This window comes from Gadus chalcogrammus, chromosome 12 (assembly GCF_026213295.1).
Source record: "Gadus chalcogrammus isolate NIFS_2021 chromosome 12, NIFS_Gcha_1.0, whole genome shotgun sequence".
NCBI classification, from domain to species: Eukaryota; Metazoa; Chordata; class Actinopteri; order Gadiformes; family Gadidae; genus Gadus; species Gadus chalcogrammus.
Window position 1 is genome coordinate 20,968,166 of NC_079423.1, and position 72,089 is coordinate 21,040,254.

Here is a 72,089-nt window from a genome sequence, read left to right on the forward strand (position 1 = left end):
GTTAGTGATGGACATGTCATCATTTTCCTGGGGCATTTGAAAAGATTAACCGAGCAAGGCACCCCTAGACAATGTTAAGACAGCACCATTCCCAAAGGCTTGGCTTTACATTCTACCAGATGTTTTTTTTGTAACAGATTTAAATGCTGCAAAAGAATAATAATTTTTAGCTTGCCATTGTTCGTCCTGTAGCTAAACAGTTTACATTTGAAACCAGGAGACATGGACTATTTTTATTTTAGTACTATCTTCCCTCCTTTACTGCTTTACTCATCCCATGCTGGATTCCATAAACCAAGTGGTAAAACAATGCTTCCATCAATCAATCATCAACATACTGCCTGTGGGAAAGGCAGGCCATACTCATTCTGTCTACAGGTCTATCTATCTGTCTGTCTGTCTATCTGTCTGTCTGCCTGTCCATCCCTCCGTCTCTTTCTTTGTGTTTGTGTGTGTGCCTTTTAACCCATACTCTGTTCATCAACTCTCCCAAAATTATTGCACAAACAATGTTGTCATAACCGCCTAAGGAGCTTTCTTTTAAAACGCATGCTGCCGCAGCTGGAACTACTCTACGAACAGCACAGGATTCATCACAATCTTCTTTCTTTGACTTTTGCTTTAATCAGAGATGAGCATTCCAGGCTTGGAGAGTAAAAGTCCTTGTCAATGTTTTGAGCCAACTGTCTGGGATTATATCCAATAGGCTAATGTGGCTGATGATGTGTCCGATTAGAAACACTATAATGCCACAAAATCAGAGTGCTAACACGGCAGGAACTTTTACTCTCTAAACTAGGCGTTTTTCCCCACATGGGCTGTGACCCTGTTATTCACCAACTCATCAGGTTTGCATCCACTCACACTCATGTGATCTCCTTGCCTTTATAGATAGTGATTGGGGAGTGCTATAGGATCCACAGCCTCCACGAGGGAACCAAATCATTTGTGGGGAACCCCTACGTGTCCGCTCTTTACAAACAGGTCAGTCGTCGTGATGCTGGGAAAAGGAAATGCAGCTTTTCATGGATGGACACAAACAAATGCTACATGACTTCACCATGACGTAATAGGAAGACAGTTATGTTCCATGTAAAAATTATATATTTGGTTGTTGTGTGTGGGTTCAGGTGGGTGTGTTCATCTTTGGCTGCGCAGTCAGCCAGTCCTTCACGGACATAGCCAAGGTGTCGGTGGGTCGCATGAGGCCCCACTTCCTGGACGTCTGCCAGCCGGACTTTTCCACCATCAACTGCTCTTTGGGTTACATCACCGTCTATACCTGCCTTGGCCAGGACAACAAAGTACAGGAGGCCAGGTGTGTATGCAACAACCTACATGCAGTCATGTGTAACACACAGGGGGATGTTGGTAACACATTGGGTCATGTATGTATGCACACTAAATGTGATTATATCAATCATTTTTTTCTCCCCAGAAAATCATTCTTCTCTGGACATGCCTCGTTTTCGATGTACACAATGCTGTACCTGGCTGTAAGTATTGATCCTGCTAGCTTAACAACACAGACATACACACACACAGACACATTGCAAATATGTGTCTGAGAGAGAGAGAGAGAGCAAGAGAGAGAGAGACTGAGGCTGAGAGAGTACAAGGCCATAACAAAGCTGTAAAAGAGGGAATCCAATGTAGTTTCCAGACCATAGAAGGAAAGCTGTGCTGAGAGCAAAACCATAGGGGGACCATGCAGGAGAGAGAGTCGCACAGTAATGAAGGTGAAAGAGAGAGAGATTAATGGAGAAAAAACAAAACCCTACTTTAGATTTGTCATCCAAGGGTGACATTCCAAGCTCAACAATGCGGGCCCTGGTTTTCCCTCAGCCTGAGCTCTGTCCTGGGGAGCTTCAATTCTGTCCTCGGGAGCCTCAGCTCTGTCCTGGGAAGCCTAAGCTCTGGCCTGGAGAGCCACAGCTCTGTCCTGGGAATGCTGTTCTAACTGGGACAGTTCAGGCTAGCACCCACTGATCACCCGGCGCTGTCGACTTAGCTCACCGCTCACTGGCACATCTGGCGAGCGGTGCTCCAACATACTGAAAGGAAAATTCGGCTGACGCAGTCGCCCCGATTGGAGCGTGTGAGTGAGCGAGCGGGCGAGGGAATGCTAGCGTCTAATGCAAACACAAAGTGTCTCCTTCAGGGCTGTGTTGTTCCTGTGGCTTACCTCAGCAGAGCTCAAGCCTACCGACATGTCAGTCAGATGGACAGACAGACAGACAGACACACAGACAGCGAAGCAGGGCGGTGGCAGAGTAGCCGAAGCAGCCCCCGCAAGCATGTTTGTCAAGTAACCAATCCTCACCACAGCTATGCTTTGTCTCACGTTGTGGTGTGAACTCCAGAGAGATGGGGGGGGGGGGGGGGGGGGGGGGGGCGTACTTGTTGTAAAACATGCCCTTTTCTGATGTGTGCATGACTTTCTTCATTTCCGCTATTTGCAACCCCTTTAAGTCAGAGAGAGAGAAAGAGATATAGAAAGAGATCTGGGTAGGAGGGAGGGAGTGGGATTTTTCCAAAAACCGCCAGACTGCTTGTCTCTCTTACGTGTCCTCCACCATGGGAATCTGCCCGGGCTCCTTCTGTTTTTTTGTATTATTCAAGTGTAACGGTCACTTTGGGATGCACAGCAGATTCCCAAGAGCCGGCTGGTCAGAGAGGCAGATGCCAGAGTACTGTGTGTGTGTGTGTGTGTGTGTGTGTGTGTGTGTGTGTGTGTGTGTCTGTGTGTGTGTGTGTGTGTGTGTGTGTGTGTGTGTGTGTGTGTGTGTGTGTGTGTGTGTGTGTGTGTGTGTGTGTGTGTGTGTGTCTGTGTGTGTGTGTGTGTGTGTGTGATGAAGAGCAGGCAGACGAGGATGTGTCTTGGTACTGAGCAACGAGGAGCTTGTTGAGACCAGAACTGTTCAAAGGACAGACTTCCTTATCTCATTGTGCCGTGTTTGTGTATTTGATTTGAAACATTGTTGCTATCTGTGTTTGGGCTAGCCGTGAATGGCCTAGGTTGCCACGGTTAAACAAACCTATAAACCGACCTATAAAAGGGGTGGTTTTTAACAGATTGAAAATATTGCATCAAGGGGAATGTGATATTTTCCCCTGGTTAGCAGGAAGTGAAGCGGTTGGGATGCAGAGTACCTAACAGAAGCCTCTACAAGGCCTATCGGGACGTGGCCCGGTCCCGTACCTTGGAACCTGCGGGCGGAGGAAGCCTGCGCTCCAAACATCCCTGGAGCAGATGGGCGGTGGAGGATGAGAGGGGGGCGCTTCCTCGTTTGCATCAAGGATCAGACCAATGCAGTCGGTCTCATAGTCTGTGTGGGGGGGGGCAACATCTACTGAAGGAGCAGGATGGGAGGGGGGGTTGTCTAAAGTAGTATTGTTCGTCTGGGCGAATAGAGAGAGAGCGCTTGATTGGGGGAGGAGGATGGCTAGGGGGAGGAGGGGAAGAGGCTTGACCTTGGCTGCAACCTGCTCTCTAGCTCTGCCTTAACCCCTCTTTGCCGGGTGTGAGAGACAGGAAGTGGTGGAAGAGGATTTGAGAGTGGTGAGAAACCTGTGTTGACCTCACTATTCCTGCCTGTGTGTGTGTGTGTGTGTGTTCTCTTTGGTTGTGCTGTTGCAGCTGGGAAGTATAGGTTCAGTCAAGTCTCTCAGAGGGCTGTGGTTTGTGTTGCTTAGTTTGTGTTAGTCGTTTATCCTCTGTGTGTGTGTGTGTGTGTGTGTGTGTGTGTGTGTGTGTGTGTGTGTGTGTGTGTGTGTGTGTGTGTGTGTGTGTGTGTGTGTGTGTGTGTGTGTCTTTCTCTCTGTGGGTCTGCTGGGCATCCCTCCTTTGATTCATTTTAAAACGGTCAGACACCGAAACAAACACACACCCACACACCACAGACACATTACATACCACACACACACACACACACACACACACACACACACACACACACACACACACACACACACACACACACACACACACACACACACACACACACACACACACACCTACACACACACACACACACACACACACACACACACACACACACACCTACACACACACACACACACACACACACACACACACTACATACCACACACACATACACACACACACACACACACACACACACACACACACACACACACACACACCCACGGGTTGCAACACATTTATTGAAGGCTAATTGATATAAACATGTTCTTCCAGGTGTTCAACGGGAATCGTAAAATATAGAACCAGTGTTGCTCAGGGACGTCGGCACTCAGAAATCCACATTCAGAATGAGAAAATAATTCTTAAGTTACAGTCATTCATTATGTTGTTCATAATAAACATTATTATCCCTCTCTCTCTCTCCTCCGCCCTCCCTGCAGTTCTACCTTCAGTCCAGGTTCACGTGGCGCGGGGCGCGGCTCCTGCGGCCCCTGCTCCAGTTCACCCTGCTGATGATGGCCTTCTACACGGGCCTCTCGCGGGTCTCCGACCACAAGCACCACCCCACCGACGTGCTGGCCGGCTTCTTCCAGGGGGCCCTGGTGGCCTGCTGCACAGTGAGTGAATCGCCTGTTTACTGATGCGTGGCAGGACTGAACACACTCAGCCTCCACCATGTTGAACTCTGAACCTCATTGTAATGCCTCTCTCCCAAGCATTGAGGAACCCCTTTTAAAAACGCTTATCCCCCCCCCCCCACATGGCTCTTTGTATTATTGTTCTCCGAACTGCTGTCTATCGCTCGCTCTGAAAAACAGACTAGGCAGTGAAGTGAGGAGAATCTGATTCCCTATAATGAAGAACACATTGCTGGGAACCAAGCCTGTGTGTGTGTGTGTGTGTGTGTGTGTGTGTGTGTGTGTGTGTGTGTGTGTGTGTGTGTGTGTGTGTGTGTGTGTGTGTGTGTGTGTGTGTGTGTGTGTGTGTGTGTGTGTGTTTTTGTTTGTTTGTTTGTTTGTTTGTTTGTTTGTTAAGTCCTATATTTTACTACACACTTCCTCCCTTTATTGTTGACATATAGTCATGGTGACATACCGTCATGGCAGTCGCCATATTTCCGTTAACCAGTAGCGTACCGTGGGGTTTAAGTCAGGGCCTTCAGTAACGAACTCCATCAACGGCCAACCTCCAAACACTCAGACATGCACGCAAATGTCATATTAGGTGCCGATACAGCCAACACAGCCACAATATGCGCTGCTGCGTAACATCCACAACAAGACAGTTGATCTTCAGCAACAACAACAGCGCACACGCACACCACTTTGCATTACAGCAGAGCTAGAGTAATGCAGCATCACCATCTGATCTTTCCTTATGTTACTCCGCAACCAGATTGCACATCACACACATGACACAAAAACAAGTGTTTTTCGCAACCTCAACGGATTCAATAAAGTAGCCTATAGCGACAGTATTACAAGTGCAATGCCAGTTCATTGACAAAAATGAAACATACATGTAGGCCTTTATGCCAGATATTTTACAACAGCTATTCCAGCCAGAATATCAAACCCACAGGATTAGTAGTGAACGGGTTCATTCAATTTGCTTACTAAACGGCATCCACACACAGCATTACCATTAAGCCTACTGCCCAAATTCCAGCAATATGTTTGTGTTTCCAACCATTACAAAAAATGTGTTTTAAACTAAAGTACCACGACAACATTATCGCTCCAATACATTGCAAAGTATAACTCACCCATCACCCATGGCCTTGGTGAAGCTGTTAAGACTGCTAAATCCGGCACTGTTCCATGTCCCCTCGCTGATGTTGAACAGCAAACACGGCCAGCAGAATAGCTTGTTCTGAACGGTGCTAGCCGTTAGCCAGTCATAGTGGCTGTAGTTGCACTCTGTAGAGTGCCACACAAATCCTTTACTGGCCTGGGTCAGCCCATCCAGCTTCGGTGTAGGTCTTCCTCTTGAAATTAAAACTGTCTTCTCTCCAAACGATCGCCTTGAAAAAGGCAAACAAAGGAGATCAGAAACAGGATCGCTAGATGCTGTGAAGGCGGTAGCCATAGTAGTTCACTATCAACTCAGTACCGCCAACAATTCAAAATTCGCTGATGACATCACCGGGGGCCAGCGACGGCATATTGCTGGGCCCTGGGGGCGTTCTTTTACTCCACATCAACATTTGATGATTACACACGTCAGTGAAATTTATAATCCAATGGGAGGTGGCAGCTTCAGCAAAAGCAATACTTTTAGTGCTGGGCCTGCTGGTCCATGTAACCTAGTGATGCGTAATTCAGCTGAGCTCAGCCTCAGAAGAAATTGGGAAGTAAGATGCGTTCAGACACAAATTAATGTAATTTTGAAAAAAAGAATATATAGATATTATTTCGATTTTGACAGGGCCAGCAGAGAAGACCCTGCTGGCCCTGACGGCCCTCCACTGCCGTTAACCGTCATCATTAAGCTACGCCAGCCGGTGCCAAGGAGAGTTAAACGGAGGTGATGGTAGAAAGGAGAGGGAGAGGGACGAGAGAGGGTATTAGGCTTTGAACGAGGAATAAGGCTGTTCATTTTTTTTATTTTTTTATTTGGCTGCTTGGGCGCTTACTGCACAGCAGGCTTAGGTAAACTATGCTGTCTCTGGGAAAAATAAAGAAACCCACGCCCATATGGACATGCCTACGGTACAGACACACACACACACACACACACACACACACACACACACACACACACACACACACACACACACACACACACACACACACACACACACACACACATATACCAACACGCACACACACACACACACACAAACACAAACACACACACAGACAGTCACACAGATACAGGCGCATGTGACAAAATACTGCGACTTAAAGGTCCCATGACATGCCACCAGGTGTGGTGTGATTAGCAGTTACGCCTTTTTAGAAATCAGCCCCTTATGACATCACAGTTGGGCGTGTCCACCTAGATGTGTGACGGATAGATGAGCAACGTTTGCTACAGTCCACTGGGTAGGCTGGTTGACTGATCTATCCAGCACACATCTAAGTGGACACGCCCACCTGTGATGTCATAAGGGGCAGATTTCCAAAACGGCTTGTAACGGCTAATCACACCACTTTTTAGGTACCTTTTCAGGATCCAAGATCTGTAGCTTCAATAGGATTATTGGAATCAGGCAGGGGTTGAATGAACAAGGGAATAGCAAGACTGCAGCTAGGCGTAGCTCCTGGAAGACTTCACCTCTGGGCGGGTAGGGGGAATCATCCCAGTGCTTTTAGAAATATGCTCAGCTCCTCTACTCTTGACCTCTGGAATGGCCTAGTCTGCAAGCAGGGTTGAGGAGGAGGTGGAGGAGGGGGAGGATAAGGGGGAGGAGGAGGAGGAAGAGGAAAACGGTGAGGAGGAGGAGGGAGAGGAGGGGAGGGAGAGGAGGGACTTTTTTTCTACACACTCTTCTACTACTAGTACCCACAAATACACACACTCATTGAGAACCCACCGACAGGGGCCTCGTACATACTACGCATGCATACCTAACCATGCACAGACTATGAGGTAACTCACTGATTAGCACATACACACGCGCACACACACACACACACACACACACACACACACACACACACACACACACACACACACACACACACACACACACACACACACACACACACACACACACACACATAGCCCTATGTCACACATACACCCCATCCATTAACACACACATACACAAATATGCATGTGGCCATCTTCCCTAACCCCAAACATGTGCAGACAGCAATTACATTCTTACCCAACCATATTCATAACATTGACACTGCAGACACACACAGACATATAGACACACATACACACACACAATAACACACACAAACAGACACACACACGCTCACACAAACATGCATGCACATCATTAATGCCTCAACCAAGTACACATTTATTGTATTGTTATGGGTAAACCAGCATGTGAAACACACACACACACACACACACACACACACACACACACACACACACACACACACACACACACACACACACACACACACACACACACACACACACACAAAAGTGCAGTCCAACCCCTGCTGATTGGAACAGTGGGTTCAGTTTTACGATACTTCACTCCCATTCTGATTTCCCCACTGTAAGGGGAAACCAACATCTGGTAGCACTTCTCTGCTGAGCTGCTCCTGCTCCTCCTTTCCTCTGAGAGCATTGCACAGGACTAGAAGGAGGATCATGGGGGACAGACCAAAAGGTATTAAACCTGGGTGCCTGAGATCCTCAATAAAGCTTAAATTACCCCCACAGAAAAACCCCAGCTAAAATTCGAGAAAATGGATGGTCACTCAGACAAAATGACCATACTCTGGTTTGATCAATAGCCCAAATGGCTTCCATTATATTGGCTAGGGGTGGTGTGAACGCTTTCAAATCTAGATTTTTTAACCACTAATATTGCTCAAAATATCACCAAACCTCCACAGTAGCATGACTAGGGTCCCTACACATAAAAATAAGCATTAACAACTTAGTTATGGTCCTGGGAGTTTATTAAAGAAGACTGTTTTCCAAGTCTGTGCCTTGCCGGTAGGTCCATGTTTCCAGGAAGTCCACACAAGTCGATTACCGGCTACTGTAAATAATATAATAGAGATGCCAAGAATTTATCAAGAGGGGAGAATGTTAAGTTAAATTTTCATTGTCAATTATATTTTTTACGGTAGCCGGTAATCGACTTGTGTGGACTTCCTGGAAATATGGACCTTTGATCAATATTAGTGGTAGCCAATATAATGGAAGCCATTTGTGCTGTTACTTTGCTCCGGGCATTCGCGGGCAAGCTCTATACTCGATTATCGACGAAAAAAAGTGTCTGGTGGGCTTATTTTATGGGTCTTCATACCGAAAAAGACCCTGGGTTAAATTTTCACACTTTATCATTCAATTGACATGGTGTTGGAATTTGGTTTAACACATAAATTTATTGGATAATCAAATAGCTCAAAACAAAATGATGGAAATAACTGCCGGAGCAACGCCTCAGTTAACTCTGGGATAAGCCAGGAAGTTCCTACCTGTCACAATTGGCCATCCACTCTGACCCAGTTTTCCACGAGGGGTATGGTGAAGGTCAAGCGAGACTTAAGTCAAACAGGAAGCAGCTGTCAGAGAGAAAGAGAGAGAAAGCGTAGGGGTGGTGTTGGTTTATTTACAGGGTTCATTGTCACCATCAGAGATGGAGGAGGGTCGAGGAGTCAGGTCAGACACAACGCTCAGCCAAGGGTTGTTTGTTTCCTGTCTTCCTCTTTCTCTGCTGCTCTCATGTCCTCTTAAAAACAGACAGAGACACAAAGAAAACAGTGAAAGCCGCTAGATCGTAGGCCAGTCAGTGTCTGGTGGTCATTATAGTCCCAAATGGCTGCTTGATAACCCTTCGCCAACACAATGGAACCCAACAACCTCACTTTACTTTGGTTTTCAGTAAAGAACAAGGATGTGGGAGATTCTACACAGTTGTTGACTAAAAAGTGTCTAAATCTACTGCAATTGTTACTTTTCCCCTCTAAAGCACAAGGTCTTTATTTTGTTTTTCTTATGTTTGCACTTCCTGAGCTCAATCACTTCCTTTGTGACTCACATTTGACATTGCTCAGATGTGACCTCATTTGGGGAAACCACATTTTGATTGATTCGAAACATGAACTCACAAGAACATGAATTTGAATACGCAAACATACACATACTTAAAAAGAGCTCGCACAAATTTTCCTGCTGAGACCAGAGGTTCCCGCTGGCTTGTTTCCAGCTAAACGGCATTAAAGAGCGCACTCTCCCCCTTGTCCCGTCATAGCCAACTTTGCACACTCAGCCTTTTGAACACAATGGACCAGGAGTGAGTTGCACGCACATACACATAGTATGCATTCACGTACATGCACAAAACGAACAGACTTGAACAGTGCTCATTGGAGACTGGGAAGATGGTTCGTGTCTGGTTGTTTTAATGGGAGATACAGACATTCTGCCAAATGATTTCTGTCATTGAAAGGTCACCCGTAAAGGTCACAAAATGCCAGGTCTCCCCACACATGCCGGCATGAGCGCCCACTTTCTCACTTACATGGAAACACACACACACACACACACACACACACACACACACACACACACACACACACACACACACACACACACACACACACACACACACACACACACACACACACACACACACACACACATATACACACACACACTCAAAGACAATCTCACACACTTAAAGACTAACCAGCCAGCTCATTACCCTCTATGGTGGCAATGTATCCACCACTGATCTACTTTGACATTTGTGACCAGAGACCATACCAGCTGTCTCTTTAGCCAGCAATTCACATGTTCTAGGCGGACTGTGTCTGCCTAGATGAGATTTTGAAGGGACATGAGGGATAGTTACTCCAGCTGACTATAATGAGAAAGAATTCCCAGGGTGTTAGTCCCTCTACGGGAATGCAGAGAGCATTTTGACCTGCTGCTCAGCGGGCCTTTCCCCTGTCGGCCCAGAGCCGGCCGGAGAGCGGCATGAAGCTCTCCCTCCGGAGCCCAGGGTCTTCCTAACAGCAGCCCTCATCATTTGTTGGGACAGTATGTTCTATAGTCCCATTTCCTGCCCACCCATTCCCAGTCTCCTTTTGGTTGTATGATGTCATCAGGACCTTAAGAAGAGGTTTCTCATCCTTTGACTTTGAATTTCTGACTCAGCAGTCTGCCTCCATTTTCCCAGGAAATAGGTCTGTATAATTGCCTGGGAGACTTTGTAACCAAGATGTGGTTGTTTTTCTGTTTCTTTTGAGAATGATTTTGATTATTGACTATGATTGGGCTGATGACGCAAGGTTGAGCCCATAAGATCAGCTTCCTGTATTTGAATCTCACTTTTATGGTGCGCAGCTCCTAGATCACTTCCTCCTGCCAGATCGCTTTACTAATGGAGCTGAACCCCGCCAGGATGTTTTCATGCCACCTAGTTCATTTTCCAAATTTCTTCAATTCTGAGTGAAGAATTATTATTATGAGTCCGGTTCAACAGGAAAGGCAGAATTTCCATACCTTTCCCTCTTTGATTCTCCTTTTCTTTGAGCTCTCTAGAATGTTGTTTATGATCCCAACCCCCCATCTCTCATCCTCTCCCACTTCCTCCCTGTGTGTCCACCAATGGTTCTTGCGTTGTTACTGATAACTTTCTTCTCCGCTGACCTGGGTGTTTATGGCTGGTCCCGCTCTCAGAAGGGCAGTCAGGCTGCAGGGAATCTTGCAGAGACGGAGGGGAAGACACGAAAAACGAATTTCATGAGATGAAAACGGAACGATTACTGTAATGAAACAATAAACTGTCTAGAGGTGATAACTATATTAATCTCTCTCTCTCTCTCTCTCTCTCTCTCTCTCTCTCTCTCTCTCTCTCTCTCTCTCTCTCTCTCTCTCTCTCTCCTTCCACCAGGTGTACTTAGTGTCCGATCTGTTCAAACCCAAGGCCCCGCCGGCCACGCCACCTCCCTCGCCCATCAAGAAGGAGCTCCTCCCTTCCTCTGACATCATCGACCGGAGCAAACACCACAACATGGTGTGAGACCAGGGGGACCGTGGCACTCTAGGCCTCCTTTTTCTTTCCTCCCTTGTGACTGAGGAGCCAATTGCAGTGCTGCTCAACCCTCCCCATCAGACAGTAGAATGTAGCGAGGAGAGACGATACGGCTGCTTCTCCAACGTTAACCCTCCTCCGCCGTGCGCCGCCTTCAACGGGCCCCAAACAACACACTGTAGGTAGAAAAAGGCCCTGGGATTTGAGATTTGCACACACAAAGTCCACTATCAGTATCCAGACGCATTATTCACTGCCGTTATGTTTACTACTATCCACCCGCCCGTTGTGTTTGTGTTTGACCAATAGTTACCGAAAATAATTTGAAGCTATAGAAGTATGACTTAAAGTAAGATCATCGAGGGCTGGGGGTTTAGAAGGAGGGGGTTTGGCGTTGAAGTGAAACATCCTCTGAGTATGAATGCTTTGTCCTCTATGTATACAAAAAAAAGTGGAGAGATTGAAAGACGAAGAAACATAAAACAAACGATTGAAGGAAATTCATGTGATTCTTAGACAAAGTCACTGCATCGAAGGAAGATGGATCTCGTCTCTGTGTGGCCTATATACGCCGTAAGAAAAACACCCCATGCGATCCGTAGGAACATTATAACTGTGCGGTATACCTAGCAGCATAGATATATTAACAGTATAGAGAAAAACAATGTTAAACATATAGCACTATTTTTATTTTGTTTTACATTACAGTGTCCATTATCACCACTCGCTGCCTGAGATGTGTTGTCTGTGAAAGCGCTTAATGATGCTGTCGTCACGGCGACAGAAGCAAGAGTTAGAAATTACGTAATCGTCAAACTCCATATCTGGTGAAGACAAAGTCGATCAGTCACTCCTCATAGAACCAGAACAGTGAGACACGGTCACAGTATATTTCCAATACTGTAATGTTTGGGACAGGTTACCACTCGGCGAGATCAGCATCAGCAGCCGTCAGTGAGCAAGGGGAAGGGTTCTAAGGACCAGGGTTTACAACCAGGACCCTCTTTCTCCTGACTCATGAACTCTTGTGTCAATTTGACTAGCGCATCAAGCGTTTCACAGTGAACTATCATAGCAGCCCTAACCCGGGATGTTGCATTTCATTTTTTATATATATTTTTGGAAGGGGGAAATGTGAAATGTAGGGGGTCTATTTTCTTTGGATGTAGGGGGGGGAGGGGGTTAGAATCTCTCAGGACCTGGGCGAGGGGTGTGGCTGTGCCATGCTTCTTGCTCTGGCGTCGGAGCCGTCTGATTGGTTGCTTGACAGGAAGGGGATTGGTGGGGCAAAAGCATAGGGGTGTGGTCTGTCACCTTGGAAAGATGGCATTGATTGACAGCTAAGCTGGCTCATTATTTGGGGATCTTCCCGCTGGTAGGGAGGGGCTCTCACCTGCCCAATAGCTCATAATCAGTGTGTGTGTGTGTGTGTGTGTGTGTGTATGTGATTGTGTGCCTAATGTGAATTTTGTATTTTGTCCATTATACTCATGTGGTTGTCATGGTGTACTTTACTTGTACATATCCCGTGTGTGTGTGTGTGCATGCGTGCGTGCGTGCGTGCGTGCGTGCGTGCGTGCGTGCGTGCGTGCGTGCGTGCGTGCGTGTGTGTGTGTGCGCGCGAGTATGATGCATGGCTGAATGCCAGTTTGTAACTGCTCTGCCCTTTACTTTTATCCTTTGTGTGTGTGTGTGTGTGTGTATGTGTGTGTGTGTGTGTGTGTGTGTGTGTATGTATGTGTGTGTAGACTCCCTGCTCCTCCCCCCCCCCCACACTTTTCGTCACACACTTATGTCTGAGCCAAGTGTGTGTGTGTTAGCGTGTGTGTGTTGGCGTCCATGTACGTGTGCCACTTTGCATTTGAGAGTGTGAGGCCTTGGGACCTCCCAGTCAGGTGAAGCTTATTAAAAACTGTGGATCTAATATTTTATTATCTTTTAACCTATATGTGTGTTCCAGTGTAATCACTAACAGTTGTACAGTACCACTTGCATACAGCAGCTCTTCCTACTACACACAGCCGCAGACTCCAGGCCCCGCCATTGTTGCACACCTTCTCTCATCGTACAGTCCGTCCCATCATCTCAACAAGCGTTCTACTTACCTTATTTTTTATATATATATAAATAATGTATAGATCAGTACAACACCATTAACTCTGTAAGATATTGTTCCTAAATGTGTTTAAATATATCCACTATGATTACAGACCTGTGTTCTTTACAAAGTGCTGCTTTCAAAGCATTGATTGACTGATTTATTGTCCTTGTATCTAGATAACAAAAAATGTAAATTGTGGTAATTATGTTTTTAATATGCGTTCAACCACAAAATACACACAAAATGTATTCAATACACCATTAGTATTTTTTTTATTCTCTCATTTTAGTATAAAAGAAATAGCAACATTTGTTTCTTTCTGCTAAATCTACTCTAATACATGCGATGAATAAAAATGAAAAGCTCATTACCAACACACCTTTGCTTTGTGCGTTTTATTGTTGTGTCTTCACCCCATCATCACAGATTAGATGGGTACTCTACTCTAGGTGGTCCACTCTCAGACAAAAGGTGGGAAGGTCTGCAGCCTATCTGTAAGAATCCTTGAGCAAGTCGCCCCCATATTGCTTCCCCGCTATAAGCACAATGTCAGCCTCACACTTTTTGCAAAACAATACACACAGTGATTTGCAAAACACTAAACACACTTGTATACTTTAGACACAGAAGTATATCAGGATGACACTTCCTTGCCATTCCAAAGCACTGACTGCCAAATTACCACACCTATGAGCCAATTGGTTAAACACAGCCATAAGGTACGAGCACTATAAACATGCAGCAGGTTAGTTCACTTGCCTTTACTGTTACCAAAATTGAAGGAGTCAGAAGAATAGTGAGGGTGAGAGGGGGAATCAACAGAAAAGAAGAAGGAGGTATAAGAAGAGGATTCAAGATTCAAAGGTTTTACTGTATTTGTCACATACTCATACAGGATATGCAGTGAAATGTTTGTGTGACATGCTCTGTATTATCTGTGCTTACTGTAATAAAATAAAATAATACAATACAATAAAAATACAACACAATACAATATAAGTTTTAACAAATGAAGAATATTATATTATGTACAATTAAAAATGGATAACAGGTAGAGGTATTGTGCAAACTGGTCAGGGTTACAGTAAAGTGGTAACCCTTCCTTTTACAGTACCCTAATTACTAGGAATTTACCCGGTAAATATATGGTAAATCATAGTGTATTACTGGGTAATTACCGCAGGTAAAACGAAGGTGAATACAGAGGAATTACCCGGTAAATACATGGTAAATCATAGTGTATTGCTGGGTAATTACCACTGGTAATAAGAAGGTAAATACACAGGAATTACAGCTGTAGTACTAAGTAAAACCTCCACTATTACCCATCAAGTACCCTGTGGTTCTAACTGTTTCAGGTTGGTAATAACTCGTACTTCCTAGGAAATTAGGCAACCAATTCTTAGAAACACCTTACAATTGTACAATTGTAGTTATCCAAGGTTTATGTCGGTAACAGCCCAAGTTGAATGATGTACTATCTAGAAATTAGCATAGTACTTTCCAATAAATTACTTTTTCTTACATAGTTATTATTCATAGCTACACCCATTTAGAAAGGGTTTATTCGATTTACCTTAGAAACTATGGAATTACTTACCTGGTAACAACCTCCGCAGGAACCGTTTTCCTAGTGCAACCCGGTATCACGCGATTGCGTGCTCATGCGCACGAACGTTAATCTATTGAAGCGTGTTCCAGAGTACGATAGTCCGACTTTTTGCGTGCTACACAAAACGAACTGTAAACCAATGCTTTCTGAATGGGAGTGTTGTCAGACAATGAACGTGCTCCACAAAACGCTACGAGAGAGAGAAAGAGAGAGAGGGAGGGACAGAGAGAGAGAGAGAGAGCGAGAGAGAGGCTTCAGAAAGGGTGTGCGCAGATAGTACAGTGCACCCTAGTTATGTTTATGCCAAAACCACAAATGCTATATGTATATATATATCTATATATATTGCCTAATTATATATATTGCCTATATATATGTATAGGCTATATATATAATTAGGCTATAATTATATTATTTAGCGTGTAATGAGACAATCTATAGCCAAATTGTCGAAGATGCCCGAGAATCTCCGGGGATATCAGCATGGGAAATCGGCGAATCAGACCCATGAACCTATAAAGAAAGACGTCATCTCAAGCGGGAGAGAACGTTTGCGTACTGTCCGCACTTACTAGCCAAAATTTGAGTACGCAGTACGTTCCAATTCAGATCCGGCGAAAAGAAGTATACTTCAAGGACCCGGATGCCGTACTCAAAACGGGCTAATCGTGAAGTGTGGATCGAAGGACACTCCCCGTACTCAACGGCAGCCATCTTAGCTATGTAGCGACAGAGGCGGAGCCAGGCTGAGCCAAAGTCGGCGCATTTCCTTATGGAGCTCCGTACAGATCATTCATTGTTGAAAATTGTCTGTGATAACTAACAAATGACAGCTTTTGGCCACCCGTTTCTACTTAAAATTGTCTGTGATAACTAACAATACGACAGCTTTTGGCCACCCGTTTCTACTTTCACCTTTGATACTGAGAAATTGTGACAATACACGGATATATTAAATGCAGGTGCGCTGCTCTGTAGGCAAACCGCGAAGGAAAAAAGGGTATGCTTCATCTGTTCTTTTTAGAATTGTATCTCATGATGTTTATTTTATCTAGCCATCTATTCTCTTGTTTTTGGCTATGTGAATGAACGTCCGCGTCGATGCCTCGATCGCAAGTCCAGTGTCGCGAGCGGACGTTGCCATGACATCTAGAAATCATACCGTATTTAATGGGTTGTAGTGAGTGTAACATAATTCACCTACAGTATTTTGTTATGTGTTGTTCTTTCAATTGTGTTAGGCATGTCGTTTACTATCTTGGTGTTTCAGGGATCGCTGTCCCTTTTAAGGATTACGAGCGTCTCATGACGTCAGAGCCCATGCTGGATTTGTTTACCTTCAGCACGTTTTGATTTCCTGTTTCTCTGTTACTAAATAAACGAGTCACACAACTGTGTGCTCAACGTGCGAAATTGTATCTCTCACTTATGGCAATTTCCACAGGGTTATCATTAATATCGATGTGTAGGGGTTGTTTATAACTCGTGAATAATATTGTTTAGACCACGATCTGGGGGAATACTCTGATTCTGATTGGCTGCAGTGCGTGCATTAACTCCTGATATAGCCCTACAGACACCTGCTAAGTAGTTCCAGTCAGTGTTTAGATTCTCTGCCCGATATTTCCCACCACTATACTCGGGCCGGGCCTTTGATCGAGCGTTTTTATTTTTATCTTTAATCTATGCCATAAACAGAAATATTATAGGCCTTTATTACACGGGTCTTCTCAATGCCGTGGAACGCTCCGTTCATGGGTAGTAGTCCGGTGACTTGTCTATCCCAGCGTCTTCCGTTGCTAAGCGACGTCACCGTCTTTGCGGACAAATTATTTCTCTGCTGATCAACACTACGAATGGCCAAAAGACTTGTATCCCCCCCCCCTTAAATAAATACTATGGCAGAATTATTATTATTATTATTATTATTATTATTCTCATTCAATTTGAACATGTGTTTTTACAATAGAGTGGTGGAGGGATGACGTATGTTGGCCAACCCGGAAGTGAGCGTCGCCCTGGATTCCCTCGACAAAAAGCCAACGGGTTTTGCCATTGGATTTTGGATTATTGCTGAAACATTTGCATCTTTGAAGCACCTCCTCAAAAACTGAAAATAAATAAATATATAAAAATAACCGTGCTCCAAAGAACGAAATGTAAACCAATGCATTCTGAATGGGAGTGTTTCTCTGATTTTTCCATGCTACACAGAACGAAATGTAAACCCATGCAAATAAAGACTTCATAGTCATAATAATTTAAATATCATTAATATCCTGAGTGTGTAGGGTGGTATTCAATTTCTTTCAACGGGGCTGCATCCAGTCACTTGACCGTTATGGTTGCCATGGTGGTTGCTATCGACCGCCCCCTCTAATCCTTACATGGCTCTAAAAACCACGCGGCAAAGGAGCTGCCGTCCATTGTGTTGTTTTTGTCGTAAACTAGGGTCCGATGGTTAGAAAATAGGCAGATATTCCAAAGTATCCTTAAAAGGCAGCTTGGATGTTTTTATTTTCTGCAGTTTAGACTTCTACTATAACCTATTTTGGAAAGCAAAACACCAAGCTCATTGATTTAACGAGGTAGGGTCATTTGAAACAATTTATTAAATAAATATTTGTGAGATGTCATTACTTCTCCTGAGTTTGCTTCCTATTTATGTCGAGGATACACCCCTACTGTCCACAAGCATCCCTCCCCCCTCCCCATATGGATTTGGAGAACTGTTGCCACGTCCCAGTGGTGGAGGTATCATATATATGAAAGAGGGCATTCATCCTCATCCTCATCCTCATCGTCATCCGCTTATCCGGGGTCGGGTCGCGGGGGTAGCAGCTCAAGCAGGGGCCCCAGACTTCCCTTTCCCGGGCCACATTGACCAGCTCTGACGGGGGGATCCCGAGGCGTTCCCAGGCCAGTGTTGAGATATAATCTCTCCAGCTAGACCTGGGTCTTCCCCGAGGTCTCCTCCCCACTGGACGTGCCTGAAACACCTCCCAAGGGAGGCGCCCAGTGGGCATCCTTGCCAGATGCCCTGAACCACCTCAGCTGACTCCTTTCTAAGTAAAGGAGCAGCGGCTCTAATCCGAGTTCCTCACGGATGGCTGAGCTTCTCACCCTATCCCTAAGGGAGACGCCAGCCACCCTTCTGAGAAAAATCATCTCGGCTGCTTGTACCCGCGATCTCGTCCTTTCGGTCATCACCCAACCCTCATGACCATAGGTGAGGATAGGAACGAAGATCGACCGGTAGATCGAGAGCTTTGCCTTGCGGCTCAGCTCTCTTTTCGTAACAACGGTGCGGTAAAGCGAACGCAATACCACCCCCGCTTCTCAGATTCTCCGGCCAATCTCACGCTCCATAGTACCCTCACTCGCGAACAAGACCCCGAGGTACTTGAACTCCTTCACTTGGGCTAAGGACTCATTTCCTACCCGGAGTAAGAAATCCACCGGTTTCCTGCTAAGAGTCATGGCCTCAGATTTAGCGGTGCTGATCCTCATCCCAGCCGCTTCACACTCGGCCGCCAGCCGATCCAGTGAGTTCTGAAGGTCACAGGCCGATGATCCAATGAGGACCACATCATCTGCAAAAAGCAATGACGAGATCCTCAGACCACCGAACTGCAACCCCTCCCCACCACGACTACGCCTCGATATCCTGTCCATGTATATCACAAACAGGATTGGTGACAAGGCGCAGCCCTGGCGGAGACCAGCACCCACTGAGAACGAAACTGACTGGCTGCCGAGGACGCGAACACAGCTCTCGCTTTGGGAGTACAGAGATTGGATGGCCCTGAGGAGAGACCCCCTTACCCCATACTCCCGCAGCACCTCCCACAGTTTCTCCCGGGGGACCCGGTCATACGCCTTCTCCAGATCCACAAAACACATGTAGACCGGATGGGCATACTCCCAGGCCCCCTCCAGGATCCTTGCGAGAGTGAAGAGCTGGTCCGTAGTTCCACGTCCGGGGCGAAAACCGCATTGTTCCTCTTCAATCTGAGGTTCGACGATCAGCCGAACCCTCCTTTCCAGCACCTTGGAGTAGACTTTACCAGGGAGGCTGAGAAGTGTGATACCCCGGTAATTGGCACACACTCTCTGGTCCCCCTTTTTGAAAAGGGGAACCACCACCCCGGTTTGCCACTCCTTTGGCACTGTACCCGACTGCCACGCGATGTTGAATAGGTGTGTCAACCATAACAGCCCCTCAACACCCAGAGCCTTTAGCATTTCTGGCCGGATCTCATCAATCCCTGGGGCTTGGCCACTGCGGCGATGTTTGACTACCTCAGTGACCTCCACCAGGGAAATTGACGACGAAACACCATCAACCTCGAGCTCTGCCTCCAACATAGAGGGCGTGTTATTCGGATTCAGGAGTTCCTCAAAGTGTTCCTTCCAACGTCCGACAACCTCCTCAGTTGAGGTCAACAGAGTCCCATCCTTACTGTACACAGCTTGGATGGTTCCCTGTTTCCCCCTCCTGAGGTGCCGGATAGTCTTCCAGAAACTCTTTGGTGCCGACCGAAAGTCCTTCTCCATGGCCTCTCCGAATTTCTCCCACACCCGCTGCTTAGCCTCCGACACGGCAGCAGCTGCAGCCCTTCGAGCCTGTCGGTACCCTGCAACCGAGTCAGGAGACCCCCAGGATATCATATCCCGGAAGGCCTCCTTCTTCAATCCGACGGCTTCCCTGACCACCGGTGTCCACCACAGTATCCGAGGGTTACCGCCCCTTGAGGAGCCTAAGACCCTGAGGCCACAGCTAGCCACCGCAGCTTCAGCAACGGAGGCTTTGAACACAGCCCACTCCGGCTCAATGCCCCCAACCTCCACAGGAATGCCAGAAAAACTCCGTCGGAGGTGTGAGTTGAAGATACCTAGGACGGGGGCCTCCTCCAGACGTTCCCAGTTCACCCGCACTACTACGGAGTCCCCTACTGGAGCCCCATACAGGACTCCGTTCAGGGTCTCCAAGAAGGCCGAGTACTCTGAGCTGCTGTTTGGTGCATACGCACAAACAACAGTCAGAGTTTTCCCCCCTACAACCCTTAGGCGCAGGGAGGCGACCCTCTCGTCAGGGCATTCAATTATACTATAATGATCAATTAGGAGGCTGAAGCCCTAAAGGAAATGATGCAATTGGTGACTGAGGGTCAACATTTGAGAACCCCTTTTATCAAAGGGGGTCTCAAAGGACTCATACGCTTCAACCTGTGGCTCCAGCCCTACAGGAAATGACTCAGCAAGTGCTCCATCTCGTTGCACCTGCACCCAGCGGCTCGCTTGCAAGATTTTGGCCTGAAGTTCTTCCCAGACCTACACCCTAGCCATCCAACATGCATATCTGAGAATCAGGCCTCTCTTTAATAATGACAAAAAGTTATGAGAGAAATACACATGAACTTTTGTTATCTCATAAGCGGCGTGGTGCCGGCTCCTTTTGACCTTTTGACCCCAGACTTCTGGGGGAATAGCTGAATCAATTCATTAGTCAATCAGAAGTATGTAAATATCTTCCCGGTGGCGTAAGAGGTCGAACAAGGTGTCCTTCAACATCTACGCTTCCAGGCGATTGCAACGGTGCCACACATGAGCATATTCGAACATGTTTAATGGTAGTAATTAGCTGTCGAAATTGGAGGCCTTAATCAATAATGAGCAGCTATTGATTTGCTTCCCGATTGAAAATTGTGACAAATGACATGTTATTTAGCATCTACACATTGAGCTGAGTCCAATGACGCCAAGCATGCGGGTGGTAACATGTATTTTACATGGTACACCTAGGTCTAGGACATGATCTCGGTGTAGCAAGAGGGCGAGCTTGATCTCATTGGACTCAGCTTAACGTGTAGATGCTAAATAACATGTAATTTGTCAGAAATCTCCATCGGGAAGCAAATCTATAGCTGGTCATTATTGATAAAGGCCTCCAAAATCGACAGCTAATTACTACCCCGAAACATATTCAAATATGATCATGTGTGGCACTGTTGCAATCGCCTCGAAACGTAGATGTCAAAGCACACATTGTTTGCTCCGTTACGCCACCGGGAAGATATTTTCATACTTCTAATGGATTGATATTTTAAGGTTCTCGGAGTGAGACTTTAAGATGCTGCAGCAGAAGTGTTGAGACGAAAGATGATATCAAGACATTTATAGAATATTCCCATTCACATTATGATTCTTCGTCATAACATCCGACCAAACATCCTTCACATTCACCAAGCGAAGATTATGAAAGTCCAGGCCCCACCTTCCTGCACTCGGGGTCCGACTGGGCCAAGTTTCAGGCAGGAAGGGCCTCCCCTTCCTGCCCTCGGGGTCCGACCGGGCCAAGTTTCGGTGCGGGGGTCCCAGTTAGGCCCTAGAATAAGGTATTCAAATTTCAGGGCGGTAGGACCTTCCTATCTCAAAAACTGTTTTTCCATCACATTCTGAACCATTACGTCTTGCAGGCAACACTTCTGAGGGGCTTTGTCCAAATGACAGTCCATTTGGGAAAACTTTTTTTCTCTAAGGGCTAGAAATCCAAATCTTGGATATGTCGTTCTCGGGGCACCGGGAAATGTGTGTAAACATTTAAGTATCCCTGGCTATCTCGAAAAGGCCGGAAACGGGGCGTGACCTCCAACAGTACAGTGAATGTAGATAAGACAGAGGTTAGTTTCTAGTCCCCATTTTTTGTGGGATGGAGGTGTACATTTGTGGCTTAAGGTGTGTAGACACAGCTGGCCTGTGGCCACGTTTTTGAAGTCTGGGGTCAAAAGGTCAAAAGGAGCCGGCACCACGCCGCTTATGAGATAACAAAAAGTTCATGTGTATTTCTCTCATAACTTTTTGTCCTTATTAAAGAGAGGCCTGATTCTCAGATATGCATGTTGGATGGCTAGGGTGTAGTTCTGGGAACAACTTCATGCCAAAATCTAACAAGCGAGCCGCTGGGTGCAGGTGCAACGAGATGGAGCACTTGCTGATTCATTTCCTGTAGGGCTGGAGCCACAAGTTGAAGCGTATGCATCCTTTGAGACCCCCTTTGATAAAAGGGGGTCTCAAATGTTGACCCTCAGTCACCTATTGCATCACTTCCTTTAGGGCTTCGTCCTCCTAATTGATCATTATAGTATAATTGAATGCCCTCTTTCATATATATGATACCTCCACCACTGGGACGTGGCAACAATTCTCCAAATCCATATGGGGAGGGGGGGGGGTGCTTGTGGACAGTAGGGGTGTATACTCGACATAAATAGGAAGCAAACTCAGGAGAAGTAATGACATCTCACAAATATTTATTTAATCAATTGTTTCAAATAAACCTGCCTCGTTAAATCAATGAGCTTGGTGTTTTGCTTTCCAAAATAGGTTATAGTAGAAGTCTAAACTGCAGAAAATAAAAACATCCAAGCTACCTTTTAAGGATACCTTGGAATATCTGCCTATTTTCTAACCATCGGACCCTAGTTTACGACAAAAACAACACAATGGACGGCAGCTCCTTTGCCGTGTGGTTTTTAGAGCCATGTAAGGATTAGAGGGGGCGGTCGATAGCAACCACCATAGCAACCATAACGGTCAAGTGACTGGATGCAGCCCCGTTGAAAGAAATTGAATACCACCTTACACACTCAGGATATTAATGATATTTAAATTATTATGACCATGAAGTCTTTATTTGCATGGGTTTACATTTCGTTCTGTGTAGCATGGAAAAATCAGAGAAACACTCCCATTCAGAATGCATTGGTTTACATTTCGTTCTTTGGAGCACGGTTATTTTTATATATTTATCTTTTTTCAGTTTTTGAGGAGGCGCTTCAAAGATGCAAATGTTTCAGCAATAATCCAAAATCCAATGGCAAAACCCTTTGGCTTTTTGTCGAGGGAATCCAGGGCGACGCTCACTTCCGGGTTGGCCAACATACGTCATCCCTCCACCACTCTACTGTAAAAACACATGTTCAAGTTGAATGAGAATAATAAATAATAATAATAATAATAATAATAATTCTGCCATAGTATTTATTTAAGGGGGGGGGGATACAAGTCTTTTGGCCATTCGTAGTGTTGATCAGCAGAGAAATAATTTTGTCCGCAAAGACGGTGACGTCGCTTAGCAAAGGAAGACGCTGGGATAGACAAGTCACCGGACTATTACCCATGAACGGAGCGTTCCACGGCATTGAGAAGACCCGTGTAATAAAGGCCTATAATATTTCTGTTTATGGCATAGATTTCTCCTCAGATTAGGCCAATAAACCAATGGTAAAATAAAAATAAAAACGCTCGATCAAAGGCCCGGCCCGAGTATAGTGGTGGGAAATATCGGCCCGACCCGGCCCGCGTCGGGCTCGGGCTCGGGCAGAGAATCTAAACACTGACTGGAACTACTTAGCAGGTGTCTGTAGGGCTATATCAGGAGTTAATGCACGCACTGCAGTCAATCAGAATCAGAGTATTCCCTCAGACCGTGGTCTAAACAATATTATTCACGAGTTATAAACAACCCCTACACATCAATATTAAAGGCACCCAGTGCAACTTTCGAGGCTTAAAAATAAACATTCAATTTCTAGTCTTTTTTACACGTAGTAAGTTTCAATAACTCCATACCATTACATACCGACATTCAAGCAGCAAAGATGAGACGTCGTTGTGTGGTGAGAACTGATAGAAAATCGATAACAACAACAATGCCGCCATTTTCTTTATTTTTTGTAACCTACAATAAATAAAGCAGGCTTCCAGTCAATGGAAAAATGGCTTCTCCCCACCGGCGATTGTTGTTGTTTACGATTTTCTATCAGTTCTCACCACACAACGACGTCTCATCTTTGCTCCTTGAATGTCGATATGTAATGGTATGGAGTTATTGAAACTTACTACGTGTAAAAAAGACTAGAAATTGAATGTTTATTTTTCATTGAATGTTTACATAAAGTTGCACTGGGTGCCTTTAATGACAACCCTATGGAAATTGCCATAAGTAAGAGATACAATTTCGCACGTTAAGCACACAGTTGGGTGACTCGTTTATTTAGTAAGAGAGAAACAGGAAATCAAAACGTGCTAAAGGTAAACAAATCCCGCATGGGCTCTGACGTCATGAGACGCTCGTAATCCTTAAAAGGGACAGCGATCCCTGAACCACCAAGATAGTAAACGACATGCCTAACACAATTGAAAGAACAACACATAACAAAATACTTTAGGTGAATTATGTTACACTCACTACAACCCATTAAATACGGTATGATTTCTAGATGTCATGGCAACGTCCGCTCGCGACACTGGACTTGCGATCGAGGCATCGACGCGGACGTTCATTCACATAGCCAAAAACAAGAGAATAGATGGCTAGATAAAATAAACATCAAGACATACAATTCTAAAAAGAACAGATGAAGCAGCTACCCTTTTTTCCTTCGCGGTTTGCCTACAGAGCAGCGCACCTGCATTTAATATATCTGTGTATTGTCACAATTTCTCAATATCAAAGGTGAAAGTAGAAACGGGTGGCCAAAAGCTGTCGTATTGTTAGTTATCACAGACAATTTTAAATAGAAACGGGTGGCCAAAAGCTGTCATTTGTTAGTTATCACAGACAATTTTCAACAATGAATGATCTGTACGGCGCTCCATAAGGGACATTAGGGAGAACGCTACCGGACAGAACCTTAGTTTGGAAGTCATGCTTAGTGACACGACAAATAGCCTACTTCCAATTGAAATACAAAATTTAGAAAATAGGCCTACATGTCCCTGATCACGTTTCAATAGATTAAATAACGTGACAGTGTCAGGTATTTTCGTGAGACCATACCCGTACTTCCATGAGTATACTTAAAGGAAGTATACTATCCGCACTGTCTACTACGTTCATTTTTCAGATGTGAGTGCTGTTCCAAATCGAGTACTCCGTGGTGCACTAACCGGAAATTACGATCACGTTTGCCGCCGTGGCTCCTCCCCCGCAATAAACATCCCGCTTTGAACGGTGAACTCTTTACGCCTAGCAGCTATAAAAAGCTATAAAAACTATAAAAACTACAAAATGACTCTATTAATGTGGGAAATGCGCCGACTTTGGCTCAGCCTGGCTCCGCCTCTTTCGCTACGTAGCTAAGATGGCTGCCGTTGAGTACGGGGAGTGTAAGTACAGGCACTGTACTTACGTGACACAAACCAGCACCGCAAACGTTCTCTCCCGCTTGAGATGACGTCTTTCTTTATAGGTTCATGGGTCTGATTCGCCGATTTCCCATGCTGATATCCCTGGAGATTCTCGGGCATCTTCGACAATTTGGCTATAGATTGTCTCATTACACGCTAAATAATATAATTATTGCCTAATTATATATATAGCCTATACATATATATAGGCAATATATATAATTAGGCAATATATATATATATACATATAGCATTTGTGGTTTTGGCATAAACATAACTAGGGTGCACTGTACTATCTGCGCACACCCTTTCTGAAGCCTCTCTCTCGCTCTCTCTCTCTCTCTCTGTCCCTCCCTCTCTCTCTTTCTCTCTCTCTTGTAGCGTTTTGTGGAGCACGTTCATTGTCTGACAACACTCCCATTCAGAAAGCATTTGTTTACATTTCGTTCTGTGTAGCACGCAAAAAGTCGGACTATCGTACTCTGGAACACGCTTCAATAGATTAACGTTCGTGCGCATGAGCACGCGGTTCTGCAACATCGTTCACCAGTAATTAAAGGTTGGGTACGGAATTCGCTTTTTTGGCCATTTTTGCAAAATTACTTGAAATCCTTATCATGACCCGCTTACAGCCACCGAGTCAGAAGTACTGACATGAAAATTAAACTTGTCAATCATCTGTGGAACGGGCAGGGCTCGAAAAACTCCAGCCAATCATTTCCATTGCCACCGAGTTGCATTGGAAAGTAAGTACGTCAATCAAACGGTCGTACTGCACTCCCCCTCCCCCGCGCCCCGCGCGCGACCCCTTCGTGCAGTACTCGTGACCCAGAGCAAGCTCCTGTTTGTTGTTATCCTGCGGTAGCTACTGGAACTAGTTAATCCACATTTGGACCTAGCAGTAGAAGACAATTTCCATGGCAGACAAGACGCCACCATCCCCACCACCACCACCACCACCACCAGCAAAGAGAAGGAAAACTCTTTTTCAGAGAGTAATTGATAATAAAAACGCTGAAAGAGAAAAACTGAAATCAAGAATAATCCTAGGCGCTGCTTTCAAACGTTGGCGGCAACTGAAGGACGAGAAGGGTCTAAAAACCGATGCTTGTGTGGCGGTTGACCTAGTTTCAAAGTTTATACCGTTTATACTCTGTAATACCGGTGTTGAGACGAGTGTATTACTCGGTGTGAAAATGTCCACACTGCGGCAACCCTAGTGAAAACCAGGACTTCCAATACAATTATATGAAACAAACATACATTTTCTAAAAATAGTAATGATTTATGTGACCGTTTAAGGTTTATAACATCTGGTGCAACCATAGCCGCGAGAACGTATTCTCAGCAGGGGGTGCTGGAAAAAAAAACCCGGCCTGCACTAGACTCGCAACTCGTCACATTGATAAAAAAGATATATAGCAGCGCAGCTCAATTACACCAGTGCATGCGCGCACAGTTGAAAATCGATCGTTGTGTTCACTTCCTTCACACCATGGTTCACATCCAGCTGCTCACAGAACAAGTTTAGCGCACCACCGCTACCCTCACACTTTTTCATATAACCTTTTTTCAGCACTAGGTCATATGAGCATTAAATAAATGCTGCGTCTCAACATGCCTTGGACAGCAGCGAGGATGACTCGCTTTGCCACGGGCCGAAACAGTTCGGAGCGACCACAGCCAGAGCGACCACAGCCAGAGCGAACACAGCGGGGCAGAGGAGTGTCAGGAAGTCTTTGGTGTACACATCAGTACGGCCTATTTGCACTACTGTTTAGTGGCAATGCAGTGTTTTATTCTATGCCTTTTTATTTTCGTATATTATTTCAATTAATACAATTTATTTATTCATGAAATCAAGATCTGGTCTTCAAATCTTTTTTCCAAATATAGGTCGTCTTACAATGGGGTTTGTGTTTATATTCGGACCAATACGGTACAGCGGGCGCTCACATGACGTTAAGCATTTCCTGGTGCATAATGTGACGCTTCAGAACCTAAAATCCCGTTTCTCCCCGTTGACACGACAACACATAACCGGCGTTTTTCAGAAATCTCCACTTTGGCCGGAGTTTTTAGAAATGATCGTTTTCTGTGATAAGACAGGGCCTCGGACAGGGGGTGTTGCAGCACCCCCAGCACCCCTACTTCCCGCGGTACTGGGTGCAACTTACAGCTGAATGTAGTGCCATGTTGTTAAACGAAAACCTACGCTAGCCTGGCTCGCTCTCGCGCATCTCTGTTCGCGCTCGTGCATGATTGCGCGTCCAGGTACTTGGAATGGGTGGAGTCAGAGTCAGCGTTGAAGGAGAGGGGGTAGGACCATTTGAGTTGTGTATTTTCAAAATCTGCTGGCGTTTCGCAAATCGCGTACCCAACCTTTAAGCACTTTAATTTTGGTTATAAAACCCCAAACCACTGTTGATGAAAGGCGTATTAAAATTAAACAAAATCAAAGGCTTATCATTCAAACAATGCATATCTCACAAACAGGCACTGAAGACTGAAAAAATCGGACAAAAAAAAGAGCCGTCCAAATCAACTGAATTTAATTGTTACTGACGGTGTTTTGATATAACACATGACCGTGTTATGGCAAGTGACAAAAATGCAGACTGCTTCAACCTCTAAAATTTAAACAAGTGGCAAATGCCATGCAGCAATCTGCCTATGGGAGCGGCTCTTTAGCATTGCGCTAACCGGGGCTAACAGAGCCTGTCCCTGCCCGTTCTATTGACTGAATTGATGGGACAGAGCCCGATTAAATCCGGATATTTTAATACGTTTTAATAGGTTTTAAACAATATGTCCGAGTTGTCCGAATTAAACCAGTTGAAGACAAGATCACATTTAATAAATGGCATTTCAATTAACCAACATACAGTCAGTACATTTTAAATAATTTAACAACTGACAGGGTTTGCCTTTACTATGAACATAGTATTTTAAATTTGAATACATTAATTATGTGACATACTGTCACAGCCAATTTTAAAACAAAATCTAATGTGGGCAGTGGGACAAAAATTATATTTCCCCACAAAAACAATATTTTATTGATTTGTATCAAAACAATTTAGCTCTTTAATTGGAAAAGAGCTTGAGGTAAGACGTTTTCTGAACAATAATGCATAGTATAAAGTTAAACACATAATGCACTGCTGTATTCAACTTTTAAGAGCTGCAATGTGAGGGGGCAGCCACATGCCCTTTAAACCACCACGACAACAACATTTCCACTTCTGGGTTCCACTGAACAATTAACGCGTCAATATTCGAGGGGCTTTGGCACATCAAATGATGGAACAAGCATCCCGCACTGGTTCAACTGCTCCTGCAGGAAGAGAGCCACTTGTAGCAGGTCCGACTGGGCTTTTCTCCTGAACAGTCCCAATGACTTCAGATGTCTGCGCAATGTTGACATACTTATATTAATGCCCTCCTCACTTTTAAGGAACATCAATATTTCCCAATGCCTCAACCCGAGCAGGAGATTAAATACGATAGCGTCGGATAGCGTCATCTTTGCCGGCCTGCAGCTAGCCAGCAACGTTATTGATGAATGAGAGGCGGGATCCTTTTCTCGTAAACGAGATCCTTATGTCATAAATATGATATCTTATCTCGTAATTACGAGATCCTTATCTCATTATTACGAGATCCTTATCTCATAATTACGAGATCCTTATCTCGTAATTACGAGATCCTGAGTGTGCTAACGGCTACATTAGCTGTGAAACTTTTTTTTATTTGGTGAATGCTCAGCGCCACCGTAGGTACTAAATCCGTGTATGGTTCGTTCTTTGAATATTCAGATTTAAAACAAAATCAGAAAAAACAATTAACAGAGTCGTTTTTTGTTTTTTCGGATTTGGTTTTGAAGCCGAAAAAGGGCAAAAGGAATATACAAATAAACTGTATTTTTCAGTTTTTTTTTTATCAAAACGGGAAAACTGAATAATCCAGTTTCTTGTTTAGTTTGCGTTGTGGAAATTGCATTAAGTGAGAGATACAATTTCACACGTTAGGTGACGTTAGGCGTCCCGCCATGACACGGGTATGGGGTATGGAGTGTGGGAGTTCTGGGAGGGAGGGAAGCAGGGGGCAGGCCCGGCAGGGGCAGAGCTGGAGGTCGTCCGCGCCACGGGGGCTGAGCCAAGTCAACGGGTGGTCCTGTCAACCATGGTCAACAGGTAGCTGAAACCGTGAGAGGAGGGCAGAGGGCCGACCAGATCCACGTTGACATGGTCAAACCGTTTCTCCGGCACTGGGAACAACTCCAACGGGGCTTTAGTGTGGCGGTGCACTTTGCCCGCTGGCACTCCAGACAGGTGTTAGCCCAGTCCCTAACGTCCTTCTTGAGGCCGTGCCAAACAAACTTAGCGGCCACCAATCTCTGTGACGCTTTAGAACCTGGGTGGGAGAGACCATGGATGGCATCAAAAACTTGTCGTCTCCATCCCGTGGGAATGATTGGCCGAGGACTGCCTGTAGAGACGTCACACAGGAGTGTGGTGCCGGCATCGCTAAAAACCATATCCTCTATTTTCAGCCCTGTAGTCGAGGTCCTCAGGAGTTGCACGTCTGGGTCCGTGTTCTGGTCCGCTGCAATGTGGTTGTAATCCAAACCAAGATGGACTGCTCCTACCACAGCCCGTGACAGGCAGTCCGCCACCTGATTGTCCTTACCGGCAACGTGCTGTAAATCCGTGGTGAACTCGGAAATGTAGGACAGATGACGTTGCTGGCGGGCGGACCACGGCTCAGCCACCTTGGCCATGGCGAAAGTCAGCGGCTTGTGGTCGACAAAAGCGGTGAAGTGCCGACCTTCCAACAGGGAACGAAAGTGTCTGATGGCGAGGTAGAGACCAAGCAGCTCCCGGTCGAAAGTGCTGTACTTCCGCTCGTTGGGACGCAACTGACCGCTGAAGAAGGCAAGTGGCTGCCAGGCCCCGCCCACCCACTGCTCGTAGACGGCACCGACAGCGTAGTCCGAGGCGTCCGAGGTGATGGCGATGGAGGCTGTGGGAGAAGGATGTGCCAGCATGGTGGCGTTCGCCTTGGCCGCCTTAGTGGCAACAAAAGCCTTGTCCCTGCTCTCAGTCCAGTCCACAGCGTGCTTGGGCTGACCTTGCAAGGCCTCATGCAAGGGTTGTATGAGCTGGGCGGCTCGAGGGATGAAACGGTGGTAAAAATTCACCATGCCGAGGAACTCCTGCAGGGACTTGACAGTTAGCGGGCGTGGGAACTGCGCGACCGCCTCCACCGTTGATGGGAGAGGGGCTGCACCGTCCTTAGTGACTCTGTGTCCCAGGAAATCGATGACGGGGAGACCAAACTGGCACTTGGCAGGGTTGACAATTAGCCCATGTTGGCTGAGCCGCTCAAAAAGAGTCCGGAGGTGCGTCAGGTGCTGAGATTTGGACGCGCTCGCCACTAGGATGTCATCCAAGCACACAAAAAGAAAAGGCAGCTCCCGCAAAACAGAGTCCATGAGGCGTTGAAAAGATTGAGCTGCGTTTTTAAGGCCAAACGGCATCCGCAGGAACTCAAACAGACCAAACGGTGTGATCACTGCTGTTTTGGGAACATCCAGTGGGTGTACAGGCACCTGATGATATCCCCGGACAAGGTCCACCTTGGAAAAAATCACGGCGGTTCTTGACATCCACCAACAGTCCATGCGCACACAAAAAATCAGCGCCGAGGAGGGGAACGGAGACCTTTGCTGTAACAAAGTCCCAGCCAAACCGGTGGCCTCTGAAACACAACTCAATGTACCTCGTTCCATAGGTACGGATGGGGCTACCATTAGCAGCTTCCATAGGGGGGCCGTGGCTGTCGGTCACCATGTCCAAGCGGGAAGCAGGCAGGACACTCCTCTGTGCTCCCGTGTCGCACAGGAACCGCCGTCCGGAGATGCTGTCGCGGATGAAAAGCAGCCTGCCAGCACGGCCGACGCTCATGGCCACTACCGAGCGCCGGCCCTGGCGTTTCTCAACCCGCCGTAACTGCATGGCGGAAGGCATTTAAGAGCCTTCGGTCCAAACTTCGCATGGTAGAAACACATGCCTGAAGACCTCTGCGGGCCTGAAGACTGCTGAGGGTCAGAAGACTGCTGCCGACGAGAAGTGGAGGCAGCGACGAGCATGGAGTCGTCCAGTGTCACAGGAGCGATGTGTGCGGGAAAAAAACGTGGCCACACAGTGCCCTTGACCCGCCAGGAAAAATGTATCAGCTTCTTCAGCCAGCCTCCGACAGTCAGTGATCATGGTGTTGGCTAAAGCTGCCCTCACTTGGGAAGGCAGCTGACGCAGGAAAAGCTGAACAAAAAGAAAATCGGGTTCGTGCTCACCCATGAAATCCAGCATACGGTCCATGAGCTCAGACGGTTTGCTGTCACTGAGCCCTTGAAGTGAGAAAAGCCTGCTGGCTCTCTCTGTGTCCAGTTCAAAGGTCTTTAACAGGTGGGCTTTGAGTGCCGCATACTTCTCCCTTGCCGGAGGATTTTTAAGGAGGCTCACCACTCTGGATGCTGTTGAATTTCCGAGAGCTGACACAACGTAGTAGTACCTCGTCGTATCCGCGTTGATCTCCCGCAACGCGAACTGCGCTTCGGTCTGGGCGAACCATGCCGACGCCGACGATTCCCAGAATTCGGGGAGCTTGAGAGTAACAGCATTCGCGGTCATGGTTGTGTTGGGTCCCTGGATACGTCCAGCAGACTAAAGTCACCAGTGTGGAAATTGCATTAAGTGAGAGATACAATTTCGCACGTTGAGCACACAGTTGTGTAACTCGTTTATTTAGTAAGAGAGAAACAGGAAATCAAAATGTGCTGCAAGTAAACAAATCCCGCATCGGGCTCTGACGTCATGAGACGCTCGTAATCCTTACAGGGACAGTGATCCCTGAACCACCAAGACAGTAAACGACATGCCTAACACAATTGAAAGAACAACACATAACAAAATACTGTAGGTGAATTATGTTACACTCACTACAGCGTGATATTTAGATAAAACCGCAATGAATGCCGGGAAAAGGGCACACGGATTAAAAAGAAATACATATAAAGACGTTTCAAACGTTCTATCGAGTCTCTCGCATTCTACAATGGCTAGCTTTATTGTTTTCCGTGGGAGCCGGCGACTTAGTCTGCGATTGGACGATCTGAAACTAAATCGGAAACTAGATTTCTTCTTCGAAGGAGCACTTCGGTAGCCTGGCTCCGCCCGCCTAAGTACTTCCGCTCAATTTGAATTTCCCTTCAGTACTAGGTCTGGACCTGCTGTATGTAATTTGGTTTTCTGGTGCCGCCACAGCGGCCCCCAATCAGCGAACAGAGGGCGTGTTTTCGAACAATGACGATAAAGTCGTACGCCAGTTTGAGTTGTTGTTGTAGGTCGGTAGTTGATTTACAATGTGCAATTTTTCCCTGATAAATTAAATTCGACGAACAAAACCTGCAGCTGTCGTTGACGGACATTTTCGTGAAGACGCGCAAGGTGTTTCGTTTGTGTACAACCTGCGCGTGATTCCCGGCGCATGACATACGTCACAACCAAACGTTAGCGATTGGTTATGGCAGATCTAGAGTGGCACTGGGCAGATCCAATCATTTTAATCTTCAACAGACACCCGCCTTCAAGTGAGTTAACGTTTGTCAATTGATTAGATCCAGACTCTCTGTACAAATGAAATGAAGTGAAGTACGAGAGTCTGGTAGAACCAGACTTCGGGGCAAGCACTTCGGGGCACCAGATTGCTTTAGAGCTGTACTGATCGTATCGTGTGTCTTTCCAGTGTCAAATAGTTCACGAATTAAATCACGATAAGGTTCAAGTGCGGCCATAACTAAGGCTAAATATAATTAGACAGTTTATTGCTGGTTTAGGTGGTTGGCTCTTTTTTCTTCGCTGCGTTCTGCCTTCTGGTGTAGCCTATAACTATAAATGTATCTATTTTTGTTTTTCTGTTTTCGGGTTTAAAAAACCAACACACAAACACAAATAAAATGCCGTTTATTTGTTTATTCCTTTTGCTCTTTTTCCGATTCAAAACTAAATCAGAAAAAAACAAAAAAAGACTCTTTTAATTGTTTTTTCTGATTTTGTTTTGAATCGGAATATTCAAAGAACGAGCCATACACGGATTGTACTATTTTAGCGGTTTGGTATTGATTCTCATTTCCCCCAGAATACATTGCATGACGTCACGTTGGGGAGACACGGACCAAAGCCGCATTGAGACCCTTGAGAGTAGAGACTAGTAAGAGAGTGTTCTGTAGATTATACAGATACATAGATAAATACATAGATATTATCTATAGTCAGTATATGCTACACCTGAACCTTCTAAGGCGGCGCGATTTTATTGGTTCGCTATCTCGGGATATTGGGCAATATCCCATGATTGACATCTCAAACTCGATATTGTTTTCATCGCAAAATGTCAGCTGATAACAACAAATAAACCTTAGGTCTCGGGGGCTATTCCCTACTATTCACTTCGCCTTTGGCGAATAATTGTTGACTAATAGCCTAGATAGATAAATATAGCCTAGTCAAGTCTTTATTAATACCAAACTACACGTCGGGAATTCATTTAGGTGATTCGGCTCACACAGTAGGCCTATAGCCTACAAGACCACACAGGGGAGACAACAAGTCTGACTGGACATACACAAAAACATCACATTCAAACTAGACCCATGCGTTGATAGATAGATAGATAGACAGATAGAAAGATAATTAAATATGTTATATTATTTGCCTTGCGGAGCCAGCCAATCCTGGTGACGTATGCAAATTAGCCATGTGCGCCTAACACAAGAAAGACGTAATGTTGAGAAGTCATAGGCCTACTAAAAACGGATAGCTAGCGAAAGCCGAACCAGACTGTATAAATCACATACTTTCGGTGCATTCTAACTTATGGTAAGAGGCTAGTCTTTAAATCTTTGCAGTGACTGAATGTTGATGATAAAACGATAGTTACGATATTATAACTCTAGTTCTATGATTGTAGGCGTAGCCGTCTAGGCTTCGCCTTATGGGCGCGTGCTCGCGCACACTGAAATATTTAAACTATGCACCAATGAAGGTGGGCACCGCCCACATTTCCCACGGTACCGTGTATATAAAGTGGCGCAAACCGCCGCCCATCCTCCACGCTATTCTTTCAGCCTTTGGAGGGTACAGCCGGTGGGAAACTAGACGGCTACGCCTACAATCATAGAGTTATAATATCATAACTATCGTTCTATTTCATGTAGGCTACGCTGTCTAGACTTCGCCTTATGGGCTAAGGTGAAGCTGCGAGCGGAGCACAAGCAATAAATGTTGGCCTACTCCTGCTGGACCCCAGTCAAAAAAACTTAAGTCACCAGGGCACATAAGACTAAAAAAAGCCGAGGATGTGCAAAACACAACAGCTTAATAAAAAACGAATTCCTCCTAGATCAAGCAAGGCGATGATCAAGAGAAAAAGTGAGTCTTGCCCCAATCCGTCCTTCATGGAATCCATGAAAAGTGAAGGGAAAAAAAAACAGATCAATACGGTTTCCATTAGGTTACCACCGGGGGAGAGCTATTATTTGAGAAACAATCCTATAGTTTTTTTAGTCTACGTATGACACGTTCAACGTGGACACGTACGTTTGCGATGCGTCTTGTGGTGGTAATGTCCTCTTCTGACAGTTTGTTGCCTTTCCTGGTGAACGCTGGCAGGGTGAGCTTCACTTTCCTTTCATACAGGAGGTCTTGGATGACAAACCCCCTGTCTGCCATAACTTCATACCTGGGCGAAGGCAATCCAGAAAACCTGAATCCGATGTTATGAATTTATCACTGCATCTTCCTCCGTATGCGGGCGAAATGAACATGATGAGCCCACATGGTACAACTGCCACCAAGTATTTGATGGTGTTCTGGCCGTAATTGTGACTGTATGACTCGCCCCTTGAGTCTAGGTTGTGTGGCTTCTGAAGGGGGGTCTCGGAGCAGTCAATGATGCATGTCACTTTGGGGTAATGTTCCTGAAAGCATTGGGGCAACATTGCCTGAATTGTCTCCCTGGGCAGCCATGGTACATAACATCTCATGTTTTCTTCCATGAAGTCCAACCAACAGGAGGTGACTTTACTGACAATAGATTGTGATGTGCCAAACCTATCCGCTAGGTCACCCTGGAGTCAATTAAGCCGGAGCTTCATCAGAGTCATCAAGAGCTGATCTCTGGGGGATAGCTGTGAGGAGTTACCAAATTCCTTTGTCAGGTTTTCAGCTAATGTATTAAAAGTTCAATCCTGTATATGGCAGGCAGTGTCATGGTCTGTCTGTTTCCTTGTCTTGTTTTGGTGTGTTACCTGTTTTACTTTGGTATCGGTCTTGTTTCTCCCCATGTCAGGTTTCCCTCCTGTTTGATTACTGCTCCCTCCCTAATGTGTCTCAGCTGTTGCTCGTTGCGTGCCCTGTGTGTGTTTGGTATTTAAGCCCTTGTCTTTCCTTTGTTCCTGGTCGGATCATTTTAGTTTGTGGTGAGTTCTGTCCTGTGTTCCCGGTGTTCCCTGTGTTACCCGTGTCACCCGTGTTCCTTGCCTTTTTGAGTTAATAAATTATCCTTTTACTCGAACTGTCTGCGTTTGGGTCCTACCTGCCTGCCTGCCACCCGCTAACCGTGACAGGCAGAGGTGGTCATTTCTGAGCAACTGAAGATTCACCTCAGCTGGAGCACACTGTGTTGCCTGATCATTTTGAAGGGGTAGGTGAAGTGCTAGAAGGCCCGCATAGCTGTGGTCCGATAGACTTGGATCACCCCACTGTGTTGATGCATCCAAGGTACCTGAAGGACTGGGTGTTACAAGCAGACCATTTATGTTTTCTATTGCATCGCTGGTTGATGTTCCTGTGAAGAAAAAAAAATAGTGAGTTTCACGATTTTCACATTTGAAAATGTTGAATAATAGCTGGGCTACCAAATGCCGGTGTGGCAGACACCGTATTACTGTGCTCAAACAAGAAAATATGCAGTAGGCCTAGTATAAAATGAAATACAATAATAGTTCTTATCTGACGCTCTGAAAAGCACCCGACGCCTCTCCTTAGCTTGAGTTTTATATCCCAGCCATTTCTCAGGAATCAGGTGTTCCGCTGTTGGCTTCCCATCCACAAAGTGATAAGAGCAGACGTAGGGTTTTTTAGGGGGCTGTTTTAAAGTAAGGGCTTTTAGCCAGGAGCGCAGGTACTCTTCAGTGGACGGTGGTGGAAATAAATTAAACGGTGCCCCACAACACTCCGATCCCCTTTTCTTTTGTTGAAAGCACTCTGATTCAAGAAAAAGACGCCTCTTTCTCCAGTTATTGTGGCATCCACAGACTGAACATATTAAACTAGACATGTTTTCTTTTCGTAAGTATCAAACGGCATCAACGGCTACAAGCAACAGTACACAACTACAGTCTCAATACAGCGGAGGTTCCAAATTAAATTTATACAGGAAGTTTGAACACAAAGTCAACAACAATGGCGCCCCCCATGTTTACGTGCGGAATAAGGTGGATAAGTGGAGCTTCTCTCGTCTGTTTCTTATTTAAAAAACGGCGGGAGTGCCATACTGGCAGACAAAACCAACTCGTAAATCGGTGAGCCAATAGGAACCTCTCTACTCCGCTTTCCATTTGAAAAACGGCGGGAGAGAAATACTGGGAGTCAAGTCCAACTCGCCTTCCGGCAAGAGGAATTTCAACGATGTCGCTTAAAAGAACAAGCCTTCATTCTTAAGCCGTAGAAGGGGCACCGGACTCCAACAGAGTTGCCGAGTGAGCCCCTGGACATGTCTAACATGTAAAAACGGACAAAGGGGCCGGGGGAAGACCAAGACGCAGCCGCGCAAATGTCTTCCACCGGAACGCCTCTGAGTAGAGCCGTTGAAGCGGCCACGCCCCGTGTCGAGTGAGCTTTAACGCCCAATGGTGGCGCTATGCCCTGCCGAGCGTAGGCTAAGCAAACACCCTCACATATCCAGCGAGAAAACCGCTGTTTAGAGAGAGCGCGGCCCCTGCTAGCGTCGCTATAACGCACAAACAGCTGTTGTGTGGAGCGGAACGCGGCCGAGAGTTTCACGTACATAGCCAGCGCCCGCACCGGGCACAGGAGATGCAACTCCGCCTCCGCCTCACCAGAATGAGGTGGGGGGTGAAAAGCCTTAAAAACAATATCTCTCTCGACCGGAAAGAATTATTAATGTTCTTAGGGAGGAACGCAGGATTAGGTCTGAGCAGCGCAAAGGAGCTATCCTCGTTAAGCAACAAGCAGCTCGGGCTGACAGACAGAGCGGTCAGCTCACAGGTCCGCTTTGCAGAAACCAAAGCCAATAAGAGCGCCATTTTAAAGGACAGGTCATCCAAAGGGGCCTGAGACAGAGGCTCGAAATGGTCCCTGGACAAACCGCGCAACACGGTGGGGAGATCCCAGCGTAGTGTAAGCACGGGCGAAACAGGCCTAACCCGTTTAGCCCCACGCAAGAACCTCTTGACCAGTGGATTGCTGAAGATCGGTCCACCATCACAGCCCGCATGGCCAGCCGAAACAGCTGCCGCATAGACCTTGATAGTGGAAAAAGCCAAACCCTTCTCCAATAAGTGCTGTAGAAACGCAAGTACGCTTCCCACCTCGCAATGGGATGGGACAGCGTGGTTCCTGTCACAACAATTAGAGAAAGCGCACCACTTCGCCGCATAGAGGGAAGAAGTAGAAGGTGCACAAGCACCCTGGATAGTGTTGATAACCGCTTCAGGCAAACCTTTTCCCTGCAGGATCAACCTCTCAGGAACCAGACCAAAAGCCGTCCCGATACATCGGGCAGGTGGTGCACCGTCCCATGGGCCTGTGAAAGCGCATCCGTTCTGAACGGTAACGGCTACGGCGCCGTCCGTGAGAGCGCCGCCAGCTCTGGTAACCACAGAGCTGAGCGGTTCTCCGGAGCCACTATAATCAGGGACAATCTCTCCTGTCTGACCCGTTCCAGAAGAGGAAGGATCAGCTGGAGCGGAGGAAACGCATACAAGAGAACCCACGGCCAAGGTGTGTGCGCCAACGCATCCACTCCCAACGGGGGAAAATCCCGAGGGTTGAGAGAGAACCACCACCTGCAGTGTGTGTTCTCCCTACACGCGAACAGGTCCACCTGAGCCGCCCCAAACCTGCCAGATCAGTCTGACAATGTCAGGATATAACCGCCACTCGTCGCCGCAAGACATGAGGTCCGCCCTGAAGTTCTGGGCACCCGCGATATGCAGGGCTCTCAGACTGAGGAGATACTGATGAGCCCAAAGCCAGAGCTCGACCGCCTTTTGGTGGAGAGCAGAGGAGCACACTCCCCCCTGTTTGTTTATGTACGCCGCCGCCGACACACTGTCTGTCCTGATCAGAACGTGGCGGCCACGTACCAGGTGAAAGAAATGCAACAGCCATTTCCTCACAGCGACGAGTTCCAGGACATTTATGTCGACTGTAGGGGTCGTGCGCCACTCGCCTCCCACCAAGTGAGAGGCACGTTCCTCCCCAACCCGTCAACGAGGCGTCCGCGAAGACCACTATGTAGGACATCACTCTGCCCAGGGGAACACCCCTGAGAAGGGCGGGGGGGTTTCCCCAATATTCCAGTTCTGGTGACACAGAACGGGGTAGGAGGAGCACCCTGACCTTGTGTCGCACGGGGTCCAACCGTTGGCGAGCCACCCACCACTGGAGTCTGCGCATAAAGAGCAGACCCAGGGGAACCACGGATGGGTGGCTGCCATCAGCCCTAACAGACGCATGGTGGACAGCGCGGTCACGTTTCTGAGAACGCGAAAGCGGGAGAGTGCCAACAGGATGGCGTCTCGCCGAGGAGGCAAGAGCATCGCTGTCATGGTGGCTGAGTCTAGGCAAAGCCCCAAGTAGACTATCTGCCGGCCGGGGAGCGGGAAGCTCTTCTCCCAGTTGATGGCAAAACCCAGGGAAGAGAGATGGTTTATCACCGTCATGGTGTCCCTTCTCGCAGCTTCCTCTGAGTTGCTCAGAATAAGTAGGTCATCGAGGTAGAAGAGAACCCTCTTTCCCTGGTCCCAACGCCGTCCCCACACACTTTGAGAAGTTGCGCGCGGCCAGGGAGTAGCCGAATGGCAGGCACTGGTACTCGTCCGCCACCCCCATAAAGGCAAAACTGAGAAACTTCCTGTGCGCCTGCCGAACAGGGACGTGGAAGTAAGCATCCTTGAGATCCAGGGATGTGAACCAGTCGCCCTCTCCCACACATCGGAGCAGCGCTCTGATAGGGAGCATTCTGAATTTCCTCGCGGCAACGAATCTGTTGAACACGCGAAGATCCAGAATAGCTCTCTTCTCCCCTGACTTCTTGGAAACCAGGAAGTAGCCATAGGTAAAGCTGTCTAGATGCCGCGCTCGTGTCCGCTGAACAGGCAGCGAGCCGTCTAGCCGTAGCACTCGTGCCCGCGCGTTGTCCGCTGGCTGTATTACACAGCGCGCAGACCCGTCTTCTCACCGTCGACTGTAGAAGGGAGGTAGAGGGGATAATGGGGGAAGCTAGGAAACTAGCACAAGCGTCCGTATCCACGGGCTCGTGTAATGAGTCTCCAGTCCGCCCACGAAGCTCATAGGGACGCCGCAGATTGCGAGGCACAGACGAACACCCTGTCCGTCAGGCCGGTAATCTGCGGGACGACAGTGGCTTCGGTGGAAGCCCCGGAGCGGGAGAACCCGGACGCAGAATGAGCAAAGACGTCGTCCAAGGAGGCGACGTCTTCAACCTCGATGTGCTCGTCGTCGGCGTCCTGGGCGTCCGGAACTCCGGCCCGGAAGATGTCGATGGGCAGGGAGAAAAAGAGGTGCCTGGAGAGGAGCCCCTCTTCAGGCAGCGCAACGGCAGGCGGCGCAGGAGGCGGGAGCCACCAAGGCAGCCGCGGCGTGTTCAGCGCCACGGCACCTAAAACACGCCAGGTGCCCGTCACTCTGCGCCAGGGAAGCAGGACAGGAGGCACACTGAGGCCCTGAAAAGGGCCCCCTAGCTCTTATAGGAGCGCTCTCCAGTGGCCCTGAAAAGGGCCGTTGGTCCGTAGCCTCGCCCACGCCGCTGCCACTAGTCATTGAAGTCTTCATTTTCTTCTTTTTCCGTTAGATCAGTACAAGTGCTGAAAGAAAAGGGAGGATAGGCGGCGGTTTGCGCCACCATATATACACGGTACCGTGGGAAATGTGGGCGGTGCCCACGTTGATTGGTGCATAGTTTAAATTTTTCAGTGCCCGCGAGCACGCGCACGGGACAAGCCCATAAGGCGAAGCCTAGACGGCGTAGCCTACATGAAATAGAACGGATTGTTTTGCATGAGATGAGTGTGTGAGACTGCGTGTGATCTTCTCGGCTTCGGCATACTGCATGGTTATGAAGGCCTTGTGGTTAGTTGTGGTCTTAGTGAAGCAGCCTTGGAGTTGGATATGCTAGAGTGATTGTGTAGTACGGGCGTGCGAGAGTGAGAGAGAGAGCACACCCGCCGTGGTGATGTTTGGCTTGTTGTGGGCTGTCTGTCAGCATCTGCCGGGTTCGACGGTGTGCTTTGTGTATGTGTTCAATGTACATCTGTCTGGTCGTATTTGTGGTAGATTGATGGTTAAATAATGTCACACCACGATCGGTTATACTTGCAGGCGCTCATTTGCAAGTGCACTGATTGCTGTCCGATAGGCTAAGTTAGCCCATAGCTAGCATTATGCCTTCTATTTCTAGATCTTCTGACTAAGTTTACCGGTACTTACGACATAATCACTGTCACTGTGATATAAAGAAAACGTTGACTTTCACTCTGTGCTATTCACTGACAGTAAAAAATAAATAAAAGTTATGTTATTGTTGTATGCACTGCTGTTCATTGACTAGCTCCAGCGCTCGTTGCTGGTTGCTAAATGATAGCAACTCTCCACTCATTCTCCTCTGACCATGTATTTAATTGGCTTTGACCGCCATCAGTTCTCGGCAATTCCTCATTCGCCCTCTCACGTCTGACAGGTTCAAAATTATACTGCTGTGGGCCATCATACACGTTATTTATGGTTCTTGCCACCTCTAAGACGCCATAGTTCTAGTACTAGGCTGAGGCTACCTCCCACCACGTCTCCCCAACATGACGTCATCGCCGAATGATGTTAGAAAACACCCGTTACTGCCAAAAAAGATCAAAACTGGACTTTAACACTATTTTGGAGACATTTTATAAATGATATACATATTTTGAGTGCTTTATGTACCCATTAATCAAAACTTTCAGTTAACCTGCACTTAGGCCTTTAATAGAACGGGAAGGGACAGGCTCTGTTAGCCCCGGTTAGCACGATGCTAAAGAGCTGCTCCCATAGGCAGATTGCTGCATGGCATTCGCCACGTATTCAAATTGTAGAGGTTGAAGCAGTCTCCATTTTGGTCACTTGCCATAACCCTGTCATGTGTTTTATCAAAACACCATTAGTAGCATTTAAATTGAGTTGATGTGGACGGCTCTTTTTCCCCGAACACCGATTTTCTTCAGTGTTCAGTGCCTGTTTGTGAGATATGCATTGTTTGAAAGATAAGCCTTTGATTTAACCTCTCATCAACAGTGGTTTGGGGTTTTATAACTAAAATTAAAGATCTTAACTACGTTGCAGAACATATACAAGTTTGTGGTGATTGCATGGAAAAGGTAATAACCAGTTACAACTATGGCAAGAGCCTGTTAATTCCATGGAAACAAACAAGGCTTCCTTTTACAGTACAGTTTCAGCTTACTTAGTGGGTAAATGGTCATGTTTTATTTAGTAACGTTGTAGAACATTTGTAGAATGTTGTAGAATGTCATTTGTAAAACTTATTTTACAAATTTCATTTATTAGCGTTGCTAACTTTGTTTGCATTGTATTTAATTGTTTAATCGCATTTAGCTAGTAAAGTTTATTAACACAAGCTAGCTTGACTATGATACCATTTAAACACTCAGTTTACTAGCTAAATTCAATACAATACAAATATAAAGTAAAAACAAGTGTTATCTGTATTATGTTATTTCGTCTTTGGCAACATGAGCAAAATGTTTTTTGAAACCTGCCCTGCAAAGGACAATCGCGTCGAACGATGGCGTAATGTTTCGAACGCGGATTACGATACAATTTTCGCCCCCGGTACAATTTTGGTGTGACAGCGCCAATCCAACCCGGTATCACGCAATTTCGTGCTCATGCGCAAGAACGTTAATCTATTGAAGTGTGTTGCAGAGCACGATAGTCCGACTTTTTTTGTAACATAACACCCTAGTTATGTTTATGCCAAAACCACAAATGCTATATATATATATATATATATATATATATATATATATATATATATATATTAGAGCTGTCAAGCGATTCAAATATTTAATCGTGATTAATGGCATTAATGTCATAGTTAACTCACGATTAATCGCGTTTAATCGCAAATTATTTTTCTATGCTAAATATCCCTTGATTTTTTTGTCCCATAATTCCTCTCTTTTTAATTCTCTTATCAACATGGTGAAGTGCATCGGCTTGCCTTGTGCAAATGATTTTTTATTGATAACAACATTGGCATATACTGATCAAAACAGGACGATACAAAAAAAGAGCCTATGGTGCAATTAAACGACTGCTTTGAACAAATGTCATTTGAACATAGCAGTCAGGCTACTGCTTCTTTGTTTTGAGCCAAAGGAAAAAAAAAAAAAAATCTTTTTTTTTTTTAAATAAAATAATTGCGTTAATCGCGCGATAGATTTTTTAACGCCGTTAAAATTGGTTTGCGTTAACGCCGTTAATAACGCGTTTAACTGACAGCTCTAATATATATATATATGCTCAGTGGCGGGCCGTACTATTAGGCAAACCAGGCATTTGCCTGGAGCCCCGGGCCCCATAGAAGGTTTTTGGGGCCCCCAAAATGCCCCAATGCATATATTTTGTTCCCATGTTTATTATTTTTACAAAAATCTCTTCACAATAGTAGCATCGGGATGTCTAATTACTCATGTTTTGACGATCTTTCCGTGTGCACCCCCCTTCAGTCTGCACTACATGGACTATTCCATGTTACGCGCATCACGCGTATGTGGAAATGATGTCAAATTCAAAACAGTAAGCGGTAAGAGAGAGAGAGAATTCGAGTGAGACATAAATCGAGTGAAACATGAAGCGATCGTACGAAAGCGGGTCACATAAAAAGAAGAAGAAAGACCAAAGGCAGGACTTTCTTTCAAAGCTGCCAAAGCTATCCAGCTTTTTTACAGCCACCGCAGTGGCAGCGGGACCGTCGGCGGATCAAGAGCAGCCCTCAACGTCGTTTGCGGTCACGTTACTGCTCCTTTCATTCCAAGTGGCTCTGGCTCAGCCAGCAGCGATGCTAATGACGTGTGTCAACAAACTGACGGAGATGATGCACAACTGGTAGTGAATATTTCTCACTCTCCTTCTTCCACTTCGGTTATTGAAATTGATGACAATAACGATAACAATGACTGCGAGACACATATTCTTGTGGATGACCCAGCACTCTGGTCCAAGCTGCTGTGTCTTGGGCAGGTGCACACATATTCTTGTGGATGACCCAGCACTCTGGCCCAAGGGCCGCAGATTCACTAAAGCATACTAGCCTATTACATAGTAATGAAAAATGGTGAGAGGGTGAACAGGTCTTGGTTAGTCTACAGCAGGGATGGGCAACTGGCGACCCGCGGGTCGCATACGGCCCGCATCCTTACTCAGTCAGGCCCGCACATAATAAATAAAAAAATAAAGATTTTTTTTTTTTTTATATAATTGTCAAGAAAGATGAGAAGAATTCATAGAATTCAAAGGCAAACCCATGCATCTAGTTTGCTTAGAAAGGATATCAGTCATTAAAGATATCCACATAAGTCGCCACTACAACTACTACAACTGCAATGAATATCATGCTTGTTGGGTTTGAGTTCATTGAGTTGTTGCACTTAATGTTGGGCCACTGTTTTTCAGTTTTGTGAAATCATTGAATGATGATATATGTGAGCCTTTTGCACTGATAACAATACTAAACATGCATGTGGCTGTTTGAGCATGCAAAACATGAAATTAATTGTTCACGGCGTCTGAAGATGCTGTGTGCAAAGTTTGGTGTTGATTGGTCAAGAAATGTGGGAGGAGTTGCGAAAATACAGTTTTGCGGTTTTCGCGATTTAGCGAAAAATATTCTTAGACGCAAATGGGCGTGGCCTAGGCCAAAAGATGCAGCAGACTCCAGTGCATCTGTGTGTACAAGTTTTTGGACACTGGGAGGTTCGGTGTGGGAGTTATAGCCCCAAACGCGTATTCCTTGGTATAGCGCCACCTAGGGACCGGCGTGTCTGGATTTTGTTATCTGAGTAGCGGTGCCAGACCTGGTTCTAGTCATGTAATTGGCGCGTGTGCACCATTTACGGTTTGGGCTGTGGACCCACTTTCAGCGTGGGAAGTATAAAAATCCTTACAAAAACAATAGGGATCCAACCTGTTGGCTTGAACCCCTAATTAGGCTATAATTATATTATTTAGCGTGTAATGAGACATGAAATGTATCTATAGCCAAATTGTCGAAGATGCCCGAGAATCTCCGGAAATATCAGCATGGGAAATTGGCGCATCAGACCCATGAACCTATAAAGAAAGACGTCATCTCAAGCGGGAGAGAACGTTTGCGGTGCTGGTTTGTGTCATGTAAGTACAGGGCTCTCAAGTCGCATGCATTCGGCGTGAGACACACACAATTCAACCCATGCACATGCTCAAACCTGGTCTCACGAAAATACGTGACACTGTCACGTTATTTAATCTATTGAAACGTGATCAGGGACACGTATTTTCTAAATTTTGTATTTCTCTCTAGGTCGTCCTCAGACGAGCCCTCCATCGTTGCTTCCAGTCATCCCGATTCTCCATACATCTGGCCAGTTCATTGGTACTTTGCGCTCCTGCATCCTTCTTGAGTACATCCACGAATGTGAGTCTAGGACGTCCTCGAGACCGATGCCCATGGGTTGGTTCCCACAGTACCAATTTGCTGGCTGGCAGCTCTTGGTGTCTTTGGAAGTGTCCTGCCAGTCTCATTCTCCTGGCAGCTACTTTCTCACTCACCCTTGGTATTCCTTCATACAGGATCCTGTTGGTAACATGTGTACTCTTGCTGATGTTAAGTACTGCACGCAGCATTCTGGTGTAGCACCCGTCTAAAGACTTCTGCAAGGTTGGCTTCAGGGACCAGCATTCGCTGCTGTAGAGGAGAACAGACTCTACCGTTGCATTGAAGAAGCTGAGTTTGATTTGACGGGGGAGGTTGGAGGTCATGCCGTTCAGGGCCCTCCATGCGAGTGCCTTCCTCACCTTTAGGTCCTGCTCGGTTGAGTTGACCCATGAGCCCAGATACTTGAAGTCCTCGACTTCCTTCAGCACAGTGCCACCAGTTGTTGTCAGCGGTTGATGCTCCGGTGAGATGTTGTAGGTGATGACCTTTGTTTTCTTGGCATTTAGCCTAAGGCCAACCTTGGCACACTCCAGCTCCACTCTGTTCAGGAGTTCCTGAGCTTGCTCCACGTTGTTGGAGAGCAGGCTGATGGGTGTCGCTTTGACCTCCTTGGGGTTAGGGTGAAGCCGAGGCCCTGCTCCCGCCCACTAATGGCTTTTCTGAGCGCATAATCCAGGACAATGATGAAGAGGAAGGGGGCTAGTGTGTCCCCTTGCATTACTCCAGCCAGGATATCAAACTCCTCAGTGCTGCCATCTGGGGTAACCACCTTGGACCTTGTTCCTGCGTACATGGTCTCAATATCCTGGAGTAGGTTGGGAGGAACACCATAGGCCTTAAGGATCTTCACCATCGTGCCTCTGTGGATCGAATCAAATGCCTTTTTGAAGTCGATAAAGCACAGTACAGCTGTCAGGTTATCCTTCTTCACCTCCTCGATCATTCTCCTTAGTGCCAGGATCTGGGCTGTGGTGGTTCTCCTCTCGCGAAAGCCATTTTGGTTCTCTCTCAGGTGAGGGTCGATGGCGCTCCTGATCCTGTTTAGTATCATGCGGTTGTATATCTTTGCCGTGATACATGTCAGGCTGATGCCTCGGTAGTTGTCTGGCTTTGAGAGGTCTCCTGATTTAGGCACTGGGATGATGTTGGAGAGAGACCATACTTCAGGCAGTTTGTTTTGCAGTAGCGCTTGGTTGGAAAACTCCAGCATGATGTCATCGAGGTCACAGTTCTTTAAAACCTCTGGGGGTATGCCATCTGGCCCAGCACTTTTTCCAGCTCTCACTGTGCCTTTCGCCCGGGCTAACTCAGTGACAGTGAATGGACCATCATCGATGTCTAGGTTCCGAAGGACTGGTGGAATTTCTTCCTCGGCCCCATCTGCTGTTGAACCCAGAAGGCTTCGGAAGTGGTTGAACCAGGTTGCCTTCCTCTCCTCAGGGCTGTGACCTTCAACCTGTCCCTCCTTTGTCCTTTTCCGCCCAGTCATTTCGTTGATGACCCTCCAGGATTCCCCATACTGTTTTTCGCCTTGCGCAGCCTGCACCCTTCGCACTTTCTCCATCAGTTCCTCCCCCTTGATGTTGTCGTAGGTACTGAACAGTAGCTGCTTGGCTTCTCTCAGTTCCCCACGTCTCTGCTGGGTTGGTTCACGCTCAAAGTTGAGGCGTGCTTCCTCCACACTTCCTCGTGCCGTTACGACCTCCGGATGTTTGGACCTCAGGGAGGTTCTGGCTCTGTCCAACACGGGCACACACATCCTGGTTGCCTCCTCGTTTGCAGCGACAAATCTCATATATTCGCTGCTGGGCTCCGCTCCCTTGTCCAGCTGCTGGAACCGAATCCTGACTTCCTCAGTGTACCTGGTTTGAAGGCCAGGATCGTTTGCGAATGCCTTCCAATCGTGCCGGATCTTGGGACTAGGCTTGGGGACCCTGAGGCTCAGTCGCACCCTCATGGACACCACAGGGTGGTCCGAACCCACCGAGCTGAACGAACTGTATGGTTCGGCATTAAGGATGGAGTTCCTCCATTTTCTCCTCACAAGTATATAGTCCAGTTGGCGTACCATACGTGTGGCTCGATCCTGGAAGGTCCATCTCTTGCCTTGTCTTTTCTGGAACAAGGTGTTCGCTGCCAGTAGTTCGTGCTCCATGAGAAGGGCGGTGAGGTATGCACCATTGCGGTTGGTAGAGTCGTGGTATGGGAAGGGTGTGTCCTCTGGTCCGAGCCTTGCATTGAAGTCCCCCAGGATTGCCAGGAAGTTGTGTGCTGGAACACCTCGCACGGCTGTTGCCAGGTCCTCGAAGAACTTCTCCGCCTCCTCAGTTGGGGCCACGTTGGTGGGTGAGTACACGACTATTTAGTTTGTTAATGGGTTAGATGAGAACTCTGCAATAAGGATCCTTTCGGTGTGTTGGTAAACCCAACGGAGAGCCTTACGCGCCCGAGAGCCCAGCAGTAGCCCCACGCCGCCTGTTGCGGCCTGGGCCTCGTTTCGCCACGCAGACGAGGTGATGAACGTGCATCTCTCTACTTTGTGGTAAACGATCTGGTCATCAGTGTGCACTCTTCTGTGTTCGAGGACTCCCAGGATCTCCACTCCCCGCTCCTCAGCACAGTGTGCTAGCTCCACCAATCTAGCTTCTTCTCTCACTGTACATGCGTTGAAGGTTCCCATTACAAATGGTCTCCGACAGCGCATGAGTGCATTGGACGGGGTGCTGTGATCGGACAGGACCCTCCCTGGTTTCCCAGGGTTTTAGGTCCTGTCGTCATGGTGTCCTCCAGAGGGAGGACCAGCACCACCGTCCGCTGCGTTGCTCCTGCGGACTCCCGCCGCTGGAAGTATAGGGTTTGGGATAACTTTGTTCTTCATGGTTGTCTTTACTATGCTAATTAAGTACTGTGGGGCGCAACTCCTCGCAGTCCCGGTTTTAGTTTAGAGTTTTACGTCATACCCAGGACAGAAATGAATAAATAAATGATGATGATAAAGATTGTAAAAGCCAATAGGGATAAAAGTTAGGACCACAGTCCAGATTGTGTAGGGGGGCTAATATATGTTAACTAACTAGGTGATCAGATGGACAGTGGCTATACACAGTATAGCTAGTCTAACTTTCCAACCCATTTTTGTGTAGCCCACCTTTGTGAAATGTGTGGGGCAAAATGTGTGATAAACAGGAAAAGGCCCTGCCACACCTGACACCTGGAATGGGGTAATCTTGGCATTACTGTTGAACTAGGTTATGTATTCATGAACTGATACTTGATCAATCATATTCCATAAGCACTGACCTAGATTACATCTGACACTTTTGAAGGTTTCCAAAAGATAAAGATGTGAGGAAGAAGTGGGAAGGGGCTTTGAGGAGAAAAGGATTCGCTGCAAGTGATTATTCAGTTATCTGCAGTCAACTTTTTAAGCAGGCTGATTTTGACAGGACGGGTCAGATTGTCAGACTACTTGATGGTGTTATTCCATCCCTCTTCAGCTTCCCGGTTCGCCTCCAAAGATTAGGTGTATCATCATAAGGCTAGCATTCATAAATGTAAATATTATATTGTCAAAACAAACTTATCCTTTTGTATATTGTATTGTGTATTATGTATAATTATGTATTATTATTATTTGATTTTATTATCTTGTTTTTTGAATATTAAAGTTGCTTTTTTCTTATTTTCTCTGTTCTGTGGTGTCTTAGAGCACTGTGTAAAGCACTATATAAATATAATGTATTATTATTATAAGGTCCTGAAAGTTGCAGAGAGGGTGATCCGCCAAGCTTCCACAATGCAAGCTCAAGCTCCTAAGGTGTCAACAGTCCTACACATCGTCCGAGGGGAGATTGGAATAGAGGATATATTTCTGCTTGGGGAACACATTGAGGAGACACAGTTTGGCATCGACAACCACCATTCGGACTTGCTCTCATTGGTTGTGTCGGTGTTTCATAAGCTAAAGCTACACCACATTGCCAAACTCTCTTCAACTACAGAAAGGAAGCACAAGAAAGAAGCTGTGCAAAACAGTCCTCTTTCAGGGGTTTTAACCCTAACCCTGGCTGCTTATTGTCTTTTGAATTTCACTAGTTCTGGTCTGATAATTTTCCTGTATATTTATATTTACCGGTATCTATATTATTTCCTGTAAATAAACATTCCATCAGCAGATTTGTATTATGATGCATTCTCATTTTAGGCAAAGTATAAGAAAAAACTGTATAATTGTAACCATGAATAAGTCATTCAAGGAACAATATTTAAATACTAACATTGTTGGGTAAGATAGAATTTGGTTTTATTCTGAATCCAGTGAAAAAGACTGGTGGTTTTAGCTGATATAAAAACTTTCAGGTGTATATACATGTTTTATGTTTAAATATTTGGCTGACGCTTTTTTGCTAAAGCGGCATACATATAAAACAATCACTGTAAACATAATCATTTAAGGAAAGAATGTTAATAGTAAATACAAAATATCAGTACAAAGTGTCAAAGACAGAATAAACTGCTGCTGCAGCCACAATCAGAGATGCAGTCTATAAGGTCCCTAAGATATATACATATCTAATGTATTCATACATTGTTTATGCAGGATAAATATGTCATATTGTTTCTTCAACTTAAAAATAGCTGACCGTTTTTTTTCCCCTTCTCAGGGATTATGTTCCCAGTTTTGATCTCGGATGTCAGGTCACTTAGAGCATATCAGAATATTCTATTAGTGTTAAGCCAACTACAGTATGAATAATTTAACACGCCAAACCATGTGTCCTTTATCATAGCTACACGTATGACAAAAAAACGCATGAAAATCTGTGGTATTCAGTGAGGTATGATTAATTAAATGCACTGACAGTTCATTGCTCCAGCCAAATGGATTACACTGAGTGGAGCGGATGACCACTCCAAGATGGCGGCCCCGCGTCTCGTCAGCGCCAGTAGGCGGTAGCGTTCGATGCTCCGTCTACGATATAAGGTGTCTGTACTGTTCTCTCTATGTGTTTTACTTCTAAAGTGTTGACATAGATAAACAGCCAGCCAATCTCCATTTCAAGAGCCAGGAAGTGAGCGTGCATGCTCCTTTATTGACTTCTTAAACAGCAGGTAAGTCAGGATGACAGCATTGAATCGGAGTGAAACTAGAAAAGAAAGATACAAAAAATGCTTTCATGGACTGCTATGAAATAACAGGTAAGTATATGATGGTACAGTTGTCTTACAGGCTCAAACACATTACGCTGCTACTTTCTTACAAACTTAGAAAACCTATCAGTAAACTCGTCAATATAAATCAATATAAATTGTTCAACATGTAAAGAATGTGTAACACTTACAGTCATTGCTTTCTGAGGGATACACACAAAGGATTACTCAAGGATTAACAGCCATGAGATGATGATACAAACATGCCATCATGTCTCCTCACTGTTGTGTTTACACTGTTACTTCCTGCTTCCTGTTACTAGGTTGCTCACAATACCTTTGCAACAATAAAACGTTTCAACAGTAACTTTAAGTGTCTTTTAAAATAAAACATATTCAGGGCAGAACACTCCCCGTCTGGCAAATACTGATGCCACTGAAGACTTAACTTTCCTAACTTGACCTTTGACTTTCCTTTGCCAGGAGTAAGACCACAGCTGAGATAGGCCTTAAGAATGTCTTTATTTTGTCTTGCGATGTTGTCCTGACCTCAACTTTGCGGACCTTCCCATCACCACTTGGACTGGTAGAAGTGACCAAACCCATTGGCCACTCATGGCGGGGTGATTGGCTCTGTTTAAGTACCACAATGTCTCCAACTTCCAGGTTTGGACATGCCGTGTGCCACTTACGCCTTGTTTGAAGTGTGTGGCCACCAGGCACAGACCTGGTGGCCAGATCAGCTGGGTTTTGATCCGTAGGCACATAATGCCACTGTTGGGGGGAGGTTGTCCTGCGTATCCGGTGAACACGATTGTGTACATACACAAAGAATCGCTCAGAGCTATTGTGTATATAGCTGAGGACAACTTTGCTGTCACAGTAAAACCTCAGTGCGTCTGGCTTGTGGTCAAGCTCATCGAGGATCAGTTCAGCCATCTCGACGGCCAGCACAGCGCCACATAGTTCGAGGCAAGGGGTGGTGGGCTCTGGTTGAGGGGCCAGCTTTGCTTTCCGGAGCACAAAGCCAACTCTACAATGCCCTTTTGTCAGGACAACCCTCAAATAAGCTACTGCTCCTATAGCCCAGCTATAAGCATCCGAAAAGAGACACAACTCTGTGTATGTGGCACTGGATAGAGACTGTTGTATGTATGAGCGGGGAAGATGGAGGCTACTCAAATCCTGCAGTGATTCTTTCCATGTTTCCCACTTGTTAAACTTTTCTGCAGGAAGTTCAGTGTCCCATTCATGAACGTCAGCAGAAAGTTCCCTGAGCAGTGCTCGCCCCCTGATGGTCACTGGTGCGACCAAGCCCAATAGGTCAAAGAGGCTATTGACGGTGGATAGCACTCCACGGCGGGTGAACGGCTTGTCGTTGACTGCAACTCTGAATGTGAAAGTGTCAGAGTCTATGTTCCAGCACAAACCAAGGCTTCTTTGTACTGGAAGCACTTCTTCATCAAGGCCCAAGTCTTTTAGGCCCGCAGCCAGTTCTCCAGGTGTGAAAGCTTGCATCACTGCGACACTGTTAAAGGCGATTTTATGCAGTTTAAGATTTGATTCTGCCAGTGAAGCTTGAGTGCGCTTGAGTGCGCTTGAGCAGATCAATGGCTTCGGCTTCAGTTGGGAGGGAGATGAGCCCATCATCCACATAAAAGTGTCGCTCGACGAAGTGGCGAGAGTCAGAGCCGTACTTCTGTTCACCTTCCTGGGCAGCTCTCCGAAGGCCATATATAGCCACTGCAGATGAAGGGCTGTTCCCAAACACATGGACTCGCATTCTATACTCTGCCACCTCCTTACTAAGATCGTTATCCTTGTGCCAGAGGAATCTTAAGTAATTTCTGTGGTCTTCCCTCACCAAAAACCCATAGAACATTTGTTGGATGTCAGCGGTTAGGGCAACAAGCTCCTTTCTGAACCTGAGCAGTACTCCATGGAGGGAGTTGTTCATGTCGGGGCCTGAAAGCAAGACATTGTTAAGGGAGATGCCACACAACCCGTATCTGACCCGGCTTTTGGGGGTGATACACCCCAAAAATAGGTAAGTACCAACACTCTGCATTCTCGGGGACAGGGGGAGCTTCCTCAGCGTGTCCATTTTCAAAGAGCTTCTCCATAAAGGCAACCAACTGTTCTTTCATTTCAGAATTTTTGTTGAGTGTACATTGCAAGGAGTGGAGGCGAGAGAGGGCTTGAGCACGGTTATTTGGAAGCCGTGGTCTGGGTGACCTGAATGGTAAGGGACCAATCCAGCTGTTCTTCTCATCTCTCTGGGGCTCTTCCTGCATGATCTCCAGAAATGTTTCATCCTCGAAAGACAAAGCAGGTTTGTCATCATTCTCTGTTCTCCTGAACACACTGCATCCAAGTTTGTCTTCGGCAGGCACACTGATGGCAGAATAGCTGGACTATTGGGTAGAAAGGGCGTGCCTGTGCTCCCCGCCGTAGCTCGCTTTTTCTTTAACACAGATGTGTTTCTGACATGGTGTTAGAAAAGATGGACGTCCATTCTGCAGGACGTTGGTCTTAAAGACAGCTACAGTGGGCTTGTGAGCACTTTCAATGCAGACCTCCCCCACTATCACCCACCCTAAATCCAAACGCTGGGCAAAAGGTGAATTGTGTGGCCCAATGATTTGCTGTCTCACCTTGTGAACACGTATGAGGTCCCGCCCTAGTAAGATCAGGATCTGCGCTTCAGGATCAGGCTTTGGGATGTGAGGTGCCACAGGTCTTAAGTGAGCATGGGAAAGAGCAACCTCTGGTGAAGGGATTTCTGAACGATTGGTCATTATCTCATTACATTCAATGAGTGGCGGTAAGTCTAAACACACTTCACCATTCATTGCTTCTATCTGAAAACCGACTGCCTTCCTTCCAGTCATTTCAATGGTACCAGCACAGGTTCTCATCAAGTAGGGTTAAGGGGTGCCTCGGATGCCAAAGAGCTGGAAAAACACAGCTCTAGCCAGGGAGCGATTGCTTTGGTCATCAAGGATAGCATACTTCTTGACTGAGCGTTCCTTTTGTCCCTGTGGGAAAACTTGCACCAAGCATACCTTTGCGCAAGATCGAGCTGGGAGGCCTCCTCCACATACCTCAGTGCGCCTTGAAGTTACCTCTGGAGGTTGGTTGTTTTGCGGCTCTATGTCTGGCTCAGTCGCAGGTGACACTGCTGGTGAGAGGCTAGCGTCTGGATGCATGGCCGTGCAGTATCGGTCACTCTCACACTCATTACATTTCAGCTCCACAGGACATTCTCTGGCCATGTGAGTAGCAGAGCAGCACCTAAAACATTGTCTGTGATCTTGCAGCAAATTTTTGCGGTCTGTCAGCAGCTTCATTTTAAAGGCTCTGCATTTTTCCAGAGGATGAGCTTTATTGTGAAGTGGACAGTATTTAGCTGGATCACAACTACTTTTCTTCTCCATCTCTGCTCTATACGTCGAGCTTGAGCCTGCTGTTACTGACACGTCTGTCTTATGGACAGATATAGCTGCCTTCACACCATCATATTTTGCTGTGGGCCTTTCATTATGGTAATGGTTATGGCTGCTGTTCATCAAGACAAAGCTGGGATCATTTCTGGCCTTTGCCTCACTGCTGACAAAGTCGGCAAAGAAAGAGAACGGGGGATGACAAACTCTGTGATGTTCTTTATACCTTGACCCAGTAGACAGCCATTTTTCTTGTAAGTTTGGTGGCAACTTTTCAACGATGGGGTTAATGCCCCGAGGTGTGTCATGGGAACTGAGTCCAGATAAGTACCCGTCTTCTTTAGCTGAGAGCAGCTCCATGAGCAGGTCACTAAGTTCTCTTAGTTTAATGTTCTCCTTTGAAGTGAGACGAGGAAAATTATCCAGCCGCTTAAATAGAGCACTCTATCACTTCAGGGGTGGCATAGCACTCTCTGAGTCTTGTCCAAGACAGCCGAAGCGCGGCTTGAGGGTTGGTGACGTGTAATGCTCGAATTCTTTTAGGGCTTAATTTTTTCGGTTTAAACGATTAATTTGAGGGTTAGGGTTGTGAAATGGCTGAACCAAAAAATCCGAAAACCGTTATTTTTATTTTTTTTCTCAAACAGGTTTGGGGGATAACATTTGAACGGTGGGACGTCATTACACGGAATTTCGCGGGGTTGGTCAGTCTTGCGTGCTGAACGTAGTGACGAAATTTGACGTGAAAGCCTTCCGTGGTTTTCGAGGAAATCGCTGTGTTTCAATCGTCCTGTGTTTCAATCGACCCGGATCTCCCCTACCATAAAAATGTCCATGAACACAGATGAAGAACTCATTCATAAAAAGGGTGCTACTTCAGTTGTATGGAAGTGGTTCGGGTACAAGCAGTCAGACATAGAACAAACTGTTCCGTGTGAGGTTTGTAGAAAGTTTTGCATTTTACAAGTTTTTCAGGGATGGCCTACAAAATCTTTTTTTTCAGTTTGATGTAAAAAAATCTTTGCACAATGACAGCCAAGTGGTGCTGATTTTATTTTTTATCCTCCTGGTTCACATAGGCCTAGATTACTTGGTAATCTCATTTATTTGTATTTTGTTAATAAAGAAAATATGTATTTAAATTTTGCCTTGGTCTTTTTAATTTGTTTAGAGAAAAACAGAAAAATAATTTTAGGTTTAAATCGCAATTTGTCCATTAGTTAGAAAAAAATCGAGATTTTATTTTTTGGCCAAATCGCCCAGCCCTAAATTCTTTTAACATTTTCAGATGATTCCCTTCCCAGCCTTTTTACCAGTAGATCTAACTCTTCACTAGCTGATAGGTCCAAGTCCTGAGTGGCGTTAAAGAAGGAGGACTGCCATGCTCTGAAGCTCTCAGGCTGATCATCAAATTTAGTAAGACCTGTTGTTATTAACTCCCTGCGAGCCAGATATTTAGTAAAGTCTATCATGTTAGAAGATGGAGTAATAGCAGAGCCCTGTGCGTTGTTCCTAGGAGAATGGTCTGAATAACTTGCATGCCTGAATGGAGAGGAGGGCTGCTCCTGATAGGGCTTATAGGAGGAATGAGGGTGTGAGCTTGGGTGCTCAGGCGGGTGTGTCTGGAGCACGGGTGTTGATACGTACTGTCTTGACGTTGTGGGCGAGCCATCATGGTGGTAGGCGGGACTTGATTCAGGGACCTCCTGCCTTGTCAGTGGATGTGTCTCTGTGATATGGGGAGGGGGCGGTGTGTCTGAGGCAGGTGTGTTAGGATTGAAGCTGACCTGAGCCTGATGTTCCAAATATGCCTCTGTTCGCTGTCGAATTGACTGTGGTGAGACGTCACTCCTGACGACGCTGTGCATGTCCTCACATTCTTTTCTTGCTGCAGCATCTAAAACTTCAGCCTCTGCGTTGGCGGCAGCAGCTTCTTTTTCCAGTTCTAGTGCTTCTAGGTTCGCTTCTAGTGTAGCCTTTTCCAAATCTAACTTGGCTTTCTGTTTCTTCAATTCCAACTCTTTTTGTTCGAATGTGACTCTGGTGTGTGCGGCTTCAGCTGCAGCTCTGGCCTTAGCAGCGGCACTAGCCACTGAGCACTTTGAAGAAGATGTGCCCTTGGAGCTGGGCTGTGATGATGCTTTTTCATCCCTTTGTGTTTTCTGGGCTTCCATAACTGTGGCAGATGAATCCTTCTGACAGTATGACCTTTCACTTTACTGTTCTCTCTATGTGTTTTACTTCTAAAGTGATGACATAGATAAACAACTCCTTTTCAAGAGCCAGGAAGTGAGCATGGATGCTCCTTTATTGACTTCTTAAACAGCAGGTCAGTCAGGATGACAGCATTGAATCGGAGTGAAACTAGAAAAGAAAGATACAAAAAATGCTTTGATGGACTGCTATGAAATAACAGTATATGATGGTACAGTTGTCTTACAGGCTCAAACACATTATGCTGCTACTTTCTTACAAACATATCAGTAAACTCGTCAAAATAAATCAATATAAATTGTTCAACATGTAAAGAATGTGTAACACTTACAGTCATTGCTTTCTGAGGGATACACACAAAGGATTACTCAAGGATTAACAGCAATGGGATGATACAAACATGCCTTCTCACTGTTGTGTTTACACTGTTACTTACTGCTTCCTGTTACTAGGTTGCTTTCAAAATAAAGGCTCCACAATACCTTTGCAACAATAAAACGTTTCAACAGTAACTTTAAGTGTCTTTTAACATAAAACATATTCAGGGCAGAACAATGTCTATGGGTCCATGCTTCTGGTGCCTTCAAAACAGTCTGAGTTTCCGGGAATTTCGGAGGATGGGACCTTAAGATTGGAGGAAATCGCCTTGAACACTCTGTTAGGTCTGAGACTTCCCTCGGAAATTCGTGAGGAAGTAGAGCTACCCGAGCCTCAGAGTTTACGTCACAACAATGGCTGCCCATTTCATTGATAGACTAAAGTAAACTTGCAGCAAGCACTAATAGGCGAACTTAACACCCATTCTAATATTTGCATTACGATACATTATAGCTTAAAATTATAAACATTAACTGATAAATTCTCCCTTATTTTCAACCATCGCAAGCAGTTCTAATAACTGATTCATCTGATTCAGTGAAGAAGTGCAAAGAGGTCACTGCGGGCATCCATACTTGTTGTGAGAGAGAGCAGAGAGAGAGGTCATGTTTCCCGAAGCTCCGCTAGGCATTGGAAAAAACGACTTAATTCATCGTTCAGATCTACTTTATCTTATTTTATTTACCTAACAGTATATAGTTTGTTTCCGTCGTCCTCAATCGCTCGATTCAACAATACATTTTGGCACTTTTTACTCCCGGATCAGACCGCAGAAAAAGCCTTGGACTTTCCTATCGCCAACATGCCTCTGTATTCGGATATCTCAGGCACGGAGACTGGGAAATGCACAGACTGCGCCAAACTGAAACAGACATTGGCTTTAATTGAACGAGACTAGCAGCAGTAGAAAAATGCAAAGGACTATCACAGGATACAGTGCCGATGGGTGAGTTTGCTGAGCTCACTCAGATACAGCAAGATGATCAAAGCTACACTGTATCCTTCCCGAAGCTGGACAAGAGAGAGACGGTTCCAGCTGCGTCTCACTGGCTCAGAGTCGGCGCTAAGCCAAAGCAACATACCAAAGTGAATCAACAAGTTCACTCAACACCAAATGCTAAGCTACCAAAAGCTAAAGTTACATGTATCAGCCGGATTAGCCCGTCACTCAAATCAACCCTGCCACTGAAGAACCGGTTCCTGCCACTTCAAGAGTCCACGAACGCGCCTGCCACCGATGCACCCCTGAGCCCCGAGATGCGTCCGGACGGACAGTGCGGACAGAGACGGAACAACCAGTCGCCACGGAGGCGGGCTGCGCATGTGTCTGCCACCGTCCAACAAGGGCCCATCTCAGAGAAAGCAGATGAACCAGACACTCTGATTATAGGAGACTCAACTATCAAGGATATAACCGGTAAGAAGATCAAAACATGCATCTTCCCATATGGAATGGTTAGTGATATCAACCATAAACTAGCCAAAATCATATTGGAAAACCCCAAAATCTCACAGATTATTGTGCATGCAGGATTTAATGATATTCAAAGAGAACAGTCAGAACTTCTGAAGAGGGATTACACTGATCTATTGGATACACTGGACAAAATACACATCAAGTCTTCCATCAGTGGACCCATACCAACAGTTGACAGGGGAATAAACAGATTCAGTCTTCTACTTGCACTGAATACATGGCTTTCCAGAGTCTGCAATGAAAGAGGAAGGGACTTTATTGACAATTTCAACTTATTCTGGGGGCGCAAATATCTTTTCAGAGCAGATGGCCTACATCCAAACAGGTTAGGCTCAAAACGGTTGAGGGACAATCTTCTCTTCTCGCTTTACGCACAGGCCACAATCTTGCCATGGTCTGACGCACAGGCCACAATCAGAGCACAGGTTGAGAAGAAGCGAGACTACAGCCTCCCCCACACAACTACTCTGCCACTATCTGACACACAGATAGCAGACAGCCCACAGACCTTGAAGAGAGACAACAGCCCGCCCGACGCCATCAACACTGTGCCCTCCCCCTCGCTGATGCTGGCTTGGCGAGGAACGGCCACCCCTCTCCTCTGCATTCCCCCATCGACGATGACCTCCAGCCTCATCTCTCCCATAGCCACAACAACAACTCCAGCTCCAATGACTCCCTTTGCGATTTTCCAGCCGAATTTAAGAAACTGGAATATGCTGGCATCAAACTTGCATCTGTGTCAATGATAGCATCGCCACGTCATGGCCGCAGGCTGCTAACACCCAGGAGGATGGCGCCCCACCCCCACCACCGTACTGATAGTAGTCCTGAGTATTACTGAGAAAAAAAAGGGTTCAGCCGTAGACACAGTATAAAGGAAGTTTCTCATAATCTGCTGAACCCAAGGTTGCCTACGTCAAAGCAGGGCAACTTTCGCATTCATGCTGTAACCAATAAGAGAGTAAACAAAGGGAAACTTAGACACACTGCTAACTTCACAAATCTCATATCCATTGCCTCCAAACCAAAAACAACCTTAAAGCCTATCAACAGCACCATCAGGATGGCTCTACCTAATGTGAGGTCTCTTAATAACAAATCATTTTTAGTTAATGATTTTATTAACACTTCTAAACTGGATTTTATGTTTTTAACTGAAACATGGCTGGAACAAAATAACAGTGCAACCGTTCTGATAGAGACAGCTCCTCCCGACTATAACTTTTTGATGCATGTAGATCTGGAAAAAGAGGTGGAGGGGTTGCTGCTATATTTAAAAATGTATTTCAGGGGAAACAGATGTTATTTGGTGATTTTCCATCGTTCGAATACCTTAGTGCTGTATTGAAATGCTCCCCCAGAGTTCTCCTATTAATTATTTACAGGCCACCCACATATTCTGCAAATTTTTTCGATGAATTCACAGAATTATTGTCTAGCATCTCCACAGAATTTGACTGTCTAGTTATAACTGGTGACTTCAATTTTGATACTGATGATTTGAATGACAAGTGTGCAAAAAAACTTTTTACCATTTTGGACACATTTGAACTGTCTCAACATGTGAAAGAGGCTACTCATTGTAAGGGGCACACTCTAGAGCTGGTTATCGCAAAGGGCCTCAATGTTTCTGATCTCTCTGTGACTGATCCTTCCTTGTCTGACCACTTTTGTGTTTTCTTTAACATATCTTTTATTCCCGACATACAGACAAAATCAAACACTGTCAAAAAACGGTATATCAATGAAGATTCTAATGTACTTTTTAAAAAGGCCATCTCCTTGCTACCACCTCTAAACCCATGTTCTGCTGATGATCTTGTAGAAAACTTTAATTTGAAAATTTTGAAAGTCATAGATGTCATTGCACCTTATAAGGTTAAAACGATTTCTGGAAAGCAAAAGGCACCCTGGAGAAAAGCTGCTTCTGTAACAGCACAGAAAAAAGAATGCAGGAAGGTTGAACGCATCTGGCGTAAAACAGAACTTCATATTCACCATGATATCTATAAAGAGAGCCTCCGTGCCTACAATTTAGACTTAAAAAATACTAGAGAAACATTTTTCTCCAATATCATTAAAACCAACACTAATAATGCAAAAACCCTATTTGCAACTGTTGACAGACTGACCAACCCCCCAACAGAAATTCCACCTGATCTCCATTCCACACAGAAATGCAATGAGTTTGCAGCTTTTTATATTGATAAAATTGAAGGTATCAGACGCGCCATCAATATCTCCACGTCAAACAAAAATGTTGGACTACCACCCTGTTCAGGCAAAAATTACGTGGCAAGGATGGCATGCTTTGATGTTATAGACTCTCAAAATCTTGTGGAAACTGTGACACAACTAAAGCCATCCACCTGTTGCCTTGATACTATACCTACCAACCTCTTTAAGAATGTTTTCGACTGCCTAGCAGTAGACATATTGCAGATAGTTAACAACTCTCTCCAGTCAGGCAAGTTCCCAAAAGCTTTGAAAACTGCAGTTATTAAACCCCTTTTAAAAAAGCGGAGCCTAGATGCCTCTATTATTAACAACTACAGACCAATATCAAATCTACCCTTCATAAGTAAAATCATTGAGAAAGTTGTCCTCCAGCAACTAAATCACTTCCTGGCATCAACTGGTTGCTATGACACCTTCCAATCAGGATTTCGACCCCTGCACAGCACTGAGACCGCCCTTATTAAAGTTGTAAACGACATCCGTCTTAACAGACTCTGGCAAAACCTCAATACTAATGCTACTTGACCTCAGTGCTGCATTCGACACTGTAGACCATACATTACTTCTGGAAAGGTTAGAAAACTGGGTGGGGCTTTCAGGCACTGTCTTAAATTGGTTCAGGTCCTACCTACAAAATAGGAACTACTTTGTTTCCATTGGCGACTTTGTATCAGAATCAACCAACGTGACATGTGGAGTCCCACAAGGTTCGATCTTAGGACCCTCTTTATTCAACATCTACATGCTCCCACTAGGGCAAATCATGCAAAATAACAATATTGACCATCATTGCTATGCTGATGACACGCAAATCTATGTATCGCTATCACCAAATGACTATCGGCCCATAGATCTGCTGTGCCAGTGCATTGAGCAAGTGAAGGAATGGATGTGCCGAAATTTCCTTCAACTAAATGAGGACAAAACAGAGATAATTGTATTTGGTTCTAAAACGGAAAAGCTTAAAGTAACCCAACACCTTCACTCTCTGTCCCTGAAAACCTCAATCAAAGCCAGAAATCTAGGGGTTATCATGGATTCAGATTTACATTTTGACAGTCACATCAAATCAGTTACAAAATCGGCATATTATCACCTTAAAAATGTAGCAAGACTTAGAGGGCTCATGTCCACCGAAGACTTACAAAAACTTGTACATGCCTTTATCACTAGTAAGCTTGATTACTGCAATGGTCTCCTCACAGGTCTCCCAAAACAAACTCTGAGGAAGCTTCAGCTTGTTCAGAATGCTGCTGCTAGAGTTCTAACAAAGACCAAAAGATTTGATCATATTACACCAATTCTGAAATCGTTACATTGGCTTCCTGTAGGTCAGAGAATTGATTTTAAAATCATGTTGCTAACCTATAAATCCCTACATGGTTTGAGCCCAAATTTTTTAACTGATATACTTCCACTACATCAGCCTTCTAGACCACTAAGATCCTCTGAGACCAATCTGTTAATTATCCCCAGAGTATACACAAAACATGGGAAAGCAGGATTTAGTTACTATGCAACAAATAGCTGGAATAAACTCCCAGAGGATTTAAGACTTGCCCCAACTCTGAGCACCTTTAAAACAAGACTGAAGACTTTTATGTTTGCTATAGCTTTCTGCTAAAATCTTAAATACAATGCACTTTCTAAAAAGCTTTTTTAACTTTGCCTCTATTTTCTATTTTAATACTAAAATGCCTTTTTCTATTTTACCCATTTCTTTGCATATGTTTTTCTTTTACTTATCTATTATTTTATTTTATTGTATGACAATATGTGAAGCACTTTGAGTCTGCCTTGCAGGGGCGTAGGAACGTGTTTAACATTGGAGGGGACACATATCGGAAACCTGACAGATCCATTAATGGTTTGAAGAGAAATATGTCATAAATGAACTACACTGCAAAACATTCACAAATGTATTTTATTCTTCTAAAAATATACATTTGTAAAGGAGAACACATTTTGAATGGCAGTATTTAACTGATACATATCAAATCAATTCTTTAATTGCAGGCCTTATCATACACTTTTGTAGACTGATAAATCACATGTAAAAAATATTGGTCTAAATTTGAATTTGCATTTTCTGAATACCTTTTCTTTTCTTAGTTGTATCTTATGCCTCAATGAACACACAGGCAAAGGTTAAGGTTAAAGGGAAAAACAGCATCAAGAATTTTAACATATACACCAACGGTTCTATGAACATCCTTTCTGTACTGACAGCGATATATTGATGCACTTCCTATGACAAATGTACTTATTGTAAGTCGCTTTGGATAAAAGCGGCTGCTAAATGCCCTAAATGTAAACGTAAATGTAACTTGTTTTTAACCTCAAGTATGTGATATTATTCAAACATTTCCATTAACTGATTGGTGTGTGAAGGCAAACGAAAACGACATTAGAATGATTGTAATGAATATAAATTACTGAGTAGAACTGATACAAATAAAAGCTAGATAGCACTGAAGTGTTATCCAACAGTGTCAAACATGCCGTGACACACAAAAGGTTGAAAAACAATGGCCTAGGCAAAAGAGCCAAAATGTTTTCTCCTCCTGTCATTTGCAGCCACGAAATGCTTGCAAATTGACTTCTTGTCCAGTAAGTCAAGTCTATCCTGATGGACATGACAGACAGCAACATGGTTGAGTCTTTTTTGAGACATCGTGGACCGGAGCCAGGTTTTGAGCCTGCGGAGGACACTAAAACTTCTCTCTGCCTCACAGGATGAAACAGGGACTACCAGAAGCAACCTGACCAGGTTTTCCACTTTTCCACTTGCCCAAATAGTCTACGTACCTCTACAGGCAATCCACGAATGATCCCTGCAGCCTCTGCACTGTTGCTAAATGAGTAGCCCAGGCAAAACATAGAAAGCTGCACTGAAAGTGACTCTCTGTTGAACTCTGAGTATTTCTCAATGACTGCAGCATCTCAATGACTGCAGCATCAATCTCTTCACTCAGAAATGTCTCTTCCAACTTTTGAAAAGTCAACAAGTCATCCTGGTTAAATAGCTCACTGAGCTTTGCATCTACAATATCCAGGACTTTAAAGAATTCCACTCTGTAGTGGTCCCTGGCACTTTTAGGCTGATGTGCCTCAGCTCCTTAAATTAAGCGTTTTGGGGGCGGTCTGGTCTGTGGAATGGTAATGGGCTTAACACCTAAAGACTGAACGACAGCCGTCGCCTCTTCAAACAGAGATTTGAAACTTGCCTCATTTCTTTTGGCCTTGATTGAGGTCCTAACAACTTGAACAGCAGCCCTCATGCCAGCAATGGTTTCAGTTCTCTTCTGAAAAGAGATGTTCAGGCATTTAAGCTCACAAATCACTGGTGAGGCAAGGATGAGACCCAAAACTGTTTTGCCTTTCCTAAACTGCCCCAGCAGCCCATTAGCAGTAGATGCAGTATTTGAGGCACCACAAGATCGTTTTCAAAATTTCAAAATTAATTAAATCAAATTGCTTTTTGTCCTTTACTTGACTGTAAAGTCCGCCCGCAAACGTTGGCTAGTAACGTTCATAATAACAAATAGCAAGAGTGTACTAGTTAGATGTTGAATCACAACATCATCTTAACATCAACAACTCTAAAGTTAGTCAGAAAATATAATCATCCTCCTGGATACAATTATGACCAACTCACATTTCCTTTCTTCTTTTTCTTCCCCTGGAGAAAGAAATCTTTTAAACTGCGCTGCTGCTGTCTTTTCATTTTAACGGCTCTAACCTGTCGCGTTAGCTGGAGACACCCGCATCTCAAACAGTCTGAGCCGTTGAGGGGATGCGGCAGCTTAGCGCTGTCTTGCGAGACAGCCGTATTCACGCGAGATCGCGAGATCACGAGATCACGCGATTAGAGTTGCAGGCTGGCAGCGATCAGCAGCGGTGACCGCGGCGCAGCCGTTCCGCGGCGCTTGCGCCCCCGATGGAAAGCAGGCAACTTTCTAGGCAGCGATTCGAAGGCATTTCCAGCCTGAAGTCCTTATAACTCCCAACCGCCCCCAACCCTGCGCGTTGCCATACATGGGGCAGCTGACAATACGCTGTGTTGCGCTTTCAAAATAAAAGCAAGTGAGTAAAAAAAAAAAAAAATGATATTTTGCGGTATAATTTTGGGGGGGGGGGAAATGCGCCTGTCTCGAAAATTGGAGGGGACACGTCCCCTCCGTCCTCCCCGGTTCCTACGCCCTTGCTGCCTTGTGTATGAAAAGTGGGTAACACTTTATAATAACTACACACAATTCATAATTTATTAAGCATTTTTTATATTGGGTAATGGTTTGTTCGCCATTAGTTATTTATTGTTCATACATAACGTATCATTAGTAAAGCATTTCTTCACACAGTTATAAATGGGTTTGTTCATAGTAAATAAGCCTTCTAAAAAAGTAATTTTACCATTATTATATACTGTATAAGGCCGGTTAAAACCTGGAAGTTGATGATTAACAGACTATCTAGACCTACATTTGTTCATGCCTTAAATAAAATGTTATGAAATAGGCCTCAACTAATAGCTGTGGTGTTAATACATATGTTACAAATACTTACCAATTAGGTTATCCATGATTAATTCATGAGTTACTACGGATTAGTTGACTACATGGTGTGAGCCCATCTAAAGTGAGCACTTTCTATGCTTTACAAAGCATTTATAAACGAATTGCAAACATAACCTGGACACAAATATGTATTATTCTATTTGGACATGCCTTCAGAACTATGCCTACGGATAGTTAGTGTTACTGCATCTTTAACAAGCACTTAAAAAAACTTCAATTCATGATTAACTCATGAGTTACTACTGATTAGTTGACTATATGGTGTGAGCCCATCTAAAGTGAGGACTTGCTATGCTTTACAAAGCATTTATAAATGAGTGGCTAGCAGATACCAAAGAGACACAAGTTAAAACAAAATATTATTTTAAGAAAAGGGAAAGATGCTATGTGCTGAAGTGCTGAAAACGTACAAATATTTATTTTAAACTACATAAATTCTTCTTTTCAACAAAGAACACACAACAAAAAAATACAGATAAAAATTTAAAAATTACTTTACAGGAACACTTGTAAAGCATAATACAAAATGCACATAATTATTTATTTTTCCGTGGTAGCAGCTTACCACTGGCTTTAAGCGTGTTGACTGCGTCAACTATTTCTACATCGCCTAGAATTGTCAAGGCACAGTGTTCTGCAAATGCTTTCAATTTTGTGGAATGGGTATACGTTTTCAAAGCTTCCTTGTACTGGTCTGGGGCAGCAATGGAAAGCTCGGCGATTGGTGCATTGACCACCACTGTATTACGGTCAACACCGACCTTTCGAAATGCCCCAGACATGGTTCCAAGCCTCTTGTAGCATTTAAGAATCTTTTTGTACCGGGCCAAAGCCTGCTCGGGATTCCGGGCTGCAATTAAGAGAACATACAATTAGTGCTATCTATAGTAGTAGTTTTGTCATTTATATTACTGTACTCATACTGTACTCATCTTTAACACACACACACACACACTATCTCCTTGCACACACACACACACACAACGGCAACTATGCTCAGTATGTGTTGCCGGTGAGAGGCAGGAGAAGCTACAGTGGTGGAATGCCCACACACACACAGGGTGAAGGAGCACACACACACACACAGAGTGAAGGAGCACACATACACAAAATCTACTTCCCCACACACACACACACACACACACACACACACACACACACACACACACACACATACACATACACTACACTATGAATCTAGTGTGGCTTGTCAGCTACACACTTAAATCTGATTTCAATCTAGAATATGAGATGACCACAAGCTATTCCTCTAAAATTCACTGTGTGAGTGCTAGAAACAATCACACATGCAATGTCACATCATATGGGAGGAGCCAGCCTGGAGAACACAACACAGCGAAGCAGGAGTGATCTAGCACCCAGGTGAGTGGAAAGTGGTGAAATTAGTATTTCTAACCTCTTTGCAGTGTTTTTTCCATTTTAACCATCTTGGATGCCTTCTTTCTCCCTTTCCCCTTCTTCTTCCTCTTCTTGTCCTCTGATGAGCTGTTGGATGACTCTGAGTCGGTACTCTTTGAACTCATCTCGGAGGAAGATGAGTCCAGTGTAGAGACACTACTGGAACCGGCAGTTGCTTTGGGCTCATCTTTTTTAAGAGCTGTTTAAAAAGATTAAAATACAAACATAAGAGTCACAACACATAATACATAACAACACATATGTGCACGCATACAATGCACAGCCAGATCCTGCAAGTTCATGGTCCCACTTTTTCCCCCACTACTTTTTTTAAGTAATTGTAATACTAATGTGAATGTTAAAACAACAATCACAATACTAATGTAAATTGCATTCGGGAGATATGCGAATAACAGGTACACAAACACACGCAGACTGAGAGTCAGACGTTCCTGTCATTAATTGATAGATGTAGCCTGCTGCCAAGCAATAGTAGTACTATTTCCGATCGAAGCAAAGACTGCCTCTTAAACCAGAACCTTACTTAGCGAAGACTTTAACATCATGAGTTTGCGGTTGTGTGTTAATAACAGCAGTTCAATAACCTGATGGACTGTGGAAAGCCTGATGGACTGTGGAAAGGGAATGTGTGAATCTGCTAATATGGATATAGGGCTTTGACTTTGGCCCAAAAATCATATTCGAAGTTCGTTTGTTTATTAATATTAATATTCGAATATATTCGAATGACTATTAAATGCCTTCAGTAAGACCTGGGCTGAATCTGAATACTTAGTACATACTATTTCTGTTCAGTGTCTACTACTTCACCGTACTACAGCTATGCGTAGAACGCCTCTGAAACTCCACCGGACGTTTGGAGATGACGTATCTCCCCTCATATGCCGGCAAAATTACCTTGACAAGTTACCTGTTTTCCGTCTTGTCATCGTTGCTATTAAATTAAAAATGTCTCTTTTTACTTAATTACTTACTTTACTTTTTTAATGTCTCTTTTTTTTTTTTTTTTGGCGGCATCATTCACCAGTGCAATGACAAGATTCAGCAGTGTGAGAAACCTTCTACATCAGGAAGTCTCTAAACAAAATGCTTGGAAGCTTATTAAGTGGTTTCAGAGGAAGAAACTTTTGAGAAGAAAAATGAAATGCAGTAAATGCTATCATGGCATGGAGCTGAAGAGAAGAGGAAACAGTGTGGACCAATATGCTTGGTAAGAAAGGGATAGCTGAGATGAGATACATTCAGTTTGAATAGCATGATATGCTGCAATTTTTTATTGTAAAAAAACTAAGTAATTTATTTCTTCAACTTCATATGGGACTAGACTGAGCCTACTTGGGGTGCACATGTTGCACACTTGAAGAAAGTAACTCTAAACAGTGTGCTGGGAAAGATTGCCTTCATTTATTTACACATTTACACATATTTCAGCTCACTTCATAAGCAACGACTGCTTCCCTTTTCCTTATCATGTATTTTGTAGTTTATAGTAAAATATGGGGACATGTACAATTGTGCTGATTGTATTTTAATTGTATGATGCACCTCTCTAAATAACAACAACGGTATGTTACTGTTTGTTAGGATCTGTCGACGGGCTGCACATTACAGAAAGCCCACACAAAAATCTGTGCGGCATAAGTCAATGTTCAGTCATTCAAAGGTCTCTCTGAAAAATTGGATGCAATTCATGTACAGGTAGGTAAGCAATACATTTCAGTTTTAAGAAATCACCTCGCCATTCTGTTAATGTAATTGATTATGGAGCCATACTTTTATTAACTTTTTATAGTTTTACCTTTTTATTTTAATTGATTACTATTTGTTTTGTAGCTGAACATGTTTAAGCCTACACTCAATGTATTATGATTGCATTATTATTCGTATTATTGTAATGTATGTGCTATTGTTGAGTTAACATTATATTTGTCATTGCTTGTTATTATTGGCTATGTTGGTACTTTTTAGTGTTATGCGTTATGTGTAAGGTTAACAATAGGTATATAATATAACCACCTTTATACAACCCTATTAGCAAAAATAACTACAAATGTTATTCCAAGGAATTACCAGTGCATGACAATGCAAAAGTGACTTAACATGTCATTGAAAGCTAAAACAGATAATGCGTAGAAAGACTGTTGTGTTGCTAGACATGGTGGCTGCTAGGTAGTAGAGACAGAGAGCCTTTAAAGTTCAGCAGTTAAGTGAGCAAGGACCTTTTGAAATAGCACCATGCACTTGAGCAGAGGAAGTGTAGAAAAGTAAAACACACCGAGAAAAAGAGCCTATATTTTGAGTACTTCAAACATGCAAAGTATTTTCTTTTTAAAAATAAATAAAAGAACAAAATGAATAGTATAGAGTGCTCGGTTAATATGTGCTTGATTGTCTGAATATGATGTTAACCACATTTCTATGTTGAAGGTTCTCAAAGTATTTTTGGGTGCCGTCACGGCTGTTGATGTTTCAAACAAAACAGAGAGCTAGCATATTCAGCGGACAGGCAGCTAGTGGATCGTTAGGAGATGATTGCTGTATGTGACAAAATAAATGTTCTAGCTAAGAAACTGCGTAGCAAGACTTTAAGCCAGTCAAGCTGAATTAATTATTGAAGAAACAATACAGTGTATTGTTTTGCTTTTTGCTGGTCCCTTTGATTGTGTTAAATGTATTAACAGTACAACATTTTTTCTATTTACCTTTGAAGATTTTCACAGGGTCTTAGACTTAGACAAATTGACATGATGGAAGACAGCATTGCAGCCAGTTCAGCCACTCTGACCAAAATGGCAAAAAAAATAAGGGAGGCATGTGTGTTTGCGATGGAGTGGTTGAGGAGGCGGACACATCAGCAGATTGGTGGGAGAAGGGAGTTTGTAGCTATTGATGAGAGCCATTTTCGACACAAACGAAAGGTATGTTTTTAGCTTTAGTTTACAACATTTTGATACTTGTGAAAAACAGTAGTTAATCTAGTTATTTTTTTATAGTAATATGATTGTATAATCGTAAAATATATAACTGATTATATCTGTATTGTTTTTTTCCTGTTTAAGTATGGAAGAGGAAGGATGGCTGGTGGGTGGAGACGGCGGAAGTGGGTATTTGGGATGCTTGGCGTGAATGGAGAGGCAAGGAGGCCAGTTTTGCGCCTTGTGGAGAAGAGATCCAGGGGGCACCTCGTGCCTTTAATAGTTCACCATGTCAGACCAGGGACATCAATTATAAGTGATGAATGGCGTTCCTACCGTGTACTCTCAGGGCTTGGGTACCACCATCATACTGTGAATCACAGTACACTGGAAAAAGGGTTTTAAGCCGTACTTCATCTGATTATTATTTTGTAATTCAATTCAAATAAACATTTTTTGTTTTATTTTTAAAATAACTTTTTTTTATTTCAAAATACTGTGAAATATAGATATTTTTAATTAGGAGCTCAATTAAGAAATATCCATTTTGACAAATGTAAAATTTTAAGGTTGTGTATGAACTGATTAATAATTTTGTCATTCAATCCAAATAAAAAAAAATAGTTTTCTTCCTAAAACACTGTTATATTTGATTAGGAGCTCAATTTAGAAATATTTGTTCAGGCAAATGTACAATTTCAAGGTTACGTACAAGCCTGCGCATGCGCATTAAATACAAAGACGCTTACGACTACTGGACCAAACCGCAGTGTTGCCAACTTAGCGATTTTTTCGCTATATTTAGCTACTTTTCAGACCCCTTTGGCGACTTTTTTTCAAAACAGCGACAAGCGACAAATCTAGCTTATTTTTCAGTTGCTATTGGTGACTTTTGGCGACTTTTTGAGGTGAAAGCACTAGCCTTGACCAGAGTGACGATGACTCACTGGTTCTGTGAGCTAGGACAGTCTGTCTGTGTCTGGAGGGAGGTCTGGAGTAGGTCTAACTCTGCAATTTACATTGTTAATATATATTGTATATTGTGTGGCGGCAGTAGCTCAGGTGGTAGAGCGGGTTGGCTGGTAACCTGAAGGTTGTTGGTTCGATCCTCGGCTTCACCAAGCAGAGTATCGAGGTGTCTTTGACACTGCTGATGCTGGAACAGAGATTTCCAACTCTCCAGCAGAAGCGCCCCAAGGCCATGAAGCGGCGAGCGCCGAGCGGGAAAAAATGATGATGATGATGTATACAAAAACATGTTCATGTTTAAATGAGAAACAATTGTTTGATTAAATTGTAATCTTTTTGATTGGATAAAACAAATTATTTCTGATAGATATTTCTTAAATGAGAAACAATTGTTGGAGTGAATCAATATTTTTTTGTTTAGGATTTAACATACGATTTAAATGTATTAACTTCATTCAAAGAATAGAATTATACTTGGTGCCAAGTTGTATTATTTTGTTTTTATGAACATAGGAAATATTGTTTGAGGCAAGCTATATATTTGTCATTGGCTCAAGTTATGTAATATAGATGTGAACCATTACCCTTGTTTTTTTTAATTGGTTCAACAGAAGGCTTTTTCCAGTGTAGGTGGTATGTTGATCCGCGTACTGGGGCTCATACTCAGCACGTGGAGAGGGCCTGGCGCTCTTACAAGGAGCAGATATGGAGACTGAGGGCCAATCGGTCAGAAAGTCTGCTCTCTGACCATTTGACCCTCATAGAGTGGAACGATTGGCTGGCGAAAAAGCACCACCATGGTGCATTTGGTCGGCTAATGCACGACATCTCAAAAAAATATAAGTAGGCCTAGGTAGTGTTAATTAATTGTACATGCATATGTTTATATTGTTGTTTGTTTGTTTTATGACAACATAAGTATGCATTAATTGTATTTTTTTATTTATTGTAATTTGCCTTTTTTTAATGTTTGTTCAATACCATTGTTCATAGCTTATTTTCAGTTTATTTTTTCCCCCTGGGGTGTGTGATCTTAGTCACTGTTTAAAGACACAATTTGTGTTGAAAATAATTATAATGTATTTAGTTTTAAATAAATATTTGTACGTTTTCAACACTTTGACATTTCTTTCCCTTTTCTTAAAATAATACTTATTTTACTTGTGTCTCTTTGGTATCTGCTAGCTTTGAAAAGCATAGCAAGTCCTCACTTTAGATGGGCTCACACCATGTAGTCAACTAATCCGTAGTAACTCATGAGTTAATCATGAATTTAAGTGTTGTTAAGTGCTTGTTAAAGATGCTGTAACACTAACTATCCGTAGGCATATTTCTGAAGGCATGTCCAAATAGAATAATACATATTTGTGTCCAGGTTATGTTTGCCACTCATTTATAAATGCTTTGTAAAGCATAGCAAGTCCTCACTTTAGATGGGCTCACACCATATAGTCAACTAATCAGTAGTAACTCATGAGTTAATCATGAATTGAAGTTTTTTTAAGTGCTTGTTAAAGATGCAGTAACACTAACTATCCGTAGGCATAGTTCTGAAGGCATGTCCAAATAGAATAATACATATTTGTGTCCAGGTTATGTTTGCAATTCATTTATAAATGCTTTGTAAAGCATAGAAAGTGCTCACTTTAGATGGGCTCACAC

General features: G+C 44.7%; 2 protein-coding genes and 2 pseudogenes across 3 annotated transcripts in view; 1 reads left to right on the forward strand and 3 right to left on the reverse strand.

The window, feature by feature from the left end:
• plpp3 (phospholipid phosphatase 3) overlaps positions 1 to 12,790 on the forward strand; it is a 33,606-nt gene extending 20,816 nt beyond the window's left edge. For both annotated transcript variants that reach the window (XM_056604568.1, XM_056604569.1), the window contains exons 3-7: positions 892 to 984; positions 1,131 to 1,318; positions 1,439 to 1,496; positions 4,390 to 4,566; positions 11,496 to 12,790. In XM_056604568.1, the coding sequence (XP_056460543.1) occupies positions 892 to 984; positions 1,131 to 1,318; positions 1,439 to 1,496; positions 4,390 to 4,566; positions 11,496 to 11,624 (645 nt within the window). In that variant the 3' untranslated portion in view covers positions 11,625 to 12,790. The remainder of the gene's footprint in view (positions 1 to 891; positions 985 to 1,130; positions 1,319 to 1,438; positions 1,497 to 4,389; positions 4,567 to 11,495) is intronic.
• Positions 12,791 to 34,898: 22,108 nt separating this feature from the next.
• LOC130393840 (uncharacterized) lies at positions 34,899 to 35,840 on the reverse strand (annotated as a pseudogene).
• Positions 35,841 to 46,166: 10,326 nt separating this feature from the next.
• On the reverse strand, positions 46,167 to 48,789 carry LOC130393805 (uncharacterized; annotated as a pseudogene).
• Positions 48,790 to 50,669: 1,880 nt separating this feature from the next.
• LOC130393816 (uncharacterized) lies at positions 50,670 to 52,749 on the reverse strand. Its single transcript, XM_056604562.1, has 2 exons — positions 50,965 to 52,749; positions 50,670 to 50,769 (listed from the first exon to the last, which is right to left on the reverse strand). Exon 1 carries the CDS (start codon positions 52,544 to 52,546, stop codon positions 51,227 to 51,229), a length of 1,320 nt encoding a protein of 439 aa, XP_056460537.1. The 5' UTR covers positions 52,547 to 52,749; the 3' UTR covers positions 50,670 to 50,769; positions 50,965 to 51,226.
• Positions 52,750 to 72,089: the final 19,340 nt, after the last annotated feature.

Bases quoted from the DNA above. Each gene is read 5' to 3' on its own strand.
- LOC130393816 (XM_056604562.1), bottom strand. From the start codon at position 52,546: ATGTGTTTGGGAACAGCCCTTCATCTGCAGTGGCTATATATGGCCTTC.